This window comes from Apodemus sylvaticus, chromosome 10 (genome assembly GCF_947179515.1).
Source record: "Apodemus sylvaticus chromosome 10, mApoSyl1.1, whole genome shotgun sequence".
NCBI classification, from domain to species: Eukaryota; Metazoa; Chordata; class Mammalia; order Rodentia; family Muridae; genus Apodemus; species Apodemus sylvaticus.
The window spans coordinates 61,501,740-61,573,828 of NC_067481.1; the positions used below are offsets into that span (position 1 = coordinate 61,501,740).

A 72,089-nucleotide genomic window follows, 5' to 3' on the forward strand; every position below is an offset into this window, starting at 1 on the left:
CGTGAGGAGGCAGAGGCTGGCCACACAACAGACCCATGATCAGGGTGTTAGGAAGGTTGATCTGCAGTGCCTGAGCCTCACTGTGACAATGGCGGATACTCCAATGGCTCTTTCTCGTTTGCAGTTCAAAGAAGGCATAGTATGCCTTCTATCAGAGTTAGTGTTCATCAAAAATATTAGTAAATTTAAGAGTCGGGAAGCCCAAAGTCTGCGTGAAAGTGCCTAAGCCTAGTGGGGTTGGGGCAGGCGAATCAGCCATACTATATAGCACAGAGAGAAATGAGAGCCACTGGACATGATTCTCAATACCATTGTAAAATGAATGGACTTTACTTACGCACAGGTGAGCTCTCCAAATCACCACTGAAGTAGCCGGAAATTTTCTAATTGATAGAAATGTTTAAAAAAAAAAAAAAAAAACCAAGTAGGATGCAGGAGCTGTGTGCACCTCCAGGAGGTTGACTGCCCAAGGAAGGTGATTTTAGCATGCTTTACTGAGAGACTCTGAGAGCAAGGGGACAAGCAAGCAGGGCAAGATAAGAGTCCATTTGGGTAATGAGGCCATTCCCAGAGAAAACTGTCCCTTTACAGTTACGTATCCTGTCCAGAAGTGTGTTTAAAACACCAGCCATGTCAGCCATCATCTCCAGCCACAGGAACATTTATGTGGACAGGTAGTGGCTCTCCATCCTCCATTCAACCCTGCAGCCGTCACCAGTCATCAGCCTGACGCTGCCCCTCTGATACTGACAAAGAGCTCTGCAGGATTCTGCTCACTGGGTGATGTCCCCACCAGCACTGCCCAGAGCCAAGAGTCAACTGTTCATGAAAAACACCACTGTTTTCCTCTTGGCCATATAACGCCATGAAAAATTTTTGTGTGATGATGCATAAATCCCAGAAAGTTTGATTTTATAATTTGAGTTCCCTAAATTGTGGGTGGTTCCTCGGCTTTGTTAGTATTTGCTAAATAGCCCTTGTCCATAAAAATAAAACTGCTAAGTTCCCACACTGAAGCATTCTGCCCCAAAGATATTCTAGGGCATACATGGACATTTCTGTCCTACTCAGTTGAGGTGGCTGACTCTTCAGTGAAAGACTTTAGGATTAAACTTTTAGTTAGTTAGATAGATAGATAGATAGATAGATAGATAGATAGATAGATAGATAAGTAGATAGATAGATAGATAGATAGATAGATAGATAGATAGATACATAGATAGATACATAGATACATAGATAGATACATAGATACATAGATAGATAGGTAGGTAGATAGATAGATAGATAGATAGATAGATAGATAGATAGATAGATAGATAGATAGATAGAAGATAGACAGACAGACAGACAGAATGCCTGAACTGGCAGAGACAATGAAACAATGCTCTGCTGGGCTACAAGCCCTCCAAGAAAACCATTGTAAATAGTTCCAAGTCATTCATTAATTCCTGAGAAAACTTTCTCCCCAGTGTTTTACTCTATCCAAGAATTACGTCATGGCCACCTGCCCTTAGGGATCTGGTGACATACTAACTTTAATTCCATTCTTGAATATATATATATATATGCATATACATATATATATATATATATATATAATGAAAAAGTGTTAACAATGATTTCTAAGAAATACAATCAGTGTTCTTTTCTTTCAGCTTCTCTATGCATATTTTGTGGAGTAAATATGTATTGGATCTGAAACTGAAAACAGAGCCCCTGGAAGAGGTTCATGTGCATCTGTAGTTTGGAGAACTCAGAGTTCTGGTTCAAATGATTGGCTTCTCTGCATGAACGTCTCAGGCCTATGCCAAAGGGAGATTTCCACAGAATAGGCTTTATATTGTCCTGTGTGACTGAGGTAAAATACATGCATGTGTACAAGTCTCTACTTGTATCAATTTCAATCTATACATCTTTTTAATTTTAATTTTTTTATGTGTTGGTGTATTTTAACTATGTACCGCATGGGTGCCCAGTGCCTGCAGAGGTGAGAGGAGGATGTTGTAGCCTCTAGGGCAGGAGTTAAAGATGTTTCCAAGCCACTGTGTGAACACTGGGAACCTACCACAGTAACTCTGCAAAGGCAACATGTGCTCTTAACTGCCAAGCCACCTATAGCCCCTTAATTATAAAGTTTAGATCTGATTTTTCTTTTTAACTAATATGTAATAGTTGCGTGTTTTTGTGGAAGAAATTGTGCTATTCCGATACATGCATGCAATGTGTAGTGATGAAATCAGGGTGATTAGAATGTCCATCATCCATTACTTTGTTTGGAGCTGTAAAGGTCCTCTCTGCTCACTCTTCAGAAAACATGTAATGGGTTATTATGGCCTGGAGACATCCCACCATACTGTAGTGTAGAACACTAGAAATTTTAAAGAACTAGGCAATAAATAGATGGATGTCATATGATAAAATAGTCAGGTGAGTGAGTAGATGGATGGATGGATGGATGGATGATAGATGATAGATAGATAAATAGATAGATAGATAGATAGATAGATAGATAGATAGATAGGTGATAGATTGGTAGGTAGATAGATCATAGTTTGCTGGACAGATAGATGATAGATTAGTTGGTAGATAGATAGATGATAGATTAGTAGATAGGTAGATAGATTGATAGATTAGTAGATAGGTAGATAGATAGATGATAGATTAGTAGATAGATGGATAGATGATAGATCATTAGGTAGGTAGATAGATAGATAGATAGATAGGTAGGTAGGTAGGTAGATAACCAGATTCCATTGCCAGCTCATTAAAAGTGAGCAAGCAAAACTTCTAGCTGGCCACTGACTTCTGGCTCTTCATTTGTTGGTTTTACCAGGATAAATAGCCCAGAGAAAAGGCAATGCTAAGAGAAGCTAAATTCACGGCCATATGAAAGAACGTGATGTTACCGAGAAGTGGAAATAGACGAGGGGAAGGAAGTGGTAGAGAGGAGAAAGCCAGTTCAGCTGGATCATTGGGTTTTGTTTTTTTTTTTTTTTTTCAGGAGGGAAGGCACAGCATAAAGCTACTTGAGCGGTTGCTGTGTCCTTGAGCAGGCAGACATGGAGAAGCAGAGAGAAGAGGGGGCGTGTTAGTCAGGAACTTCAACATCCCACAGGCTTGGCTTCTGGAAAATGTTCAGTAAAAAGTTATATTCCTCTCCAAGGTTTAGGACTTGGTGCTATATACCTCATTGGTATTGTTTAGCTGAGATAGGAGACCTACCTCTAAAGTTAGAATACCCAAATTTAGCCAGTCCAGGAATTCTCCTCCTCTGCTAGATTGGAAATCCAGTTGGCTTAGAAGATAAGGTGACCCCCCTGGGCAGTACCAGGCAGCATGGGCAGCAATCTCTTCTTTGCTGAGCACTGTGGAGCAGCCAAAATCATTTTTTTTCCTAGAGGCCCCAAGGGCTGCACAGCCTTCCTTGAGAGACTCTGGATAAGTGCTTCAAATAAGCTGCTGCCCTGATTGCAGGTTTCCTTAAGGCTGCTGAACAAAGATCCACAAAGGAAGAAACACTCTATAGCAGGAGTTTGTGTGTCCATAGTTCCAGGAGCTGGAAGTCTAGATCAAGACAGCTAGCAGGGATTGGCTCTAGGGCAGTGGTTCTCAACCTTCCTGATGCTGAGACCCTTCAATACAGTTCCTCATGTTGTGACCCCAGCCATAAAATTATTTTCATTGCGACTTCATAACTGTAATTTTACAACTGTTATGAACAATATAAAATCTGTGTGTTTTCTAATGGTCTTATATGACCCCTATGAAAGGCTGAGAACTGCTGCTCTAAGGACTGTGAGGAGTCTTCTCCTTGGTTCTCTCCTTGACACATGCACAACTTTCTCCAGTTTCTCATGCTTCTTTCCCTGGATCTCTAACTCAGCATCCAAGCTCTGCCTAACTGTTAGTCATATTGGCTTAGGGCCCACCCTGATGATCACATCTGACATGATTATCACTATGAAGACCCTATCTCCAAATCAGGTCACATTCTGACATACAAGGGGTTAGGACATGGGCTTATACATTTGGGGAAGCAATGGACTCTCATGGAGCCTGGGTTCAACTTCATTTCCACAGCTGCCACCTTGGGGTCACTCCTGGGGAATCTGTCCCCTTTCTCTTCGCACATGCCCAGCCTCTTGTAGTGGCTTGTAGCTGTCTCCAAGGAAAGGGGAGAGGGAAATGGGGCAAAGGCAAGTGGCCCTTTGGCACATACCAGCACCCACCCCACCTTCAGTCCCAAACACAGGTACCCATCTTTCACCCATTCAGTATGACCAGTCCACATTTTGCTTTGTTTGGCAGAAAGTTCCATAATTGCAAAAAGTAAATACTCATATTCTATACATACATACATACATACATACATACACACACACATACACAAACACATATACATACACATATACATATACAATTTGCTTTAGTTAATGAGCTCTCTGTGTATATAAAATCATTCAACATACAGTCTCTTCTTGCTATCTACTGAGAATTAGTTTGCAGACATCCTAAGGACACTGAAGTCTTCTATAAGACATGGTATTTTCCTGTAATTCACACACATCCTCTGTGCACATTTACCATTTCTAGATATTGCCCTTTGCTGTTTTGTTGCTGTGATAAAGAACACAACCAAAAAGCAACTTGGGGAGGAAATTATTTTATTTTACAGCTTGTAATCCATTATGGAAGGCAGCTAAAGAGGGAACTCAAGGACCTGGCGGCAGAAACCGAAGCAGAGACCATGAAGAAATGCTGCTTGTTCCACATAGCTTGCTTGGCCTACTTTCTTATAGAACCCAGGAAAACCTGCCCAGGGGTGGCACCACCCCCAACTTTCTGGGCACCGGCCTGTTAAAGCCCCTCTGAGACTTGCCCACTGAATGGCTCCTTTGATTGCCACCAAGACAGGACATTACTATCCCATGAAAGAACCTCTGGGTTCCCCCAAGAGGTGTCTATACTTCTGAGCCGCCGCCAGCTCTGACTAAGACTAAAGGGTGATATTCTGTGTGTCCAGCTTGTTCAGCATGCCTAAGGCCACAAGCCTGGACATTCCAAGGCTTCAGGTTGCATGTCAGTGATGTACCCAAGCAGACAACTGCTGGCAGTCACTCTGAGTACCCTCTTGAGGGACAGCATGTACCTTCTGAGGTAGAGAGCTGATAGGTCAAAGTATATGGTCTCCTCAACACTCAGCCTCTTCTTCCAGTGGGGAGCCCGTGGTTATCTAGCCTTAGCAAGGGCTCTGGGCTTCCCTGCCTCTGTCAGCTCCGTAGGGAGAGGCTGTCATAAGTATACTGGCACCCTCGAAGGATTTTAAGCTCAGTTGCATTGCCTTTCATTTCTCTCCCAGTGAAGTGGAAGCTTCTAGTTCTTTGGAAAGTTAGTTATGGAAAGAAATGATAGTTTGCTGGGGCACACAGGTGACAGGACGTCTTGCTAAAGCAAACACGTGAAAGACTGTTTTCCTGAAGCAGACACAGGTGAAAGGATGTTTGGATATAACAAACACGTGAAAGGACACTTGAAGGAGTATAAATATGACCCCACAGACAGTGGGAGATGGAGCACTGAGCATCGGTCTGGTTTGCCCCATGTCACTATTCTTTGCTAATGATGCGCAGGTATTGATTTACCTTACATAGCATCGTTGAGCTCAACATTGAGCAAAACTCACTGAAGTACTGTTCTCGAGGTTCCTGCAGCAGCTTGCCACTTCAGAGGCCTCACCTCAGGTTGGTGAGCCTGGCAGTTTCTTCAAGATTAAACTGCTTGCTGAAAGGCCTGGACTGTAGCTGCTGGTTCATGCCTGGGTTATACCTGCCTAGAGGCCCGGTCTGCAGCTGCTCAGTCATACTTGGTGTTTGCTACAGGCCTGAGCTGCTACCCAAGATGATCAAGCTCGCCCCCAAAGAACTATTGCTGAACAGGTCCACTTCCCCCATATTCTAATAACCTTTCTCTTCCACTACCTCTGCTGGGTGGTGGGCTAGAGGAGAGGTTGAACCTTCTTTAAAGTAGGTTGCAAAAGCCGGGCGGTGGTGGCGCACGCCTGTAATCCCAACACTCTGGGAGGCAGAGGCAGGCAGATTTCTGAGTTTGAGGCCAGCCTGGTCTACAGAGTGAGTTCTATGACAGCCAGGGCTATACAGAGAAACCCTGTCTTAAAAAAAAACCAAATCCAAAAAAAAAAATAGGTTAAAAAAATGTATGCTTTCATCCCAGTCCTGGAGTGTCCCGAGTGTCCCCTTCCCTAAAAATGCATTGAAAGTTGGTTCATGAAAATATGGGAGCTCTGTCTCTACTGATCTCTCTGTAAAGTCACTGTAAAACCCTGTCCCCTACAGACCACTCTTATCAACTTCTTTGGCATTCAGTTCTTTCCTTACCAGTGAGTATTTCTAAGTACACCACCCTAACCTGCCTTGGTCTCCTCTTTGATGTCTTCTTCTGGTGGAAAGGCCCCCAGCAGCGAAAGGCCCCCAGCAGTGAGGCTTCCTTTGAAGTACTTTGTAGTTCTTAGTGTGTGCTTGTTGGGAAATGAATGCAGTCTGAGCTGTGTCCTAAACTGTCTCATCCACTGCACAAGACTGCAAAGTTATCACCAGTGAGGGTGAGCAATGCTGCCAGTTACATGGGGAGTCAGAAATGCTTCCAATTTTAGATCTCCTGTGAGTTTGGAACAGCTGCAGGGATGGGCCCCTGGTGGCTCAAATGAGAAGGGCCACCATAGCGGTTTGAATGCTTGGGACCCAGTTGGCAGGACTTCTTGGGAAGGATTAGGAGGTACGGCTTTGTTGGCAGAGATGTGTCACTGGGAGAGGGACTTCAAAAGTCTATGCCATTTCCAGTTAGCTCTCTCTGCCTCATGCTTGTGGATCAAAATGTAAGCTTAGCTAGTGCCCCAGTGTCGTGCCTGCTGCCATGCCTTCATCCATGATGGTCATGGAGGCTCACCCTTTGAAACTGTAAGCACACAATAAACTCTTCCATAAGTTGCCTTGTTCGAGGTATGCTCATAACAGCAATAGAAAAGTAACTAAGACAGACCCAAATTTAAACACAAAATTCATCTTTATTTTTCCTTTCTTTTCTTTCTTCTTTCTTTCCCCCTTCCTTCCTCTTTTTTTCCACACAACCTAATATTTTTAATGTACTTGTATTTTGATGGTAGTCTATCATATGAAGCCAGGGAGTTTCTACCTGTGGAGTCATGTTAACATGCAAAACATTTCTAACGTAGGTATGTTATGGATTTGGGACTTTTAGATTAAATACCCAACTTGTAAATGTAACCAAGCCCAAGGACTATGGAGAAGATCCAACAATGACACCAAAGTGGGAATTGATTAATATTGGTCCAGGATAGATAGATAGATAGATAGATAGATGATAAACAGATATATGATTGATGGATGGATAATATATAAGCAGATAGATGATAAAAAGATATGGATTGTAGTTGACAGAGATGATAGGTTATATAGGCAGATGATAGATATGATAGATTAGATAAATAGATAGATAGATACCTTCCATAAACATTCAATTGCTTGACAAACATACACAAAGTACTTCCTTTTTCTCTGTTTTTGATCTATTCTACTCAAACACCAAGTCAACTTTCATTCCATACAACACAGACTTTGATGAGAAAACATTGTTGTGAAAGTCATGGCAATGGCCTGGCGCAGCATTCTGTGCACAACACACTTGCTGAGGTGGCCCTGGGCTGAAGGCAGGTGACTTTCCTCTCACCTGAGCAGGGCTCACAGTTCAGTCACTCAGATGGAAAAGCTCCCAGTCTCACAGCCACCCTTCCTTGCGTGTCAGCGTGGTCTCTGAAAATAGGAGGCAAGGGTCCAGGATCTGTGCACTGCCACTGATGGTGTGAGGCTGGCCGGGCACGTCCTAGACAAGAAACAAGATGTAAGCACCTGTAATGCTTGTGGTATAAGAATTCAAACACATAAGTGTTTGCAGGAAGGGAACAGGCATCCAACTCGTGACCCAAATGGTTCCCAGGTAAGGGTCAGGCTCTCTTGTAGCTGCTTCTTCAAGGAGGCAGGTTTTACTTCCCAGACCTCTCAAAGCAGCTCAGAAGGCTCTGGTCAGAGGCACACAATGGGAGCCTGTTTCCGTGGACGCTTCAAGATTCTATAAGAAAGAAGCAGAGAAGGAAAAATGTGTAAAGATCTGCCTTTGTTTCCTACGCTCACCCACTACAAATATTAACCTCATACCAACCTCCCACTGCACATGAGGGCCACAAGGAGCCTGGACAATGCAGAAGAGCTGAAGGAACTGGATAGGCTCTAGCTTGGGCCACAGGGTGGCCCCACAGCCTATCCAGTGCACCCTGAGCAGCCAATCACCAAGGAAACGAAGGTGAGAGTTCTGTCTTCTGATTTGCATTTTCTTCCTTCCTTCCTTCCTTCCTTCCTTCCTTCCTTCCTTCCTTTCTTCTTCCTTCCTATTTTAAAAATAATATTTCAAGACTACTGTCAGTTGGAAAGCTCAAATTCTGGCCCTTCCTATCATACCAACTGGAGGCAACCACATGACCATGTCAACAGCTCAGTGCAAGCAAAGCTGTGTGGCCTGGGAGAACTGAGGGCAGGCAAGAGGACTGTTGCTTTCCGCATTTCTTTTCTCCTCAGTGACAAATCGCCTGACAGAAGCAATTAGAGAGCAAAGCTTTATTCAGGCAGAGTTCCAGAAGGTACGATCCATGATGACAAGGAAAGCCTAGTGGCTAGGGTGACATGGGCCACTGTGGTAGGGGGCTTGCAGTCATGATCCTTCCCCATATTTTTAGGCAGATCAGGGGTCAGAACCAGAAGTAGATATCATGTTCAAGCCAAGGCCAAAATGACAATTATGTTGGTGAGCAAAACAATAAGGGGAGGGATAAAAATGAAAAACAAAAGGACCAGGCAAAAGCATTTGCTTAGTACACACAGGGACCTTCTGCTGCACAGGAGGAAGGAAGGAGTCCAGGCAGACTCTACAGCACTGTTCACGATGGCTAGGGAACTGAAATCCAAATATCAAGAGGACTGTATCATAGAATGTGTTAGTATGTGGATGATGGGGTAATGGTCGTGTGTATGTTCACGGGTCTATGCTTTGCTAAGCAACCACTGTGTTGTCAGGCACTGTTCCAGGAATTACAGATACAGCAGTGAAGAAAATAGGCAAGCGCTCTGCTCTGGTAAAGCTTCGTTCAACGAAGGAGAATGACAGTAAACAGTAGGTGGAATCTATGCTGTGCCATATGGTGCAGAGGTTGGGGGAGGGGGGATTGTAGAATAACAGAGGTAGGCACCTTAGAGGAGGCACTAAGGAAATAGCAGCACACATGGAAGGAGATGTGGAGAGGATGAGGAGGGAGGTTCCAGTAAGGAGGAGGGCAGGTAGGGAAGCATGGGGAGGGAGCTTGTGGGTGTGGGTGAGGCTCAGCAAGGTCACAGGAGCTGGGGCAGAGCTCCTGAACAGGAGTTGAGAAATGTACGAGAGAGGTGGAGAGGCCCGGCAGGTTGTTTGTTGGACTTTCACCTCAAAGGACATGTGAAGTGATCTTAAAAGTTCTGAAAATAGACTAAGAGCACATCCCAAATTATGTACACCAAGCCATTAATGGCGGTTGCCTTTAGGAAGCTGAATACGGCTCAGGGGAGGCAGGTTGGGGATTCTGTTGTATTCTATTTATTGGACGTGTGTGTGTGTGTGTGTGTGTGTGTGTGTGTGTGTGTGTGTGTGTGCGTGCGCATTTGGGTGCATGTACACACGTGTCAGTGTCTATAGAGGCCAAAGGAAGGCATCTCTTAGTCATCCTCCCCCTTATCTTCCAATATTTTTACTTATTCTTTGAATTTTTCGTACATTTATGGTGTATTTTGATCATGTACATCTAGCATTACCTCTCCCTCCAACGCTTGCTAGTATCCCTGACCCCATCAACTTGCCAACTACATCCCTTCTTTTTTGTTATTAATAATCAGAGTGCTGACCATATTCACAACGATGTGGAGCCATCCAGTGGGGAAAGGGCTATCTAAAGCTCTACCTTGGTTTTTCTGACCTGTCTCATTGGACCTGGAGCCCATCCTTGGGCTAGGCTGGCTAGCCAGTGAGTGCCAAGGTCCCACCTATCCTCATATCCACACCCTAACCAGCATCAGGGTTTCAGACGCATGTCCCTGGAGATCCATGCTTGCATCCCAGGCATTTTGCTGACTAAGCCACCGCCCAGCCTGTTTCTTTGTTTCACCAAGCATATTCACTTGTTGCTCAAGTCTGTGCCTCAAAAGAGCTGACCTTACCTCCTACCGACATTCCCTCCCCCCTGCGGCAAAACTAGTTATTGGAAATTGAGGTACCTTGAGACATACTGTTTCTTTTCCTTCTTTGTTTTGTGTTGGTTTGGTTTGGCAAGTTTCTCTGTGTAGCCCTGGCTGTCCTGGGACTCACTCTGTAGACCAGGCTGGGTTTGACAGAGATCTGCCTGACTCTGCCTCCCAAGCGCTATGTTTGCAGTAAGCATACACCACCATGGACCAGCTAAACACTGTTTCCAATGGTAGTAGTTTCACTGAGTGGTTCTGTAATGGACTGAAGCTGGAATGTGCCCAAAGGCTGCCATGTTGAAGGCTTTGTCTCCCTGTCCCGTGCTGCAGAGGTCACGAGGGCACGCAGCTCATCAACGGATGAAGCTATTGATGAGTTCACAGTTGACTGGCCTGGTTGAAAGAAGTAGGTCATCGCTCTGTGCCTGTGAAGAATGTCTCTGTCTCCTCTTCCTTTCCCTCTTTCTGACTCTTGGCCACCACAAAGTAACTAATGAGATTCCTCAGACTCAGAGAAGCAAGGAAACCAGCTCCTCCCCCCCATGTACTGAGACCTCTGAAACCATGGGCGGAAATAAACTCATTCTCCTCTAAGCTTGTAAAGCTATTTTGTCACAGCTACAGAATGGTGGCTAGCACACTGAGCTGAGATAACCTCATAGTTACAGAGTTGTTAGCCAGGGTTGCTGTCGTGAGCCACCATGTGGCAGCTGGATACCTAACCTACATCCTCAGAGAGCATCTGATGCTATTCACACTCAGCCATCTCTCCAGTCCCGCAATGCTGGTTTTCTAAGTGTAATGTCTCCATTGGGCACACACCAGACAGAATCGGACTTACCCTTCCACACCAGGGGAAAGCGTCTCCTTCCATACCAAGGGAACGTGTCTCCTTCCAGAGGTCCCGGCATAGATGCAGATGTATAATTATACAACTCTAGAGGCTGTCACATACTTCATGTCACTGTAAATTTGTGTTTATTGAAACAATCTTCAGCTTGTGACCAAAAGGCTTTAATTAAGTACAGCTCAATTCAGAACTCTAATATTCAATGGTGATGTATGAAATAGATACGACTCAACTAGAGCCCTGGCTCAGGAGCCCCGAGATTCACCTTACCCAATCCACTTGTCAGTCCTAAGCCTCAAGCAGGGAGACTCCCACGGCCACGGCCATACCATGCCCATGTGGGCCTGCAGCCCAAGTCACTACACTTCACGTTGCGTGGAGCTCCCAGTGACTGCCGACACTGATCTGTGCTAATCAGGTGAGAATCCCATGGCTGCTTGCTGGGCACATGTCCTGGGTGGCGACCGGTCATGCCCTCTTCAGAGGGGTTGTCATCTACCAACTTGAGAAAGATCCAGAGTAAGGATTTTGGAGCTGGGAGGGTGATGGTGCCCATGTGGTAAGGCCATGTATCTAACTGAGAAAGGCTGAGGTCCGGGAGGATGGTGTCTTTCTTTCCTTGGAGTTGTAGTGTGTTTATGTAGAACTCTGAATCTCAGGGCAGGTTTCCCTCAGTAGCTGTCGCTCAGTCCTGGCATCAAGTGAAAACATTAAACACACTGTGTGTTGTGTCCTTCCTTGTAAACAGAGTCCTCCATATCCACAGGTACTGTGTCCAGAGTCAGCAAACTCGATAGCCAAAATTTTAAAGAATGTTTTAAAAAGTATCGAACACACAGAGCTTTTTATTGTCATTCCTAAACCACACAGAAGAGTAACATTTACAGAATCTTCACATTGTTATATTTATAATCTAGAGGTTATGTAATGTAGATAGAGAACTGGGTAGAGCCATTTGCTCTGCTAAACTGTTAGGAAGCCTCGGCAGTTCTGTTATGCCAGATGGGGCAAGGCAGACAATAGGAAGTACCCCGCTGAATGCTGTCATTGTCTTTTCTGGGCCACAGAACTAGACACAATTTAGGAACAAAGCATCACTGTTACCAGTGCCATTGTGTCTGTGATGGAGGGAATCAGGAAGCTATTGTTAGGAGAAAGTGAGGTTCAGGAGGCTACAACATCTCTAAGAATAACAGAGGCATTGCAGGGTTTAGAATTCACATGGATGTACTGAGATCCTTGTTCAAGGTGGAGCTGGTCTTCAGCACAGAACAGAAATCAAGCTTAGGCTGTGGCCCCTGGAAGCAACCCTGCCTAGCAGCAACTAGCCTTCTGCTGCCCTTCTCCCCAAGCTTTCAAGGTTTGGCCTTTATGCCCCATGCAATGCTATGCCTTGGGAATCTGCAAGAGCCCCAATAGCTATGTCAAAGTAAAGGAAGATAATTTTTTTTCTGGGATGGTACTGTTGGCCAGAGGGACAAGTGGCCATCGAGACAATTTTGTGGAATATGCAAGCATCCCCCAGAGCTTCACAGGAAGTGCTTGGGGACTTCCTGTTGTCCTCAGGATGAAGGCTCCTGATCCTGATAACTGCATATGAAAAGAACATGTGTTGGGCAGTGGTGGTGCACGCCTTTAATCCCAGCATTGGGAGGCAGAGGCAGGTGAATTTCTGAGTTTGAGGCCAGCCTGGTCTACAAAGTGAGTTCCAGGACAGCCAGGGCTATACAGAGAAACCCTGTCTCAAGAAAGAAAGAAAGAAAGAAAGAAAGAAAGAAAGAAAGAAAGAAAGAAAGAAAGAAAGAAAGAAAGAAAGAAAGAAAGAAAGAAAGAAAGAAAGAAAGAAAGAAAGAGAGAGAGAGAAAGAAGAAAGAAAGAAAGAAAGAAAGAAAAGAAGAAAAGAAAAGAAGAAAAGAAAAGAAGAAAAGAAAAGAAAAGAACACACCCTCCTCAAGTTTGTAGTCGTCAGAACCCTCTTTGTAGTGGTCAGATTGTAAGAAAACCAGCTACCTACAAGCAGCATCATTTTATTTTGCAATCAGTCACACACACACACACACACACACACACACACACACACACACGCCCCAATGGAGATCGAAAGTTAATGAAGGAAGAGGAAGGAGGGAAGGAAGCAGGCAAAGAGGAAGTAGATAAGGAGGAAGGGAAAGAAGAAAGGCAAGGGAGGAAGGGACGGAGGAAATGGAGAGAACCACGGCAATAAAGAGCAATGTCAAGATTAAAGTGCACCCCATGCCCTCGCTCCCGAGGTCTGGAAGAGCAGGTGGGCTTCGGAGAGAAGATGTGAAGACCAGAACTGGCACTTCCGCACCAGAGAACTAGGGAAATGGAGGTCGGACTCTGAAGGCTGCTGGAGGCCTGGCACTTGCCCAGCTCTGGAGTGAACACTCAGGAGCCCACGAGGTCTCCTTTGTCAATGCCCAGCCCAGCCGTCCAGGACAGAACACCAGGCCGAGAGTAAGCTCTGGGACAAACCGTGCAAACACTTGGCACTTCCTCTGTGCTGTCGCTAGGATCAGAAAGGGAGATGCTCTCACCGAAAGCCAGCCTGAACTAGGGATCAGCTCCATGGTGCTGCAAAAACAAACATGGAAACCGGGCTGAATATAAACTGAAGACAGCTCTGCAAAGTTTTAAAAACTCACCCAGCCACGAAAATTCAATTTGGCCGCAGCTTCGACATGACCTCATTCTCTTTTATGAGCAGCTGTCCTGACACTAATCCTGCCTCCTCCCATAATCCCCTCTGCATGAGGAAGAGAGGTCATGAGCCCTCCGCAAATACACTCTCACAGTACCCCCTGCTTCTGCAAAGCACTCCTTACGCTGCCCGGACGGTATGCTTGTCCAGTGTCTCTACCACAAAAATAGAATCCCATGTCTGCCATGTCCACCCAAGGCCCTGGCACACTGCCCTGGCACAAGCGAGCACTTGGTGCACATTTGCAGGAGACCTGTCAGCATGCTGCATTAGGGCTGTGAAATTATGTCCCTTCTGATAAAGGACAGAGAAAAAAATAAGCTTGGAATGTCATCATAAAGGCTTGAAAGGCTTTTTAAGGGAATGGACTAACTATATGTTTTATGGCTTTGTGTCCCATGTTCCCTCTGTTTTCCCAGTACCCTAAAAGAAAAAGTACATAAAAGGTGTCCGTTATTATTATTTAAATAATAGTAATAAGACTTGGAGTAGAGGTCACAGCAAGGCAGCCTATTCCCGCTTACAAAAAATGTGTTTACCAACCTCTTGTCAATGAAGAAATCTCTTCTCAGTGCCTTTTGTTTTGAGTCTTAGAGGTGGCCCTTAAAAACTCCTTACTCAATATTTGAGCACCAATTCTGGCTCAGAACACATACCACGCTCCAGGGGATACAGGAGAATGTGGCCAGACTTGTCTAATACCCATGGGGCCACAGGCACAGAGCAAGCTGACCACATGAAGAAGGGTCTCAAGTAATGCCGTTTTACAGTATACCCTGGCTCAGCAATTACAGACCAAACCCAGCAGGATAGTCACTGATACAAATTTGAGGTGATCTGAGTGCAGGCAAAGTACTGAATTCGAAAGTGACCCCACACTCCGTGCTGAACTACTTGGGCTCCAGCCAGGGCTCCCTCACTGCTGTTATCACCTACTTACCAAAGTAAGTGTGTCCCAGGATTCTGAACAGTAAAGTGGATACACACAGGTTCCAGTGTGCAAAAGTATGAACAAAGACTCAGCCACACTCAGGCCATCTTCCCTGCAGCTGCAGCTGGCTCTCGAACCGACTGTTCTCTACAAAAATATCTGCCCACTTGGCCCATGTGCAGAAACAGTGCCAGGAGTCAAGTTCCCAACTTGTCTGAATCTTGTGACATCTCAGGTCCCTCTCTCTACTGAAAAGAATGGGTTGTTCGGGTCACTGAAAGGTTGAATGGAGACAGGAAGTGAATAAGTCAGTAAAAGAACCACCTAGAACTGACAGAGGCAAGGTAGAAGTTTTTATTGCCTCTGGAATATAAAGTTAAGGTCACTCAGCTTGGGTATCCACAGGAAGCAGCTCCACATGGAGAAATCAGCCATACTTAGAGTGAGGTACAAAACATGGGGCAGCATAGAATATGGGGTGATGAAATTCCAAGTGTATTCTGTTATCTTTACGGGAAGCAACATAATTTCATAGTTAATTTGTCTGTCTCTTAGTCCACATTTGCAGTGTGCTGCCAAGCATCTGCAATGTGTGACAAGGGTCAGAGCCCTGTGCAGACACAATACAGGTATTCTATATTGCCTCCTGGCTCTTCCCAAGAACCCAGCCATGCTCCTTAGAGATCTAGTAATGTCACCCTGTGATTTCCAAGAAGTAGGCTGAGGCCCTGGGTCTCAGATAAGAGAGATATGAGCCAGAGCGGGGTAAGAATTACGAAGAGGTTTTTCAACAAACAGAAACCTCAGCTTTGAGCTTCAGTCAGGTCTCTTGTCTCCTTCCCCTCCCCCACAGCCCTTCCGTGGCTTTCTCAGTCTATGTTCTAGGTGTCACAGGTAACTGGAGAGCTCTAAAAAATGTGCCCTTTGCTCTGTACCTACAGATGGAGGAGATTCCTTAAAAGATTCTGGGGGGTTGGGGGGGATGGAGTGTGGGGACTGACTTAAAGCTAGAACCACGTGGTACAGGTGGCCCTACTGGCTTGGGCACAGGTTGAGAATACTTTGTAATCTTTTTACTACAGCTGCTGACACACAGAGAGAGTGGCTGGAGGGCTAGGGTGTTTAAGCCTTGTTCTTTATCTCCACAGATGCATGCTTAGTAACTGATTGGGATTCCAGTGCAGGGAGCTGGTCTCTGTCCTGTGCTGGTCTCTGTCCTATGCTGGCTCCCCTACCATATTTGCTTAGCTACCTTGAAGGAGCCCTGGCAAGACTCAGAAATCCCCTGGCTCGGGAGCTTGTTATGTTCTCTGTATCCTAAAGAAGGAAGGAAGCTATATAACTGTGTGACAGTTAGCCCTCCTGCGTGAGGACACACGGACCACAAAAACAAAGAGGCACACTGAGCATGCTTTGCCCACCTCACTTCACACTTCAGCACGGCTCACAAAGTATCTACACTATCTGCTTAGGCCGGACCTCTATCTCTTGTTCCAGTCAGAGAGCTCGGGCAACACCCAAATGCCTATACCAGAACCTCTTCTCACTGGGGCAGGCCTACTCTCCATTAAGATGTCCCCCCAGGCCACAGCTAAGGAAACTCCAGAATGTAGAACTGCTTGATGTCCAAGGCAAAACCAGACAGCAGCTTGGATATGCTGTGGATTAAACGTCAATTGTCTGGCACCACTCTGGAATTTGCAAATGGTAGATATTATATTGTACACAGGAAGCCAAGGAATCTGTGTAAAATGGCTGAATGAAATGTGTCAGAATGTGGCCTTGGTTACCAGCAACACAGATAGGCTAAGAAAGCATGTGTTCCGATTCCGCACAGACTACAAAAGCAAGATGACCCATTGCAGCAACTCCGCTAAGCAAAACACACCACACAGAGAGGAGATAAATAAGAGGTGGCCATAGACTGGGAGACATCAGAGAAAGCCAGTTCCTTCTTCAGGCTTGCCATTAACTATGCTTACAGTAAAATGAGATACTCCAGGCCTCCCTCGTTTGATTGAACAAGCAGATGAGGTTACGTAGAAATAATCCACATTCCACTTCATGCATGCCCTGACTGCTCCAGATGGATGTCAGGGTCCTGGAAAAGCTCCATGCTTATTTCTGGAAACACTAGAGGTGAACAAAGTTAGTCCCAACAAGTATGCTCTGGGCTTTCCTAGACCTCGAGATTCCAAGGCTACACCTAGGGTAATGGGACCTGTGTGCTGGTAGGCTGTAAAGTCAAAGACATCTCCTCCTCTTTGTCTTGGTACTCCAGGACCTCCAGGGCTTCTAGGACTTTAGTCACAGTATCTTTTGGAGAGATGGACTTATTGGTCCATGTCCCCATAGTCCTTTGGAAAGTCTGAACCAGTTGACATATCAAAGCATTGCACAGTGTAAGTCACAAGGCTAAGGATCATCTTGCAACCAATAACCAACAATTTCTTACATATCCAGCTAGTCCTGTCAAGCAGTCTCTTCCCTGGGACAATTCTTCTTGGAAATATAGCAAGAAATGTTTGAGTCCCTAAATGGCCAGAACCCAAGTTCTCCATTTCAAAAGGATTTGTTTTGTGTTTTGTTTTGTTGTTTTGTTTTGTTTTGTTTTCCTTTCTTTCTTTCTTTTCTTTTTTCTTTCTTTCTTTTTTTTTTTTTTTTTTTTTTTTTTTGGTTTTTTTCAAGACAGGGTTTCTCTGTATAGCCCTGGCTGTCCTGGAACTCACTCTGTAGACCAGGCTGGCCTCAAATTCAGAAATCCACCTGCCTCTGCCTCCCAGAGTGCTTTTTTTCCCTTTCTTAAAGACATTGCATAGGTTCAGGTCCTTTCCATGCAGGTAGAAGGTATGAATGGCATCCCTGGCTCATGCCTATATCATTATACTAGGCTGAGAACTAAATTATTCTAAATCATGCTAGCTGGGATTGATTACTATAGAGTTGATTTTGGTTTTTTGGTTGGTTGGGTTTTTTTCTTCTTTTTCAATTTATCAAATACAAAGAAAACAATACCTGTATATCCCTATCCAAATTGCCACATCACTCTGCCCTTAAAGGCATTGGTAGACATGACTACAGTAACCCAGGATCCCCAGTAACATTAAAGAAGGAGCTTCAATTCACGTATTCCCAGATATACCCTAGCTAGAAATGCCCATAAAGGGGTAAAAGAGGTGGTTGGGTTTTTTGTTGTTGTTTTGTTTTGAACTTGTTCTGTTCATTTTGAGCCAGGACTAAGTAAGTAGCCCATAATTCTTCTGCCTCAGTCTCCAGTCCTGAGTGCTTGAACTACAGGTGTATACCATAGCATCACAGTCTTGAGATAAATACTCTACTTAGAATGTATTGTGTGTCTCTAGGACAGAAACTATGCTTATTGAGATCCACCCAGGAATACCTACGGCTTTGCTGAACTCATTCTGGCCAAGGGCTAAAAGCACAAGAGTGGATTGGGAGCTTCTAATTGACAGAGGTGTTTGGACAGAACTGCATAGGAGGAGCCAGAGAGGGGAAAAAACTACCTCCATGAGTCGATGGAGAGAATGCACTGCAGGGAGAACTTTGGGGAAAAAGTTCTTTCAAATGCCATTTGTAATTATTGGTACATCACACTCTGGTGTACTGGAGGAGGGTACCAACTGCCTTGCAGACACACAGAAAAATGGGTAGGGCCATCATCCATGCTAACAGACAAACAGAAGAATGTGCCTGAAGACAAAGACTGTTGGCTTGGTGACTGAGGAGAATCCATTTGCTTTGGAGCCAATGAAGAACATGGACAGAGCCATTTCTAGCTTGCCATCTAATTGACAGCTAATGTCCAGCCAGGAACTCACCCCTGAATCCTAATCCTTCCCCGCTACTCAAATCAAATCTGTTCCTCCAAAGTACAAGAGAGGGTCAGCAAGATGGTTCCATGGGTGAAGGTGCTTACTGATCCGTTTGACAACCTGAGGTCACTCCCCCAGGACCCACATGAGGGGAAGAGAGGACTGACTTCCCCAAAGTTGTCCTCAAACCTACACATGTATGACATGCATAAGCACTATGGCACACTTATACATGTACACATACAGTAAATAAATATAGTAAAAAATACTTTTTTTAAAAAAGCAGAAAAAAGGAACTCTCCATTGCTTTGCACTGACACCCATTCACCACCACTACCACCACCACTGCCTCTGCCACCATGCACATGCACCATGCACCACTTTGTAAGCCCTTTGCCTTAGTTAGGATTTTGCTGTTGTGAACAGACACCATGACCAAGGCAGCTCTTATAAGGACAACATTTAATTGGGAGTAGCTTACAGGTTCAGAGGTTCAGTCCATCATCATCAAGGCAGGAACAGGGCATCATCCAGGCAGGTATGGCACTGGAGGAGTTGAGAGTTCTATCTCTTGTATTGAAGACAGCTATAGAAGACTGACCTCCAAGAAGCCAGGAGGAAGGTCTCAAAGCCCACCCCCACAATGGCATACTTCCTCCAACAAGGCCACATCTACTACAACAGGTCACCTCCAGATAATGCCACTTCCTGGGCAAGGAATATTCAAACCACCACATTCCACTTCCTGGCCCCCATAGGCATATTTAAACACATGAGTCTCTGGGGGTCATACCTAGCCATAGCATAATAAAAAGTACGTTTAGCCCAACTTCCTGAGTCCCCGTACTCTATAGCAGTCTCTACAATGTTCAAAGTTCAAAGTCTCTTCTGAAATTCATCCAATCACTTAACTGTAATCCCCAAAGCAAGTCAGGAAACCAAACTCTGCATCTCCATGTCTGATGTCAAAGCAGTCTTCAGATCTCCTGTTTCATTTTTGCTAACTGCAACAAACCTCTTTCTCCTGAGCCAGTTCCACTCTCTGATAGCAGCTTTCTTTGGCAGTAATTCCACAGATCTGATGTCTTTAACATCTTAGGGATCTCCAAGTCAACTTCAACTTCACAGCTTCTTATCCCAATGTCTGAGATCCAAAGGGCTGGTGTCACTCCTCCAGCTCTGTCCTCTGTAGAACTCTAGGCTCTGGTTGATTCTGCTCCACTGTTCCTGCTGCTCTTGGTGATCATCCCACGGTACTGGCATTTCCAATACACTGTGGTCTTCTGCTGCAGCTAGGTAATAGCCTCTCATAAGCTCTCTTTGTGGTACCAAACCTCAGCCTCTTTGCATGACCCTTTCAGTCCTGGGCCATCAAACTGCAGCTGAAGCTACACCTTCACCAATGGCCTTCCCTGGCCTCTCACAGTGCCAAGCCTCAGTTACCCTCCATGACCCCTTCATACCTTCAGAACCAGTACCACCTGGGTAATTCTTACACATTACCAAGTCCAACTGCAGCACAAGGCACAACCTTGGTTATCTCTGGAATACAGATTCTTTGTGTACAGTGTACAGTGTTCTCAGAAAACACTTTCCAGATAATTGTACCTCTGTGATACTGTTCTCTTCTTAATCACCACTAATTTCTTAGTTCCATCTAACCAGCATCAATTTTGCCAGTAGTCCCTTCTATTCTTGACTCTAAAGCCAGAACCACAAGTCAAAGCTGTGGGTTTTGCTGCTTGCTGGGGCTGGAACATTCCCCCCAACCCCCTTGTTCTATTGCCAGCTTTCTGTTTTCCAAGTCCTCCACTGCCTAAGCTTGGCTGTCCTGGAACGTGTTCTGTAGGTTGAGCTTGAACTTAAGAGATCTGCATGGCTATCTCTTGAACGCTGAGATCACAGGCATGCACCACCATGCCTGGACTTAAGCTTTTCTCTACTTGGAACTTGCTCTATACCAGGCTGGCCTGGAACTCTGAGATCTGCTTGCCTCTGTCTCCCCGGATTGAAGGTTTTGCGCCACCATGCTTGGACCTTAACTTAGTTGGGTGGGATCTTGCCACAAAGTCACCATTCCCTTATTCTGTTCATCTCCTTGAACACAGGATTCAGCTCCATTTTACTTCTTGGTGCCCTTTTATTACTCAAACCATACATTTTATGTTTTTCCTTTCTTAGTTTGCTCCTATTCATTAAAACGCTCATCATAAGAGTGAACTTTAGTAACCACACAACAGAATTTATACCAGGCTGTTTTAAGACTTCCTTTGCCAAAATGTTAATCTAAATCTCTTCACTTCAGGCAGACTCTTCAGACAATGGCAAAACTCAGCCATAATCATCAAAATCACCATTTTGGTGATTTTCTTCACCAAAAAATCACAAAAACAGTCTCTAGGCCGCATACTAACATTCTTCTCCATTGAAACCTCTTGGGCCAGCAGGCCTACACAGTTCATGTCACCCTCAGCACCAGTGTCTTCTGTAATGTCCCATTAAGCCTCACTGAAAGCATTCCATGGCTTTCCAAATCCAAAGTCCTCAAATCCACATTCTTCCAAAGAAAAACATGGTGAGGCCTATCACAGCAATACCCCACTCCAGGGACCAAACTCTTAGGGTTTTACTGCTGTGAACAGACACCATGACCAAGGCAACTCTTATAAGAACAACATTTAATTGGGGTTGCCTTACAGGTTCAGAGGTTCAGTTTATTATCATTATGGCAGGAGCATGGCAGTGTCCAGGTAGGCATGGTGCTGGAGGAGCTGAGAGTTCTATCTCTCTAGGAAAAGACCAACTTCTGGGAAGTTAGAAGGAAGGTCTCAAAGCCCATCTTAACAGTGACACACCTACTCAAACAAGGCCTCACTTCCTAATAGTGCCACTCCCTGGGCCAAGCATATTCAAATCACCACAACCTCCAAGGGGAAAAAGCCCTCCAATGCCAGATTCAGGTGCCACAGAGAGCATCATACTGGTGGTTACTAAGCTAATGTTCCGTTGGCTTCAAAAATCATCCTCTCCTCTGTGCTACATATGCCTGGGAGATGCTAGGGTTAGGAATTAGCCAACCACATTTCTTCTCATGCCCCCCCAACCCTGTCCATAGAGGGCACTAGTAAGAGTCTGCATGGTTTGAGAGAATGAAGAAACTCACTAGCTGCATCCTGCTGGTTTCTGCTGACTCCATTCTTCCCTCACATCCCTTTCTGTCAGCCAGGGGCAATACCTTCCAGGACCATTTGAATCCAGTTTTTGAGTTTCTAACACTCAACTGAACCAGCCTCATGCATGTGTCTTGGTGGTGCCAGGTGAACAGAGACCCCCTTCTCAGAGTTGAGGATGTGTTCCCTGCAGGGGCTCTTCTTAGAACTGAGTCAATACAAGCTGAGCACACCCAGTCCCCACCTCAGGAAGTCTGAGCTTCATCCCATATCTCCCTTCTGCAAACATCTAACATTCAATACATCCAGGAACAGGACTGGTTTCACAGAGGCTACCCTCTTTAGTTGCCTGGTTAAAGCACCTATTGTGGCTGGTAAAGTCACTGCTGTGGTTTCTGTCTGCTATCTGGATGTGGACAAACATGCCTACAGTTAGGTCTTTACAGCTGTACCACTCCAAACGACTCCAGTGTTGGGGTTGTCTATCCATATACCCCCAGCCCACTTTCAGATAAGGTCTTTGACTGACAACCTCTGTATAAACAAGAACAACTTCAAGTTTCAAGGACATGATGTAATTTGTAGCAAATGGAGAGTAACTGTTGTACATTCTCAGGTGATGGCTACAGGGCTCTTTGCTAAACGCTGGTATGTGTCTCCTTGTTGGCCTGTAGTACGCCAAATGGGAGTTTCTTCATTGCAGGCCTCCTGGAGAAAATGATCTTGTTGTAGTTTGATGTGGGCCCCTCTCTGGCTTCCATTTGGAGTTGTGAAGGTTCTGGGACAAATATGGGGCTGATGTTTATGGTGGAGCCTTCCCACATGGTCTCTGACAGGGCATCTTTCAGCATGAGTTCTGAGGGCTTGGATGACTTCCTCCTCTTCAGTTGCACAGTACTGGGTTTGCTAGGTCTTATTGGTTTGCGGTTCTTCTCAGCAGCATAAATGCACTCCAGATCCCGGGCCCAGCTTCTCTCAGTGAGTCGGGCTACTGCAGGGGAGACGTAGGTGACATAGGCTGGCCAGGGGCTGTGTTTTTCAAGCAGTGTCAGAGGGAGTCCGATGTTTTCCGTGAGTCTTGCTGGAAGAGAAACGCAGTGGTTTAGAAGTGTTTGCATGCTCCGTAATCCACGTCATCAAAGAATGCCAGGGGGCTGGGACTACAGATTGAAGTCTTCCCCCAGTATCCAGTGGGAGTAAAGTCCAAGGATAATAAACAGAATGATATACAGACTATATCAATTAAAGAGCAGCAGAATACAGAGAGAGAGAGAGAGAGAGAGAGAGAGAGAGATTTGGAATTGAGCAGGCTCACTTTCAAATGCTTTTATCCAATTGTTGGCTTAAGGCCCAAATTCTTATCATCCTCAACAAACTGCTTAGAAAGCTGTTGAAGAACTGTAACACAGTGATCCTTGAGTATTCCCAGGAGGTTCATTCCAGGGGCTTCTACAGTCACCAAACTCTATGCATGCTTAAACTCTTTATTGAAAGGTATACTGGACATGGAGGCTCATAGCTGTAATATATAATAACTCAGGAGACTGAGGCAGGTGGATTACAAGTTTGAGGACAACCTGAGCTACATGGACTGTTTTTAATTGTTTTTTTAAGTAGCAAAAACAAGATGCAGTATTTCTATAGAAACTAAGTACATCCTCCTTTGTGCTTCAAAATCACCTCTACATAACAAAAATCTAACGCAACCAACACTGTATGTTTGGTTATTATACTGTGCTGTGTAAAAGGCAGTGGCAACTATTTAAGTGTTTTAGATGTACCATTGATTGTGTTCAAGAATTTGTAAGTACCTGCATTCATACTGTTAAGGATATGTTACGGCTTGGAGAAATATAGCTTAGAGGACTAGAGCTCACCCGGGATGCATGAGGCCCATGTTTGAGACCCAGCACTGCTAAAAGGAGAAATGTTAGCTGCGTATGGCGGCTTAAACATATAACTTAGTCAAGGCGGGAAAATCAGAAGTTGGAGGCTGCCCTGAGCTATATGAGACATTGCCAAAACAAAACAAACAAGATAAACAAAAACAAAAAACAAACCAGAAACATTAGCAAAGTAGGTTTAGGATTTGGAGCATGGCCCGACTATACCCAAAAGAGGATGAATCTTGAACAAGTGTCTCACCCTTTCTGAATTCCAGTTGCCTCAGTTAGAGGCATTGCCTTATCAGAATGAGCCAATTTTCCAAAAGCTTCCTTGAAGATTAGCAATATATTTGTTCCAAAACCTTAGCGATTTGTGACAGGCAGTAATTGTTACCTTCCAGCTATGTCTCTAGATGTATACCATGTCTCAAGTCTTTATTTCATCTTATGATGTAGGCATTCTCTATTCAACAGACAGAATTGCAGCTGGTAAACTTGTACAGCATACTAACGGTGGGTCTGAACTCAACACATTCCTTCCTGTGGCTGTTTCTCAGTTCTGACATCTGAGGCCACAGTGGATGCTTGGTGAGAATTCTACCTGCCTGTTTGCTTGGCCCTTTGCAGGTATCAAGTTAGGGGCGTGGCAGACCCTTCTCTCATCTTGCTGGTAGTCTGTGTACCAGAAATGCCAAGCACCTCCTCTGTATCTAGCACTGCCCATTTTCCCTGGTAGTGAAGCCTTTCCCTGGTTTTATAGTCTTAGGTCATTTCAGTGGGAGTTTATGAGGCAGAAGAATTAAACAAATTCGTCTTGCCATCTCTAACCTGAGTTCAAACAAACATGGTAACTGGTGGTCAGGAGAGGTAGCTCCTAAGCCCTTGAGTTACTTTCCATGATTCCAGTCACCTGAAAAGATACAGGAAAACAGCCCAGAAATAAATAATTCATTAGTTTTTATCATATCATGCTATATTATTAGTTATTGTTGCTAATTTCAGTGAGCTTAACGTTAAACCAAACTTCGTCATGGAGACTCACGCACAGGAGAAAGCATAGGCAATATGGCGTTTAGTGCTAGCTGCTGTTGCAAGCATTCATGGGTGTCTTTGGACACATGCCCTGGGGAACGGGAACTATTGTAGACAGCTGTGTTGCCTTGGGGGCACTGAGAAGCTGGAGCTTGTCTGGGGATGGATCTGTCAATAAAGAATGTGCTGAAGAAGAGTTCCAAATCCCTGCAAGGGTCATGTATTCCACTGCCTGAAGAAGACACGTGACATCACCACTCATTAAGAAAGGTTTGTGGAATTACAAAGTTTCTGTAAGGCAAAGGACACCATCAAGAGGACAAATCGGCAACCAACAAATTGGGAAAAGATCTTCACCAATCCTACATCAGATAGAGGGCTAATAACCAATATATATAAAGAACTCAAGAAGTTAGACTCCAGAAAACCAAACAACCCTATTTAAAAAATGGGGTACAGAGTTAAACAAAGAATTCTCACCTGAAGAACTTCGGATGGCAGAGAAACACCTTAAAAAATGCTCAACTTCATTAGTCATTAGGGAAATGCAAATCAAAACAACCCTGAGATTTCACCTTACACCAGTCAGAATGGCTAAGATTAAAAATTCAGGAAACAGCAGGTGTTGGAGAGGGTGCGGAGAAAGAGGAACACTCCTCCACTGCTGGTGGGGTTGCAAATTGGTACAACCACTCTAGAAAGCAGTCTGGCAGTTCCTCCAAAAACTGGGCACCTCACTTCCAGAAGATCCTGCTATACCACTCCTGGGCATATACCCAGAGGATTCCCCACCATGTAATAAGGATACATGCTCTACTCTGTTCATAGCAGCTGTATTTATAATTGCCAGATGCTGGAAAGAACCCAGGTATCCCTCAACAGAAGAGTGGATGCAAAAAATGTGGTATAGCTACACAATGGAGTACTATTCAGCCATTAGAAACAATGAATTCATGAAATTCTTAGGCAAATGGATGGAGCTAGAGAACATCATACTAAGTGAGGTAACCCAGACTCAAAAGGTGAATCATGGTATGCACTCACTAATAAGTGGATATTAACCTAGAAAACTGGAATACCCAAAACATAATCCACACATCAAATGAGGTACAAGAAGAAAGGAAGAATGGCCCCTTCCTTTCTGGAAAGTTCAGTGAAGCAGTATTCGGCAAAACCAGAACAGGGAAGTGGGAAGGGGTAGGTGGGAGGACAGGGGGAGAGAAGGGGGCTTACCGGACTTTCGGGGAGTGGGGGGCTAGAAAAGGGGAAATCATTTGAAATGTAAATAAAAAATATATCGAATAAAAAAAAGAAAAGAAAAAAAGCAGGATTTAGGAATAACCTTTTTTTTTTTTTTTTTTTTTTTTTTTTTTTTTGCTTCCAGGGTACTTGTCAGGGACCTAAAAAAAAAAAAAGAAAGAAAAGGAAAGAAAGAAAGAAAGAAAGAAAGAAAGAAAGAAAGAAAGAAAGAAAGAAAGAAAGAAAGAAAGAAAGACTTGTGGATGCTCCAAGTACAGACTTGGATGTTAGCTCTCCCTGACTTCCCCCCCCTTGTATCCTCAAGGGAAATGCCATGATCTTGCAGGGTAGACATTCACGTGCCCATGGCCCGAAGCACAGCGAGCAGTATCCATGGAGTCTGCTAAACATGTGTTTTCCATCAGCTCAAGAACAGGCCCACTACATGCTGGCTCACAATCATCTGTAATGGGATCTGATGCCCTTTTCTGGTGTGTCTGAAGACAGCTAGTTACAGTATACTCATATACATATAAAATAAATAAATCTGAAAGAAAGAAGAAAGAAAGAAAGAAAGAAAGAAAAAGAAAGAAAGAAAGAAAGAAAGAAAGAAAGGAAGGAAGGAAGGAAGGAAGGAAGGAAGGAAGGAAGGAAGGAAGGAAGGAAGGAAGGAAGGAAGGAAGGAAGGAAGGAAGAAACAAAGAAACAAAGAAAGAAACAAAGAAACAAAGAAACAAAGAAAGAGAAAGAAAATGGGAACTCCAGGGCCTTCTCCAGCTGATCTGACCAGTGATCAGTAGCCACCCTGGGGATCCTAAGTCCTGTGGTTTGTCCCTCACAAGAGAACTGGGTGAGTCCTAATGCCTTGCTAGTGTGGCCTTGCTCCAGCTCCTTAGGGTACCATGGGTGGTTTTTCAGAGTCCTGCTTTCAAATCCCCTGGCTTTACAGTCTGAGTCCTGGGCAGACGCTGGAGGATCCAGGCATAGTCTGGTTCCTTTAAGTATGGCAAGGTCCCACTCTCTGACTTGTGCTTCTCAGCCTGCATCTGGGGACAGAAGTGGCAGAGATGGCCAGACCACTACCAGATTTATCTAGAGGGGCCCCAAGGACAGGCTGAAATCAGAAAACCGTAATGCTCCATGCACTCATGAACATGGAATATCTGGTGGGAACCCCGGCCAATGGTTTGCAGCCTCATAGACCTATCTAACTGGAGAATAGCAAGAACTTTACAAGGCTAAGCCATCACTTCTCCACCCCACAAATGTATTAATTATTACTGTTTTTCCATCTCTATGGCCTTTAAGTATTTAAAAGAGTTATGGAACATTTCAGCCCTCACCTGCCAAAGCCCATGAAAGCATGTTGCAGATGATTTCAGTAAGTTCTTAGGAGATGTTAGTGGGAACCACACTCAAAACTCTTGGCCTAGGATCAGCACTGACCAACTTTAATAAGCCCTAGAATCACCTGCAGAGACTGGCTGTGCCTGGCTCCCAGATGCTCCAACTCAGTAGGCCTGTTTGGAGAATCTGAGAATTTGTTTCCACAAATAACTCTAAAGGATGATGATGCTCTTGATGCATGGACCACACTGAGTACCACCACATCCTCAGCGTAAGAAGTGGTCCCAAGTCTGTCAGCTGCAACAGAAGTGAGCTGTGGTTTGCTAACTTATGTGAACCATCCACCTCTAATGTAGGTACCACCACAGGTGCATACCTTCTGTTCTCCCAATCAAGGAACTGTCATGGAATTTGAATATATCATTAACAGAAACTTTAAAATATGATGGCTTTATTCTAAGTGTAACACTTTGGTCAAAATTCCTACAAATGATAGCACCCTGGAGATTTGCTCATATTAGAAAGAAAAAGACTATGGTAGTTTGAATGAAGATGGACCCATAGACTCATACAGACTGACACTAATATATAGATGCAGCCTTGTTGGAGGAATTGCATCACAGGGGAGAGCATGTCTTTGAGGTCTCAGAAACTCAAGCAAGGCCTAGTGTCTCATTGTCTTTCTGCTGCCTGCAGATTCAGATTGTAGGCCTCTTGGCTACCTCCAGCACCATGTCTGCCTGCATGCCACCAAGATTTCCTGCTCTAATGATAATGCACTAAACCTCTGAACTATAAACCAGCCATGATCAAATGGTTCCTTCTATAAGAGTTTCCATGGTCACGATGTCTCTCCACAGCAATAGAAACCCTGAGACAAAATCAAAATCCAATTTTTGTCAAACCTTTGTGATTCAGGTCTTACAGGATTCTCCACTGAGTCTCAATGGCAATACTCTACAACAAGGCATTTTAAACATAACAGAGTTTTTCGAGGCTACAAAACAAATCATTCTCAAATTGTCTTCTAACCTAGAAAGAGATACTTAGGCTTATTTTAAAGTAAAATTTACAGCTTCTTATTTCTTTCTTCTAAGACTAGCCATAGGTTCTCAAATTTTAAGGCCATCCATTCTAAGTGCCCTCAAACAGAGGGCATCCAAGTGGCCAACCAGATCTTGCCTGTCTACCTTCAGTGAAACTTACCATGCATGTCTGTAGAACTGTTAGAATTTGTACCCCCTCCCATATAGTACCAGACAGTGGAAACACACACACACACTTGGAGTTGATATTTAGGGGATTGAGAACCCTCTTTCATCCTTGCTTCTAAATTCCTGGTTAACAAATCTGAAGCCTCTAGGGAACCTGGTTCATAGGGTACCCTGTTCAAATGATTAAGAGAGTCTCAAAATGCACGGGAAGGACTCGTCTGTTGAAAACAACAAGAGATAAATAGTTGACATAAGTTGGAAGACAAGCTGTGACCTTCCATAATTTCCCTCAAGTCCAGAACAAAGATTCTTTTTTTTTTTTGTCTTCCCATAAATAAAATGCAAAACTGTCTGCAGTCTCCAGATAGAAACAGCATTAGGGGAGGGGCAGGAGGCCACGATGAAGTAGCTTTCTTGCTTCTCCCACAGACACCAAGATCCATGTGCAGTTCTCCTCAGTCCCCATTCAGCTTTCCATTTTTAGAATGTAGTCTGAGATGCTGAGCTCAGATTCAAAGGAGTGACACTGACCTGGATTGTGGCATGTCCATGGTGGTGGGGATTGTGATCCTTAAATTAAAGCCTCAGTTGTTATTTAGGAAATGAAAACAGCAGAGAAGTGTGAAAAGTGTCTTAGGATTTCTATTGCCTGGAAGGAGAGGCAGAGCAGGCTTTGGAATTAAAGCTTCCCTGAAGGGCAAAGTCCTTGAGGAAGGTGGGTAAAGGGAGGCTGGATTTGATTAGTGCTCTGTTGTGTCTTTATATTGACGTGTCCCATTGAGTCCCATTATTATACACAAATAACATAGTGCATGGATTACATATTATCAGAAACATCTTGAGAGTGTTAGCTTTAATTGTAAACATGGAACAGCCTAGACTCATCTGAGAGGAAAACTCAACTGAGGAATTACCTAGATCCAACTGGCCTGGGAAAAGTGTGGGGTGGGTGTTGTCTTAACTGGTATAGGGGGTCCCAGCCTGCTGAGAGCAGTGTCATCACTGGGAAGGTGGTCCTGGGCTGTGTAAGAAAGTTAGGTGAGCATGAGCGTATGGATGAGCCAGCAGCATCTTTCATGGTTCCTGCTTCCCCCCCACACCCCCACCCCCTACCCCCCCCACCCCCCCCACACACCCCCACCCCCGTGTAAACAGTGACCTGGACATGTGAGCTAAATACATACTTTTGCTTTTGGTCAGAGTATTTTCATCACAGCAACAGTGAGGAGGTGAACACTGGGTGATTCTAATATGCAGTGCAGGTTCAGTCTGTGTGCCTATGAATCTACGCCCCCAAATGCTGAGGATTTGTAAGGCGATACTAACTACTCAGAGACAAGAAACAGGACCAGGAGATTGAAACACCAGCTTTCTTTTGGTATTTGCTTGTTATATGCTGTTTCTTGGCGTTCTTTCAAACACTAATAGGGCCATGGGGCCCTTCCAGAACCATGTGACAATAGTGGGTGGACTTAGATCAAAGGCAGAAGCCAGCCAGTGGCTTATAGTGCTGCAATGAGGGACAGGCAGTGCAGATGGGATTCTCCTAAACTGATTACCTCACTCTCTGTCTGCCACAAGCTGTGCCCTTATCTCAGGAAGCCATCTTACAAAAGGATTTTGTGGTTCCAGGCAGGATTAATGGATTAGTACATTGTACAAGTCAACTCCACTCAGGCTTTTTGCCTGACACTGTAAGATAGTGCATACTCACCAGTGAAGTCCTAGCTCCATTTGAAGTTACCTAAATTGTCTCCCATAGGATACAAGCATCTCTCAAGATGCTAATAGGCACTGTTTAAGAAGAAATGGGGCAGGGAACCCAGAGCAAGGGCCACATGTACAGCTATGGTTGTATTTGATCTGTGCACTGATCAAATAAGTTACTTAGCCTGAAAGTCACCATTTATAGGATCTATTTTAGACATGATCACGGGTATATTAATATTGCCCACCCAGTTTGTTTAAATACCTCAGTAAACACTTTCCCAGCAGTATTCCTCAGGGCTGAGTATAGGTTGACTTGCTTTGTAGCCTTTCAAGAAATAGAATGAACACATAGAATAATCTCTTTTAGCATGTGGATCGATCATTCATTCATTCGTTAGGCTGGGAATCTCAGGCAACTAGGAATCAATGAAACATTTATGCATAATTTTAAAGAAGGTCCTTCCCCAGCCTTTGGGACTACAGGCCTCAGAGAAAAGCACAGAAGGGTAGAGATGCTCAAAGCAAAGCCAGCTCTGTCATTACTGGCCCTTTCTGAAATCAGAAGCCCACAGAGCTATGCAAATGAGCATAGCCAACATGAAGGCCACCTCTCTCTCTCTCTCTCTCTCTCCTCTCTCTCTCTCTCCCTCCCTCCCTCCCTCCCTCCCTCCCTTTTCCTCCCCCCCACCGCCCCACCCCCGTTGTCTGCACACTTGTCTGGTTGGGCTCACTTTCACCCTCTGCGTTTTATCTTCCTATCCATCTCCTCCCCTGCCCTGGATCCTTTTCCACTGTCTGGCCACTCCCCAATTTACTTTTGGCAGAGAGTGAATCTGCCATTAAGAGCAGAAGTGTCTTGGAAAAGCTGATCTCTGAAGTACCAGAGTGGGAATCAACTCTGTGTAATGCATGCATTCCGGAGCTGATCTTCAGGTAAAGTGACCTTCCAGGAGCCCGACATTCTCCCTTGAACAAAGCAAGGGTCTTCAGAGTCCCTGCAGTTCACACCTGGCACTAAGTGCACACCACACCAGCCTCTGCCACATCGCCACTCCCTCTGCTTTCCCACCTGCCCCTTTCACGAGCACCTCTTATGAACCCCAGTGGGTTCTGGAGACAGGGTATACCGGAGAGTTACTAGATATGCTGAGGCGCACTGGCTACTCTAAAACTGTGAAGACAGAATGGGAAGGGGCAAGTTGATCTTTCAGGAAAGAAGAACACTATCTGTTCCTCTCCCTGTATGACAGTGCATGAGCCACCTTCGCTCCCTCACCACTGCCTCTCAAGAAGAGATGTAAGTCCTTTACTGCGCTCTCTTATGAATCAACTTCCAAATGGTGGGCCACTTTAACAGTGATAAGTTCTGACACAGAACAGGCCTCTTTGAGGGACGCCAACAATCACTACTTCGAGTGGGGTGTTACCTTCAGAGTCTAATCAGAGCTGCCATTTTCTAACACCAGCCTGCCGTAACTGGATTCCACCTATTGGGCGTGGGAGGAGCCATGTGGCTTTGTGGTACACATGTTCTCTAACTATTCATGCCGTAATTTTAAGGTGCTTTGTTCTCCAAGAATGAAAACAGTCTGTATTTGTAAACATACAGCATGATTTCCTCCCTGAGTTTACAAAGCACTTCAAAAACCACACTTCTGAACAGCGTCCTACGTTGGCTCAAAGCCCAGTGCATTTGCCGCATTTACCTCTTGCTCTGATGTCCGCCCTTCTCGGTGTACAGGATCTGCAAAGCAGGTTTCCCATACTTGAAAGAGACCAAATAAGGCTAATATACGCCATCCAAAGCAGAAAGGAAAGCCAAGAAAGCCGTCTGCATAGGTCTAAACAAAGTCCATCAGCCAGCCTGCACCAGATAAGAGCATATGAAGACCACCTTGGTGCAAGCTGCCCAGAGCCCTGTGAGAAGCAAACCACCTTGGATGGGGAAGGGTGAAACGGAATCAAGAATCAGGAAGGAAAGCTGACTCTGCTGAGTCCTAAAGGACCGGGACAGATGGACGGCTCTTGGTCTAAATGACAGCCCTGGTGGTCCCCTGCTTCTCGGCTCAGGACACATTCCTCCCTTAGGCAGACCATTGCTGCCTCCAAATGGCCTGCTTTCTACACACAAATTATTACACTGAACTGGTCGAAGCAACACTTCATAAAATCCCTACTGGAAGAAGTTCTGAGCATTGTGCAGCTGCCGGGAGCGATCGTGAACACAAACATTGTATTTATTCAAGAAAAACTCCATCTAACATAATGTTTCCTTTGATGATGTAATATGAAGGCCTATTAGATATAAAGCACGTGTGAGCTGTAGCACCTATAAATCAAGTTCCAACTTAAAAATTAAATTTCCAGAACAAATCAAACAGGCACAAAGGAGCCTTTCTACCTTTTTCTGCATGGGCATTTTGGGTACATTAATCAGCTAGTCAAATAGGAATGATATAGAAGAACAATCCTAACAGCCCATACCCAGGAAACAAACATGAAAAGATTTAGGCAATCTGTGCCCAGAGACCCTCTTACTGCCTGACAGCTGGCTCCTGAGCTGTGAAAACGCATGGCCACACAATGACTAATCAATCAGAAAGAGGAAGTCCTGTTCCCACTGGAACAATGCGGGTATTGTGAACCCAGAGAACACATAGGGGAAATAGCCAGCATTTCCCAGGACTGATCTCAATCAGAGGTGGTCCAGGCAATCTCGTCTCAAATGCTCAGAGCTTCGGAATAGAAGCTAGGAACCCAGACTTTGGAGAGAGTGAGTGCCTGACACTTGAGACCTTTCTAGAAGCAAAGAATTAAGGTAATTACTCACTCCGATTAGGATTAGATTTTGCTATTCTGTCGTTATTGACAGCTGGGTGCCAGTTGATGCAGGAATGTGACAAAGGACTGTATCAGTAAACACACTCAACTCTCAGATCACAGGTGACTCCAAATTATGATTGAACCAAGTTCCCAGTTGTCTGGGTCGAATGGCCTACAGATGAGCCAATCCAAACTGTCATTTTAAACATTGAAGGGTTTGCACATTGTCACAAAGGCCCTTCACTCCCAGCAATAACTGTCACTCTACCACAACTCGCAGGACAGAAATTAAACCAAAAAACGCAGCGTCACTTGGCAGGGAAGGCAGGCGCCAGGCAAGACCTGAGCACAGTGGAGACCGGAGGATGGAGGGAAGTGCGAGGGGTTCAAAACTCTGCATAAACTCGAGCTTGTAAGTGCAGGTCCTTACTGCTCTCCATCTATGGCCTGCCACGGTGATCACTAGAAAGCTGGGAACAAGAAGTAAATTGCCAACCCCTTAGAAAAACAATTAGAGACACCATGGGGGAGGATTGGCCATCTCCTTGTTTATGTTTCCCAAATTTATGATAGATGTTATAAATCAACATTAAGTTTGGGTGATATATTTTTAAATATCAACAATCCCAGCGCCATATCGCCTTACGCTTACCCCTCGGGGCCTATCACTTTTGCTCCACCATTATTTGTATCTGTTCATACCGTTAAGGAATCCTCATAAGTATTTCAGAGGCAACTCAGCAATCCATCCAAGGAATGAATTATTATTAATGGTGTCTCTGTTTGAGGATTTCTAAGGTGTTTCCAGTTTTAGCCACTATAAGTGAGGAGCTGAGCAGCATCTTTTAAATTGTGGGTCCCAAACAGTTTTCTGATATTTATGAGGCTCTGCCCAGCTCACACTACCTGCCCATGCTTTCTCCTATGCAAAGATTTCTACATGCCCAAAGCCGTTTCCCCTCTGCTGTGAGGTGAGTGAGCACTGCCATCTGTTCTCCCTTATATTCATGGACAAAAGCCCAGTGAGATGCTTGCCTGGTAGACTCTGAATTACCAGCTCCAGGTCTCCCTCTCACTGTAGTACAGGCCCCAAGAATAAGAAAGGAGACACAATGGATTCTGTGACCTTCATCAAAGCAAGGCAGAGGCCTCCAAGAAGGATCTTCAGGCTGATGGACTGTATGGCAAAAGCCCCCCTAGTCAACATTCCTGTCACAGAGGGCTAAAGAAGGATCAGTGTGCCTGGTGGCCCAGCTACTCAGGGAGCTCAAGCAGGAGGGTTACAATGTCAAGACCAGCCTAATAACTGAGTAAGACATTGATTCTAAATAAAAAGATATTTAAAAAGTAAAACTTCATGGAGATTATATGCTCTGCCAAGCATGCTCAAGGACCTACATTCAATCCCTAATACCAAGAAATAAAAGTACCCCAAGAGTCAGCTTTTGTAGGGAGATGTCAGAGCGAAGCGATGCTCTCATGAGGTAGACAGAAGCTGGATGCTTTGTGGTATGACAGGAACAGAGCAACAGGACTCATCAGCTCAAGCCTCCAGAACACCACGGAGCCCAAGAGCCTTCTCTGAGCCTCTCCGCGCAAAGTACACCATCCTATGGAAGTCTCATTAGGCCAGGATGCCAAAAAGTCATGGAAAACAAGCCAAAACCATAGTGGGCATAAGCTGCTTAGTGAAGAAAGCACCAGCACCACACATTTCCAGAGCAGCAGGGGCCATCCCAGCACTGTCACCCAAAGTACACTTCATGGAGGCCCTTCCTGAGACTTCTGAGTCTCTGAGAAATTATTACTCAAGTTACAGTTAGAAAAGTAAGCCAGTGTCAAGTGACACCACAGGATTCCAACTATCTGTGGTATTTGAAAGCCTGACTCATGGAGACAGTTGCCACAGGAGAGGAAAGGGGAGGGGTTCATTAGTGGCCTTGTCACTTCACCTCTTTAGGACCCCTGACACTTGAAAATTAGCAAAGAACATTCCTCCAGCCATCTCTTTTCTGAGAGTAGATTCCAATCTCCCAAACCTGTCTGGAACCCAGGCTCAGGTCTGTTGTCACTCTGTACGTCTGAAAACATGTCCTGTCCCCAGGCCAGGCTCGGTTAAGTCCATGTCCGTGCTTCCTGCTCACCCAAGGGGAAACTAACTCCTTCTCCCCTACTGTACCCCAGTTTCAGGGTCTGTTCCCAAACACGCTTTCCTACTTTATTCTCTTTCTGCTTTCATTCTCCATTTGAAAGCTACCACTAGAAACACTTACAAATCCATTCATGTATACAAATGCTTAGCGATGCTCCCCGAGTGCCAAGCATGAGCAGGCAAAGAAAACGAGCAAGATCTGATCACATCACACTCCTATTTAATATTCATTATAGACTGCCTAAAATAGAAAAGGCAAGACTCCCACCTTTGCCCCCAGAAAGGTATCTCCAAATTGATAATTTTTATGTCAACCTGACGCAAACTAATCATTTGGAAAGAGGAAATTTCAACTGAAACAATGTTGTCATAAGACTGGCCTATAGACAAATTTGCTTGGGGGGGGGTACTTTCTTGATTAATGATTGGTGTGGAAGGGCCCAGTCCACCGTGGGTGGTGTCACCCCTGTGCAGGTGACCCTGGGCTGAAAGCAGCCACAAGGAGCAAGCCAGGAAGCAGCATTCCTCTGTGGCCTCTGCTTCAGTTTCTGCCTGCAGATTCCTGCCTTGGATTTCTGATCTGACTCCCCTGAATGATAGACTACACTCTGTAAGATGAAATAAACTCTTTCCTCCCCCACATTGCTTTGGTCATGGTGCTTTAGCTCAAAAATAGAATCCCTAAGACAATATGCACCTTGACTTCTATAGCTAAGTCTTCCCTGCACACATACAATACATACATAGATAAACATATACATATACTACATGCACATCTGCATAAGGGTGAATATATGTGAACATATGCATGTGCACAAATAGGTACAGACTTGTGTCCATGTATATACACTAGTGCTTATACACAAGTGCCCACTTACACACAAATGTAGATATTGTGATGCTAACTAATTCTGACAACAGTCAACTTTATCCCCGTCTCATAGGCAAAGAGACTAGAGCAGACTGTCTGGCTGCCAAGGGCTTTCCTTTATCACTGCCCCTGCCTCAGATGCATGCCCCACTGCTAGCCTACCCCACGGGCTCCCCTTTACTCATTCACTTGCTTATTTTCCAAGAAATGGTTTTAAATTCCTGTCACCTGCTTCCCCTTCTCACCCTCAGTGACTGTCCTTTTTGAAATGAGAAAGATAGAAGAATCCATAATCCAAGAATGCCTCACTTCCCTCTGTAGTTTGTACCAATTCACCACCATATGCTCCCAGTCACTCTGCCCTCAGCCCTATTGCTATCAAAGAATGGCCTTCCACTTATCCTCCAGGCCTCTGCACTCTGAACTCTCAAAATGGAATGGTCTTTGGTAGATCTGAGCATTCTTATATTCTAGAAATATGTTCCTCCTTAGCTTTCATGACAGCACGCAGGCTGAATTTCTTGCCGCATGGTTCAGTCCCCACTGATTATTTCTGCAGACCCATTGCAGTCTCCATTGATTATTTCTGCAGACCTTCTCTGTTTCATCCCCACACGTCCCCAATGTTGCATCAATAGCTGTTTGGCTCTACATCCCACCAAACTTCAAATAAAAACACAAATCCAAGTGTATATCTTTATTTCTAATAAAATCCTATCCACCCCTTTCGTGGCCCTGACTTCTCCCAAATCTTGCAAATCCCTGGAAGTACAGAATGAGGAACAGGAAGTAGAAAAGATATAATGTAACTGACTGAGGTGGATAGTCCTGGGAGAACAGAAAACCATGACCTTTAATTCAAAGCTAAAAGAGCATTTCCGAAAGTCCAGGGATGAAGTTGTTTCCAACTGGGGAGTGATGTGTAATCAGTAGTTTTACAGGAATCTCTCTAGGCATGAATTTACACAATTAGTACATAGCAGATCTGAAATGTTAGCCACACAGAAAATATGTGTGGGGTACCATGCCAGGAAATCTGGGAGTTCTAACAAAAGAATTTTTTGTTGGGTCAGAAATCCAACTAAACAACAAAGATTTTAATGTGTCTCCTTGGCATGGTGGAAGGATGCATCAAATACTTCTAGGATCCAGGAACAAGCCCTTTGCAGTGTCATGTGGGTGTCCTCTCCCGGGCATAAGCCTGACCTTTGAGAGCCCAGCCTTCTCCCTGATTGTCCAGAGGGTGACTGACAGAATTCACCAATGTCTCTATTGTGATGATATCGCACATTGAGCAATTCATTTTGAATAAAGTGTAGCACAAAATCAACAGTGTGAGTTCAAGAAAGGCCAGGAACAGGGCTTGAAACAGAAACAAGATACTTGAAATTCATCAGCCGTGGGGTTCTCACTTTTAACATGGGGCAGAGAGAGGACTTGTGGATTTTCAGGAAGATTTAATAGCTAAATCACAATAAGTAGTGAACACAGATTTAACTACATGCTATGGACCTTTTGGTTTGACTGTTGTCGTCACAGGTAATGTTCAGGAAGGGGTGTCTCCCACTGTGCCAACACAATATGACCCAATGTACATGCCTGAGAAGTTAACAAAATTCATCTTGCCAAAAAATGAGTCGCTGCATATGAAAAAAATGGAAGTAAGTCTTAAAGTAGCATATAAAAAGATAGGGTTAGGGAACCCTTCAATACACTGGTCCTCCCCATCACCAATCTTGGCCCACACATTTTACTTTTCAAGTGCCAAAAGCACTGTTTACGCCATCTGCCTACCAAAATAACACTCTCTGGAACTGATCCCTGAGCCCAGGCAAGATGGAGATGAGATATCTGTGCAGCCACACACACAGTTCTGAGCAGAATGTCCACATAGTCCTTGACATTAGAGTGTATGAGCCATGTGTATATGTGTTCATGAATGTGTACACACACCTGCATATGCATGAATACATACATCTATGTAAGACACAAGTCAAGTCTGTAACACTCCACATACACACACACACACACACACACCACTCACACCTTTGACATACTTCATTCTAGTCATAGACCTTATTAGTGTTCTCTTCTTGGGTCTAGAGCCATAGTCTAGAACAATTTTATAAGTAAAATTGGGCCAAGAAGCATCATATTCCTACTGGAAAAAACCTGGGACTTAGGTATAAGAACAATGATAATGGAGTTGTAAGGTGAAGCAGAAGCATTGATGTTGGAAAAGCATCCAGCTTTACCTCTTGTTCTGGTTCAGTTCCAGATGTTGACTTGACCCAGCCTAGGGTCATCTGTGGGAGTCTCAACTGAGGAATTACCCAAGTGAGATTGGCCTGTAGCCAAGTGTACTGGCTGGTTTTGTGTATCAACTTGAACAGGCTGGAGTTATCACAGAGAAAGGAGCTTCAGTTGGGGAAGTGCCTCCATGAGATCCAACTGTAGGGCATTTTCTCAATTAGTGATCAAGTGGGGAGGGCCCCTTGTCGGTGGGACCATCTCTGGGCTGGTAGTCTTAGGTTCTATAAGAGAGCAAGTGAGCAAGAAAGGGGAAGCAAGCCAGTAAGAAACATCCCTCCGTGGCCTCTGCATCAGCTCCTGTATCCTAATCTGCTTGGGTTCCAGTCCTGACTTCCTCTAGTGATGATGAACAGCAATTTGGAAGTGTAAGCTGAATAAACCCTTTTCTCCCCAACTTGTGTCTTGGTCGTGATGTTTGTACAGGAATAGAAACCCTGACTAAAACACCAGATCTATGGGGGGTACAGTCTCAATTGTTGACTGGCATAGGAAGGCCCAGACCACTGTGGGTGGTTCCATCCCTGGGCAGGTGTTTCTCCTAGACTGTATAAGAAAGCTATCTGAATATGAGCCTGTTAGCAAGCCAGACAGCAAGCCAGCAAGCCACATCCCTCCACCGTTCCTTCCTGACTTATCTCAATAATGCGTTATAACCTAAAAATACAGGCACTTTCCTCCCCAAGTTGCTTTGATCAGAGTATTTTATAACAGCAACAAAAATGCAAATGAATAGAATACTCTTTATAAACACGCCTTGAACAACTTCCTGAATATTTTGACCCTCAGGTTCATCACACTCAAGACGGGCATCATCCTACTTGTTGGGAGAACACGATGCTGACCTACAAAGAGTTGGGTTCCTGACTTTCTTGAAAAACAAAGCCTTGAGCTACTGGTACAAACTATAGCCTCTAATTTATAACTGTACTTTGGTTTCATAATAAACAAGAAAGCTACTAATAGTGATGTCCAAGGTGAGGACAAGATTGAACTCCAGAGCACACAGGGTATTATGTTTTTCAGAGAGGACAAAGACTAAAGGCTGGCATAGGTGGAGTCTTGGGCTCATCTCATTTCCCTGGAATGGGAAGCTAAGTGTAACTAGATTGGAAATTCTAGTGCTTTAACCAACAAGCTCTCTCCCTGGCTTCTGGTTTCATCAATTTCCTGCACATGATATCTGTGCAGAATAAGAGACAGAAGCTGCCACGTTGAGTTGCCCCATGTGCTTAAGTTGTCCTGGGAAATTTCAGCCCACACCCAGCAAGGAGGACTGAGGCCCCTGGTCTGATAGCCTGTAAGGAACTTAAGCTTCCCAATGAGAAGAACTAGCTGAATCACTTGGAGGTGGATTCCCATGCTACTGCCCTCAGCCAAGTCCTTGACTCCCGTTTCCTGGAGAGATCTGGAGATGGAGACAAGACAGTAAAGATACCTTCAAATTTCCCACCCATGGACAACGAGATCACAGTACTAAGTAACTAAATTTAGAGTGACTTCAAGAAATAACCAATAAAGGCCCTTTACCCAATGGTTTAAGAAAAAAATGCCCTACATGCCAGACAGAGAGGGGATTCCTACAGCTTCCTACTCTGCAGAACCCAGGAAAGCACTGATTGGATAGTTCCTCCTTCATTCACCCCTATCTTTAAGATGATGGAATTTCCTGCCAAAAGAAGTGAACTTATGGAAGTGTGATAGCCTGTTGACTGGGTTTTAATCACCTAGGAATCACGCCCCTGTGCACATTTGTAAGAGATCCCTCACATTTACAGAGAGATTTAACTGGGGGGACAAAGACTCACCCTGAATGTTAGTGACACCATCTGGGTCACCACTGGACAAAAAGGAGAAAGGGGAAATTAGTCAGCTGGACATCAACAGACATTTTTGAACAGGGACACAGTGGAACCAGCCACCTTGCTCTCTTGCAAGTCCTCCCTAAAAGAACCCCCTTTCTTAAGCTGCTTTATGGGGAGGGGAGGGGATTTGTGGCAGCAAGGAGGAGACCTAATACAGTATGTAAGGAATTGAAGCCTATCGAATGATCCAGAAATGAAGGTGCTATTCTAGCAAGGTTGGTTTTAACAAGGCCATGTGGACATGACAGAAGCACAGATGCTCCCAGAGGGCCAGGGTTGGAGTAGGGGTGGAGCCCAGTGTAAGAGGGGGAGCTCTGAGTAGTCAGGGCCTTTGCCTCACACATTACTAGACGTATATTTTTTTTAAAAAGTAAGTATTTTGTCATTTTTTTTCCTTTTGAAGATCAAACAAAAACTGCATGCATAGGGTTTTGACAACCCAAAGGGGGGTTGTCAAAGTCTCAGGATCAAAACAACAGACTATTTTCTCCATACAGCTCCATAGACACTCTCTGGGCTCTCCCTCTGTCTTCAAGGCTAGAGCCCATCTGCCTTTGCTGCCTGTATGTGAACACACATATTCACATAGACACCCACCCATGATTATGAAGGGGTGTCAGGGGTAGGTTTCCATCATCTGAGAGCATGGGTTCTAGGACAGAGGGTTTAAAAGATCCGCCTGCCACATTGATCCTGTGGAGCCCAAATCCTCACGGGCCCCACGAGAAGTTTCCCTGAATTGCCCATCTGCTCAGACCTCAGAAGGAAGAAGCTTTTACTGCACAGAGGACTTTGTTTCATCCCACCCTGACCCCAACGTTCTTAATATGCTGTGTTGGAAGCCCACCCTTAAACCAGCTTTCAACACCAGGTCACTTTGCCTCTCTGTGTTTCCTGGATACCAGCAGGAAGAGCTGGGCTCCCCTGCACCTGTCTCTCTTCCATCTCTGTCCGAGTCTCTCCCTTCTCACACAGCTGCAGACCCAAGAACTGGAAAGTATTGTAGGTCTTTAACATCCCACCAAACCACCTTCTGGTTTTACCCTACCCGAGAAAACACTGCCAGCCCTTCAAAACTCTCTTGTTCTCGTTCCCGGATGTTGCTCCGAGGAGACAAGCTGACTTTTGCTCTCTAGGGTGGGAAATGCAAAAGGCACTAGCAGAGCGAGCTGCTGCTGCCTAGACCACACGCCCCTCCCAGGCGTTGCTCCTACAGGGACACTGATCCGCTTTTCTGTCTACCGAGTGGAAATTCTAAATGCAGGAGGTGTCCAGACCGACCCTGCGTTCGCGCCTCTGCCAACGACCATAAACCTGTTTCTGTCCTGCTGGAACTGCAGTGTGGAGCCAGAAATCTGGAAGAATTTAACACGTAGTGGATTCAGACACAGGAAAACATTGTTCAAAGTAAACACTGGAATCCCTCCCTCATCATGCAGGAATGTGGAGCCAGCGGGGTCTGAGCTCAGCAGCTTCTCAGAAAAGCCCCTGCTAAACCTAATCAGGGCCCTGCACTCGACTCTCCACACACAAGCAGTGAGGTGCGCAGCTCTAACTAGGGAACCCTCTGCATAGCCTGCAAGCAAAGGCAAAATCTGCCTCTGACCTTGAGCAGCAAAGAGCCACCATGAGGGGAGAGGGGCTCAGGATGCTGTGGGACTTTCCATTTCCTTCGCTTCCAAGGGCTGTGAAAGAGTCGCTTTTCCTGGAGAAGAAAGGAGACTCTGTGGCAGCAGCGAAGAAGAAGCCAGTCTCCTGCGTGTGTGTGTGTGTGTGTGTGTGTGTGTGTGTGTGTGTGTGTGTGTGTGTGTGTGTGTGTGTGCGCTCCCTGGACAGGACAGGGCCACCACATGTGCTTCCCTTTCCCTGTGCCTTAACTAATTCCATCTCTCCGAAACCCCAGTGCCAAGGTCCCCGCCCCACTTCCGCTCACTCTGGAAAGTGGAAAGAAAGAATTGCTTTATCCAAAGGCTGTAAAATGGATTCCAGAAAGTGGGTTCATGTTTAATCATCTGTGTCACTGTGTCCTTCGGCCTAAAGCGCTGCCTTCAGTTCCCCCTCACGCAGATGCACGCGGCTGAAACAAATGGCTGTAAGATTCTACAGAGTGAGGAACCGTTTGTGAGGGAAGCAAGTCCCCACGTGGACGATTCTGGGTTTTGAAAGTCCTGGAAAAAGCTCAGGTTGAAATCCAAGCCTTTTAGGGGACTGAGGGCACACTCGGGGGATTAAGACAAGAGGGACGGTCGGTTCAGGAACAGTCTGAACTGCATATGGAGTTCTGGAAGTGGGGGAGGAGGCAGGATGAGGAGAGAAAAGACAGGAGGAGAGAAGGGAGGGAGGGAGGAAGCAAAGGAAGGAAGGAAGGGAGGGAAGGAGAGAGGAGGAGGGAGGGAGGGAGGAAGGGATTTACTCAGAGCATGCCTGCAAAGGATGCTCTTGGTTAGATTAATGGGGGGGGGACCGTGAGCAGCACAGGAATGAACACAAGATAAACACAAGCATTCACCTGCCTCTGCTTGACCGTGGATCCTGCTGCCCCAAGCTCCTGCTGCCACTCCTACATGCAGCAGTGTGATAATATATGCATAAAAGGTTCCAAAAATTCCAACAGAAAACTTCTAGAAACGATTACTGGTTTCAGCAGGATGGCAGAATAAAAATCAACTTATAAAACTCTAACCAGGCAAAGTAGTGCACACCTTTAAACCCAGCACTTAGAAGGCAGAGGAAGGTGGTCCTTTTTTGAGGTTGACTCCAGCCTGATCTACAGAGCCAGCTCCAGGATAGCCTGGGCTACACAGTAACCCTCAGAAAAACAACTGCAGAAAAATCAGTAGCCTTTCTATAAACTAGCAGCATAAAAACTAAGAGAGAAGATCATAGACACCATTCATTTACAGACTCAAGGGTAATTTGTCAAAAGACAAATACACTGGATAAACCTAACCAAGGAGATAGAAAACCCTACAATGAAAACTTAAAATTCCTGAAAGAGATTGAAGAATGCTTAGAACATAGAAGAACCATCATGCTCTTGGATTGGTAGACTTAGTACTGTAAAAACGGCTATTCTTCCAAAAGCAATTACAGATTCGATGCAATCTCAGTCAAAATCCTCATGACACTCTTCGCAAAAATAGAAAAGAAAATCCTTAAATATATGTGAAACTAGAAAACACCCCAGATGGTCAAAACAATCCTGAGCAAACAGAGTAATATCAACAGAACTGATGTTGTAGGTTTTTAAGGTATATAATAGATCTACAGTAATAAACAGTGTGGTACTCTCACAAAAACAGGAATGCACACCAATGGAACAAAACGGAGCATCGAAATTCACACGCTACTGCAGCCATCTGATAGCTGGCAAAGATTCCAGAACCACACACTGTAGAAAAGGGAGCATCTTCAACAAATGTTGCAGGGAAAACAGTGTCCACTTGCAGAAAAATAAAATCGGACCTATATCTATCACGGGGCACAAAAATTAACTCTAAGAAGACCAAAGACTTTTGAGCCCAAGATTCTAAAACTGCCAGAAGAAAATATGGACAGTAGCCTATATGGTTTAAGTGTTAAGAAAGGACTTCCTGAATAGGGCACCATTTGCCCAAGATTTCAGGCCAACAATTGAAACATAGACCTTCACAAAACTAAAAACCCTGATTTTCCAACATCAAGTGGTCAGCCCTGGAATCGTGTACACACAAACCACACTAAGGGACTCAGCACACTGTAGTGTATATATAGATGTCTATAGTGTGTGTGTGTGTGTGTGTGTGTGTGTGTGTGTGTGTGTGTGTGTGTGTAAAACAATAAAGTAAAAGAGGTCAACAGTTTGAGAGAGAGAGAGTCGGGGAGACTTGGGAGGGGCTGAAGAGATAGGACATAAGAGGGGCTAGTCTGAGGGAGAGAACATGGGAGGGGTTGAAGAGAGGAAGGGGGAGGAGAGAAGTGATGCAGTTATGTTTTAATTAAAACTTTTAATGTCATAATGAAACCCCTCACTTTGTATGCCATCTTAAGTGCTTACTAAATTGTATAATGGCCTGTGTGGGGCAGTCAGAGGAGTGAGTGTCTAAATGCTCCAGGGCCCAAAACAGCTGTACCAAACTATGATGTCACTGGAAATTCTCTGCACAGTTGGAGGCACTCTCCACCTCAGTTTGGTCAGCCTTTGGTGGTGATTTCTTGAATTTTATTTTGACAGGCAGCCAGGAAGCTTCTCCTCAGCCTAAACAGTAAAGCAGGTGGGATTTCAGCTTGCAGCAAGTTCCCCCCTAGGTCAGTGGTCCTTAACCTTCCTAATGCTTCAACCCTTTAATACCATCCCTTATGTCGTGGTGACTCCCGACTGTAAAATCACTTTCATTGCTACTTCATAGCTGTAATTTTGCTACTGTTATGAATCATAATGCAAATATACGTGTTTTCCAATGGTCTCAGGCAAGCCCTGTGAAAGGGTCATTTGACATCCCTCCCAGGGGTGTGGCCCTACAGGTTAAGATCTCCTGTTCTAGATGCTTTGATATCCTGTTGCAAGGCAGCTTTGAGAAGGCTGCTTGTACTACTGTCCTCACAGATCAGGAGTGATCCCTCCTCTCATTAATTCTTGGCATCAAGAAGTGTATAGAAGAGTATTATTCTAACTGAGTGGTTAAGCACCAACCAATAATGTAAGATCCAATCACTCTCTAGAAATGTTTTCCGTGTTGTGGAGGCTCAACTATCTGCTTCACATTCAGTGATGTACATCATGGAGCACATGCTGAGCCCCTTCTGGGTTTCACCTCCAACGAAGGTCAACTTGAGATCCAAACTGGCTTCTTCTCCCAGTCCACCTTTAGAGGAAAGGACCCAACACTCTATCCTGGGCTTCCTCCCCATCTGCACAAGCATCCAGAGGTGTCTCTCACCTTCCCTGCTTAGCTGAACTCTTGACAAACCTCATCCCGTCACACCACAAAACCTGCCCCTTCAATGTCTGGCGCTCTGTCTGTCTATCTCTCTGTTTTGGGTTTTTGAGACAGAGTTTCTCTGTATAGCTCTGGCTATCCTGTAGGCCAAGTTAGCCTCAGACTCAGGGATCCACCTGCCTCTGCCTCTGTCTCTCAAGAACTGGCATTGCTTGCTTTTATTAAAACACCACTAATTAGTCAGTTGCTAAAAACCCAGAAATCTTTCCTATCTCCCTCAAGACTCGATTTATCAGTAGATCATGCCAATTCAGTTTGCAAACACACCCTAAATACATTTCATTTTGACAGATGTTCTAGAGCAGACCTGACCAAAAGATAAATGTGTCAGGTGGTTTGGTTCCTAGAACACCTATGAGGATACAGACCACTGGGTCCCTTCGCCCAAATCTCTGATTCAATAGATCTGGGGTAAAGGTTAAGAATTTGCATCTCAGGATGGAGAGATGACTCAGAGGTTAAGTGCACTGGCGCTCTTCCAGAGATCCTAAGTTCAATTCCTAGCAACTACATGGTGGCTCATAACCATCTATAATAAGATCTGATGCCCTCTTCTGGCCTGCATGCATACATGCAGGCAGAACACTGTACACATAATAAAGAAGTAAGAGGAGGAGGAGGAGGGGAGGGAGGAGGAGGAGGAGGAGGAGGAGAAGGAGAATAAGAATTTGCATTTCTAACAACTTCCCAGGTGAAAACCAGTATCATTGGTCTAAGTCCTTGAGAACTCCTCAAACACGCTATTTCCTCCTTTGGGAACATCATAAGACCCCTAAGTGTAGCTCCCAATGTCAGGATGCCATTTGTTCCAATGATGTGAGGGGACATCACCAGGAAGAGACACAAGGGGCAAGTCCTTGAAGGAACAGACACCTGTTTACTTTTGAATGATTAGCAGAGGCATGGTTGAGATAAAGGAAGAAGAAACCAATGAGGAAAAAAATCTAAAGAAAAGAACAAAACAATAACTTCAAAAGGGATGCCAACACACAGGATGTACCTTAGCTGAGGGAGAGAGTTGCACGAAGTGGATTGTAAAAAAGTAAAGCCAACCATGAAGGGTCTTACATCGTTAGGTTTTTGTGTTGTTTTTTTTTTTTTCTGCCTAGAACCGTGGTTCTCAACCTTCCTAATGCTACAACCCGTTAATCCAGTTCCCCACGTTTTGGTAACTCCCCAACCATAAAACAAAATTATTTTTGTAGCTATTTCATAATTGTAATGAATCATAATGTCAATATTTTATTTTTAAAACCAGTGAACCACATGGGTTCCATTTTATTTAGCTTATTGAAAGAGAATATTGCCTTATAATGTGATTGTCTACGTTAAAATTTCAATTGCTGTGATTAAACACCATGGCCAAAAACAGCTTGGGGAAGAAAGGATTTATGTCACTTCCAAGTCACATGCCATCCCTGAGAGAAGTTCATGGCAGGAACCTGGAAGCAGAAACTGAAGCAGAAGCCATGGAGAAGTTCTGCTCACCTCTGTGCTCCCCGTGGCTTGTTCCCCTGCTTTCTTATGCCCTTCAGGACCACCTGCGTGGGGGTAGCAATGGCCCTGGTGGGCTGGATAAAGCCCTGGAGACTTACCTACAGGCCAGTCTTAAAGGGCAGTTAATCCCAGTCAAGATTTCTTCTTTCCAGATATATCTAGGTTTATATCAAGAAGACAAAAACCAACCAGGCTGGTGACATTTCAGACACAAGTTCTTCATTTTAGAAGAACAAGCACTCAGGAGTATTTCTGAGGTTAATGCAAGTAGATTCTAGGCACATTGACTCATGAGTGCTTTTGGGGTTATTTTTCTTCTGGTTTGAAGTGCTAGGGGTTGAACCCAGGACCTCATGCGTGATGGCAAGCAAACACTCTACCTTTAAGCTATTTTACCAGCCTATGACATGGAATCTTAATCCATAGTCTTCATAAAGCTTTAGATACATTTCCTACCCCCTCTGAAACATCAGTTTCTGGTGTTTCTAGATTTTTATATTGTATTAAAAAAAGATTTGGGGAATTAGTTCTACTTTAAATAAAAAATTGTTTTTAAAATTGCATTATGTTATATTATTTATTATATATCACATGGATTTCTGAAATTTTCCGAAAGACATTTTTTCCCTGCAAGATGGACTTTCTGGTCACAGTTGATCAATGGCCATATAATGTAAGTATCTGATATGCAGGATATCTGATATGCAATTTCTGTAAAAGAGTCATTTGACCACCCAAAGGGTCATGACCCACAGGTTGAAAGCCACTAGCCTAAAACATTCACACTCAAGAATTCTGTCTGTGTCTTGTAGACACTGTGGAGACTATTGAATGACTTTAAATAGGGACTGCATTGTCAGCTCTCTTTAGAAAAACTTTGTAGCAGAGACCGAGAGCTGTCTATTGACTAAAGAGTAGTAGCATCTACCTCCCGAATTCCACCCAGTATCCCACAAGGAAACTAAGAGCTGGTTCCCAGCACATCCCCACCCCACCCCCTCTTTTCATTTTGACTAGATACAACTTTTGTGTCTGAGTCCTCCCTATCTGCAAACCAATCTCATTAAAATCTTTAACCATCACTATGTTTCTTTCTCCATTCATAGGTTAGAAGCGAATCCAAGGTCCCTAAGAGATCACAGAGCCACAAAACGGAAGGTAACCTCATGGCAGTCCATCTCAAAGCCAGTTGAATTTGAGAATGAGAAGTAAATTGAGTCCCGGAGATGTGGGAAGTAGTTTTCACAGTGTGTATGGAAGATTTCTGGGGTCTAATTACAAATCAATGCAATCTTAAGTTCAGCATAACAGAGACCTTGGCAAGGCTAGAAGGGCCTGAAAGCTACTTCCCAACAAGGGAATCTAAGTAAGAAGAATGGGGACAAAGTGTGGTCACCATTAACTAGGAAAGGGAGGAAGTGTCAGAAGTCTCAGGTCTCTGACTTAGATGCTGGAATAAGTATTGGAAAGGAAAAAAAAGCAGGTTCAAAGACAGAATGTTAAGTTACACACTGAGCGTTGTAGAATATCCAGGTAGCAACCTCTGGTGAGGTTCTCCATGAACCTGGGGTCTTGGGATAGTTGTCATAGTTTCAGACATATAAACTTGGTAGATATCAAAGATTGTCTTATCTCTTATTTCTGTAGGATGCGTGTTGTAGAAGGGTCATAAAAGGATGTTTTTTAGGCATGAGAGGTAAGGAGAATCATGAGGAAGGACTGAATGGTTCCCATCAGGGAGGCAAGGGTAGTGTCAGGAATGTCATCTCAAAAAGTCAAGCAAAAATGGTGCAAAAAGGGACAGGTGTAAAGGTCACAGATCTATCAAATAATCCAAGGACAAGGTGTCCACAGAAGCTGCTGATGGGCCATCTGTGCAGAATGCAGCTAGAATACAAGAGGGCATAAGCCAGGGCTGAAGGCAGCTGATGGCACAAAGACAATGAATGGGAAAATCCAAACACGGATGAGGCCCTATGCTCTCATCTCATTAGACTTCACTACAAATCACATTTTGTGGAAAGAGAAATGGGCTTAGAAGAAAGCAAGTCACTCCCCACAAGTGGTCCATTTAGTAAATGGTAAGATTAAAATTCAGATCTGGGTCAGTCTGATTCTAACGTGGGGCTTTGAATGTACACACTGTGACTGTGTAGGTAGAAACAAAAAAATCTACCAACAGACACAAGGCCAACATACCTAAAACGCTTGCTTTTTCCAACAACAACCACCAAAAAAGAATTCTAGAAAGACATTCGGTAGTAGTATGGAATTCAAAAACTAGGGTAAAATTGACTGAAAGACAAGATGAAAACCTAATATCTCAATAGAGAGATTATGTCATGATCATTGTATAAAACATAACTGCAACAACAAAACAGTATCAGTTCATCTGCAGGTGGCCCATAGATTCTGTGCAACACCTACCAAAATCATACTTGGATTGTTTTTCTTTATGAAGAAATTGGCAAACTGTCTTAGACTTTTTATAGTCATGGCAAAGGCTGAGAGTTGAAAAAGTGAGAGGTGGGGCGTGAGGCGAGTGAAGGTGTGCCTGGCTTTCAAAGTCTGCTATGAGACTGTCATAATAAGACAGTGACATAACAGAACAGCAAAACAGACAAAGAACACTGAATAGAGAGCCCTGAAGACAGCAGCTCTAAAGGCACTACAAAGATGTGGGCACAGGCTGGTATTGCGCTGTTGCGTCACTGGAATATCAATATGAAAGCAATATGTTAAATGCCTGTCTTAGTTTATATTTCTGTTTCATTTTTCTAGACTTTAAGAGATAGATTAACCCCAACTCAGGAACAGAGCATACACCATGAGGAGACCATTGAACTTTGGGAGCTGTCAGGAGCTATCATGGGACAAACTAATAACTAACAGGTGATCTTCCTGAGATGGTCTCCTTCAGATTAATTCGTGACAGATTTGCTCTTATTGGCAAGGCCCTAAGAGAATTCATTTTAGAAAATATTCCTGCTATTAATATGCTTTTCCTGTTATTATTAAGCACGTATAACAATCACTAGGTATTAGCCCACCCTTTTGAGCAGATCTCTGCAGATCTATGAAGATATACTGTCTTGTAGTGATGCTATATAGACAAATAGATGACTTCTTAAGTCTTAATGATGATCCTATAAGAATTCCTAAAATTATATCAGTGACTTTTTTAAGCTCTTTTATAGTAGGTTTGCTACTAGATCCTTGTGTGACATGCAAAAATACAATGAGAACACTGTCAGTCTCTGATGTGTCACCAGTTAATAGCACTTAAATAGTAACCAGACTTTCTCCTACTCAGCACACATTTCAAGAGGTTGTAAAACAATTAACCAAAGATCATAAAAAGGGAACTAAAGATTTAGTATAGGTGCTAGAACAGAAGATAAAATATTGACTGGGTTTATCTATATAAAACTTCACTTAGTTAATAACTTAGTTTTGGTTTTCAACTTTTAACGAACCTGTGAAGCTGTGGCAGATGATGGCTATTTAGCCAGGTAATTACTCCTAGTAGATTTTCATGTAAACATTTTCTGTTGTAAACTTCTATTTCAGTTTATAATTTGATTTTTTTGTGTAAACTTGTGAACTTTTTAACATGGGATCATGTATTCTGAAAGATATGTTTAAGTACTGAGGACAAAGAAATAGGAGAAGAATTTTTTTCCCTTTTCCCACTTAGAAACATGTTTTCTCTCCCCACCCCCAGAAGAGAATTTTTCCCTTGCTCCACTTAGGATCGTTCTGTGTTTCCCTTTTTTCTTAGATAGCTTTAATAGGAAACTTTTTATAACTTAGTAATAAACACTATAATCACTTTTCAAAGTGTCCTTTTCTTCAGCTTCGACTTCTAACAGGCTGAAAGCTAGAGTCATGCAGTTCTTGCTCAGCTAAAACAAAGGCCACATTAGCCTTTTACCCTCAGAAAGAGCAAGAAAGTTTTTAGGACATTTTAGAAGTTATCATTAGCATTTCGGTATAGTTAGAGAGCTAGAACATCTGGAGTCCCTCAGACTTTAAAGCCACACCAGAGTCCTACTCTGTGCCCCCCCCCCATTACCCTCCCCAGGCTAGGAGGCTCCCAACAGGGAGCGAATTCTCCCCTTCTGCCTCCTGGGTCCCAGAGATCAAACTCAAATCATCATGCTTAGCAACGAGTGCTTTGGCCTACTGAGCCATCTTGCTGGGCCATGGATTTAATTTAAAATGTTTTCCTTTTAAACATACAAGGGTGGAAGAGAAGGTAAAAAGTCTGGGAGTGGAACAGAACAGAACAAAAATTGCTAACAGGAAACAAATGGACGACTGTATAGAATAGCCACTGTTAAGTAGGATGGAGAGCTTCAGGGCAGGGTTACAGGGTTGGGGGTGGGAGTTAGTGTTGTTGGCTAGCCTCATTAGCATCAGGCGGAGGTCCTGGAACTAGAGTAGGGAGAAGATCAGACATGGCCACTGACAAAGAAGAGTCAGGTTGAGGGACGGTCCTTGGCAGGTGTGCCTACAAAGATTTCAAATGGACCACAGGCACCTGCACCCACCCAAAGGTACATGAGCCACTGTCATGGAAGTGTCCCCAGGCCCAAAGTACATTTCTAAACCTCAAAGTCATTCTTTTCCATGTCCCCCCAAATTTTACAATTTCAAAGGTAAAGCAAACATTTATTTTAGAAATCAAAACTGAAAACTAAATCTAAGTAGGCAAATATTTTGCAAGCATGGGCCTGGCTGGCCCTGCATTCCTGTCCTCTGGCTTTACACAGGCACTGGCTGGAATTCAGCCCTGCTTTTCTCCCTGCTCAGTGACTTCCCAGTACATTCCACAATGGCCCTGTCCTCTCAGTTCTCAAGGTAGAACAGGCCACAGGGTTTCATTGGTGGCAGGGGAGGTCACTGTGGAGGAAGCAACTGGAGAACATCAGAGACCATGTGGTCCATTCCACCTTGAAGTGCCTCCTCCTCACCATTCGCACGTCTTGCCTCCCTTCCTAAACTGTTCTGCCATGGAGGATATACAAGTGGCCTGAGGACAGCTACGACTGGGAATCAGCAGAAAGACTCCTGTGTCTGTCTAGCTGGGGGTGGTAGCCAGAAAGTCAAAGCTGAGCTGCAAAGCTGGCTGGCTTGATCAGCTAATATACAAGTGAAACCGTCGGAAGAGGAACAGACCAAGCCATATTCAAAGCTTAAACATTCCAGAGTTGGAGGTCAAGCAAATCATAGGATGTCTGGGCATAGTATAGAAGCTCCCTGTTGGAACGCTGGTGTCAGATGGTCCTGGGTTCAAGACCTGAGTTTAGCATTTACTAGCTGCGTGACCTTAAACCAAGGCACTGTCCTCACTGTCCTCATTATTTTTCTAGTGGCATGCCCAGGGAGTGCGGGGATAAAGTGGAGGTGGAATTTGGGGGGTTGGGGACTGAAAGTCTCAGGCTAAGCAAGCCTACAGGTTTAAGAGGGTCATTCCTCTGCGTCCCAAGTAGACCTTAAACCTTTCAAAAGCAGAGGCTGCCTCCTGGCCTAAGCTTGGCCCTTGCTACCCAGAAGGAATGAACATTCATACATGTGTGTTCTGGGCTATCAGCCTCCTAAAGTACTGGCTGCTTTTCTAAGTAGTTTCTGCCCCTTCTTGCGCTATTGGGATTATGGGAGTTATCCAGAGCGGCAGACCTATAGCTTACAGTATTATCCCATTACGGCTGAGGAACGGGTCCTAGGCAGAGGAGGAGCTCCCAGCATTCATTTCTGCATCCTTTCCCTACTCTCTTGGCCTGGGATCCTCATCTTCCCCCAGTCCCCTCCCCTCTGACTTTCTGAATAACATTTCCATGCCTCTCCATTTAACCCTCCTTTCCACTCAAACTTCTCCTCTAAAACATCCTCTTGACTCCAAGCTTTCTTTCCATTTTTTCCCCTGTTTTCTGTCCAAAATCCATAGTGGATGGCTATACCACCTGCTAGCTTTACCAAAGTCATCAAGCAAGGGTCCATGCCAGCTGTCCATCCTCAGGGCCCGGGTGATAGCACACTACTACTTAAACAGAGAGCATAGGCATGGAGAGTCTTGGAAAATACAGAAGGGAGACAACCTATCATCCCAGGCACAGGTCTAGATGCTGAGGCAGGAGGATTGCAAATTCAAGGCTAAGGGGACTACAGTATGAGTTTAAGGATTCCTGCCCAACTTAGTGAGACTGAGGCAAACAGAGGTAAGAGAGAGCCAAGGTTTCCGCTCAGTGGGCGAGCACTTGCCTAGCATGTGGTCTCCAAAACTATTTTAAAAGCGCAGACAGACACACATAGGCAAACCATCATACATACTAACAGTCTGATACACACAAACATGAACACACACCTAGAAACATGCAACATACACACAGATACAGAAACAGAAATACATGCGGACAGACCCCAACACACACCAAACGCATACATACATAAACAGGCAGAGAACTCCCATATTCAGACACACACACACACACACATATACTAATCCATTTGCGAGGGCAAGATGAGGCAGGAATTTCAGGGCTATCCACTAAGTCCACAAACCCAGATGCTCACAGCATAGAAAGAAATGAAGATCTCAGATCCGCATTGGGGAGGGGAAGGTCTCACAGCACCTGCAGATTATTCTGTATTTCAGAAGAAAGGCCTCTCCCTGCCCGGCACAGGTCCTAGAACAGGAAGGAGGCTTAGCACTCGCCAAAGGTGTATGCACTTGGATGATATCCCAGCTTTACAGCTCCAAGCAGGAAGTAAGAGACACTGTGGGGCCTGTCTACCCCAAGCCAATGGAAGGCATCTCCCAGACAAGCTGCAGTGTCTGAATCTGAACCCAGAACTCTGACTACCTGGACTCTTGGCCAGCAATGCTGCCCAGTCTTCTCACACTAACTCTTAGCTCAAGTGCACACAAACAGAAACTGTCGACCTGGAGATGTGCCTTTGGGGGTCCCTGAGGACCACTGTCCTGAAAACCCTGTTTTAATCTAATCCAAGTGTGGGTCTCCCTCATCTTTCCCTATCGTGGTCTACAAATTAAGGTGCCTTGTCAATCATAAAGTCAGTCACTACTAAACAACAATATTTGGTGTTGTTTTTTAATCCTTTATCTAAATAATTCCTAAATAATCAGCCTGAGTATTAATTATTCCTTTGAAGAAACTCTCTTGGATGTGTAGCTGGCTCTTGTTTTGTTTTGTTTTGTTTTGTTTTGTTTTGTTTTGTTTTGTTTTGTATATATTCTTCATTTGGGGGGATGGGGATAGAGGATTAGAAAGTGTTCCCTTCTATGTAGCTCAGACTAGCCTCAAACTCTCAATATGTAGCTCTGGCTGGCCTTGAACCCACTGTATTACCAAGACAGGCCTCTAACTCATTGCAATCCTCCTGTCTCTGCCTCCAGAGTATCAGGCACACAGTTGTTTAGCACCATGTCTAACCTTATAGATACTTAGTAATAAAGACATGAACCAGGCCTGGTTGGACATTTTGGAGGTTCTCCATTTTGTCACGACTTAGTCATATATCTGTGGGGCATCATAGTATATGCCCTTCCAAAGAACAATTAAGTATAATGAGATATAAATGTACAGATGTAAATAGATATGTTTGGTATATGTTTGGTAAATATATAGATATAAATAGTATATGAAAGTACTATTATAAACCCATTTCTTTGTATATTAACAAAAACTTTAAAATGAATAGAAAATATTTTTAAATGATAAAAGCCCTCACCTCCAACCCTCCACAGGATACATACATACATACATATATGTTTTTGTGCGTTTGGTTTGTACTTATGTTTACATGCTGTTGTTAACCCTGACTGTACAGGACAGTCACTTGGACATTTTGTTTTTGAGACAAGGTCTGTTGTATAGCACTGACTGGCCTAGAATTCCCTATACAGATCAAACTGACTTCAAACTAAGAGATGGACTGTGTCTGACTCCAAGTGCCAGGATCAAAGGCGTGCACCAACACACCTAGTTCTCATTAGGCCATTGATATAAACTGTAAACCTCGGGCTGGAAAGATGAATCAGTGATTAAGGGCACTGACTTCCTTCTTCCAGAGGACCTGGGTTCAATTCTCAGCATCCCTGAGGCAGGTCACAACTGTCTATAACTCCAGTTCCAAAGGATCTGACATCCTCATACATGCAGGCAAGGCACAAATGCCCAGGGGCAGACCTTAAACAGTAAGTGTGTGTTGGATAGTCTCGGGTGTCAGGAGATGTGGACTGTGAACTGGAAACAGTAAGAAATGCTGAGATATTGAGCTCCTTTAACCAAGCGGAAGAACTGTCCTGCAAAGGGCATGACCCCTAGAGTTTGGGTGTATGCCTTTGACTTCCTGCCTAGCCTTCCCTCTTGTCAACACAAGTGTCTGGCTTGGGAGGAGGGGTCCCATCAATGGTACCTGAGTAATTCCTGGGGTTCCATGTCCTTCTCTGGACATCTTGACTGCTTCCTAGACCAGAGTGGCTGCTTCCTGGCCCAGATATCATTCCTGGTATCCTGTAGCCCCCTGACATCTGGGTCCCAGATCCCCTGTTGTCCTCTGTCTATTACAGTCAGCCATGGTCTTGCCGCTTCCCTGAGGTGGTCCAGTAGCCAGGCATCTGTGGTGAGGAGAGGCATTGTGACATCAGCAGTTGTCAGGTTTCCCTGCCCTGAATCTTCTACCCTGAGTCTTCTCAAGAATCCCACTGGCTGCAGATATAGTCATTAAAGGTGAATGTTAGGACAACCCATCCCTGACCTAGACAGAGAGCCCAAAGCCAGGCACTCTGTATAAATGACCTCATTCAGGGTGTTCACACTCAGAGAATGAAGAAGATACCAGCTTGCATCTCACTTCCAACAAGCAGTTACTCTGAACCAGACCTGACCAGTTCTGGACTAGTAAATCCAGGAGTTCCTTTGTGCCAAGATCAACTAGAAAGCCAATAAAGGTGCATATGGCTAGGTCCTCTCCCCAACCACACCCTACACCATAGTCTGACTCACAGACCTGGAGCGAAAACAAAGAGTTGGTTGCATTCACAAGGGACTTTGGGAGAAACTGGAGAGAGAATTTCTATCTTCAAAGACGTTGGACGGCACTTAGGAGACAGACTGGACAGCTCTGCATGAACTCCTCTAACCCTAATCATAATTATGCCAGATGTTTCTCAATGGGACCATTTTTCATCCTCCTCTGCTCTCAGGCTTACCCTCGTCCTGTCCAGAAGGTATCTGAAGCTGCCCTTCTGAGACTCAAGCACTTGATCTGTCATCAAAGCAGAACCATCAGCATTTTCTATTTCTGGTTTCTCCAGCTCAAAGCCTGTGCAGAGGTCTCCTTGTCATTTGGTTTACCTGCCTGGATTCTTGCCTCCCTCTAGATTCCAGTCCCTCCTCGGTGGTTGGTGTCTTCTCCTTCAGCAGTTCCTGCCTGAATCAGCTCCACCTCAGATTCACTGAGCTCCTTCTTTTCAGCCTCACGTGTCTTCACTCAGTGTTTCTAATAAGCTCCTTCCTTTTCGCATTGGGGAAGGATGTTCCTGTGAAACGGTGGGTGTGAAGAGGTGCAGGGAGGCTCAGATGTTGAGCAGGGTGGGATTTGTGTTGAGCCAGCCAGGCTGGGGAAGTTAGTTGGCATCCCTGTGTCTAGCACAGATCAGGTTGGAAGTACAACAGATGGGAGGTAATTGTCACAGGATTCCCCAAAACTTCCAAACTCCCTATCCATAAGCCTCCTGTAAAGTAAAGAACACTCAGTTGCTCATATCTGGTCTAGATCTATATAGATACCAACGTGTGAGATGGAACAGGGCCTAGGACAGACCACTGGATAGGCTAGAGAGGCACCTGACCATGCACAAAGTACTTAAGGAGGCCATGACATCCATCTGGTCCATGTCTATGTCACTCCTGGCAAGACTCCAAACCTAGAAAAGAAAATCTATAGCATGAGTTGTTTGCCTCCCACAGGGCTTGCCTGGCCTTTGACTGCTGGCTCCAGGGAGATGCATTTTTCCTTCCTCTGTGGGCAGCAAATTCCTCACAAGTCAGATGCTGTGTATGTGGCCTCACTACATGCTTCTATTGACTCTGAGGTAGGGTCGAGCAGAGTAGGTATGCACAGTGAACTGGCCTCTCCTGACCTCCAAAGGCAGTGAGGAGACCAGTTCACCATGCACATCTACTTGATGGCCCTTTAATTCATTAATCCACATGGGCACTAATCCACCCACAAAAGCAGATCCTCATACCCCAATCACCCCACAAAGATTCCACCTCCAAATGCCACGAACACATGGCTTTGGGTTTCCAGTGTGTGAATCCTAGAGGACATGGTCTGTTAGTCAAAGAATCAAAGTGCAAACTCTAGAACGCAAACCGTGACAAGGGGACACCTTCTGGAAAAAGATGTTCCAAATAAGGACGGGATGTTGTACAAAGCTCCAAAGGGTGAAAAGGCCTAGGGGTGATATGGGGGATGGGGGATGGATAGGTCAGGAAAAGTTGTACACACGTTGCCCCAGACATCTCTAAGTAACAGCTGAGTGTAACAATCCCAAGATACACAAGAATATGCTGACTCTCGCTACCTACCACCTCTACACAGATAGTTCTTCCACCTGCATTTTTGCCTCACAAATCATTGGCCAAATGACATCAGATAGATCTCTTTTGCCTCCACACTCAAGTTATACATGAAAGCAGAAAAATATCACAGGAAAAATGATTAGGTCAGAAGTTTAACTCATAGTATATGCTCCCTTCTAGAATGTGATGCATCAACTTACATCATTCAATCTTGGTGTGGTTCCCTCCAAGGCCCTATGCCTCTGGCTAAGTATATCAAAGGTAGACTCACAATCAAATCAAGTTGTACAGGTGTCCCTCCCTCCTTTGCTTCCTCGTTTCTATGGAAGAAACTTGTTGCTAACATGCTGATACGCCCTCACGGATCTTTTCACAAGTCCCTCTGTCCCTGTAAGCTGGCATCTAGAGGCTTGGATGGGTTTACATTCATTTGTGGTGGTTAAAATGAAAATGTCCTCCATAGACTGATAGCAAGTGGCAGTTAGGAGGCATGGCCTTGTTGGGTGGGTTTGACTTTGTTGGAGAAAGTATGTCACCAAGTCTAGTCTGTCTGTCTCTGTGTCTCTGTGTCTCTCTTTTTCTCTGTCTCTCTCTGTCTCTCTCTCTCTCTCTCTCTCTCTCTCTCTCTCTCTCCTCTAGTGCATTCCTTCAAGCTCCCTGTCATGATGATAATGAACTAAACCTTTAAAACTATTACCAAGCTCCCAATTGATAGTGGTGTCTCTTCACAGAAATAGAACAGTGACTAAGACAGGTGGACCATCCCTATCCTAAAGTTTGAAATGCTCCCAAACCTGAAACTTTTTGAGAGAAAACATGTTACAAGTAGAGAATTTGACACATGACTTAATGTGAAGAGTGAAAATGCAGTCAAAATGCAAATATACAAAATTATTTTTAGGCTGTCCTTATACAATGTGCATGGACATTCACAGACTTTGTGCTTAGACTTATTCCCAAGATCTCATTATACATGCAAATACTCCCAAGTCAGAAATCCCAAATCCAAAACTCTTCTTGTTCCCAGACACTGAAGATCTGCAGTGTTCAGCCAGCCTGACACTGCTTTTTCCTACACAGTGATAGTTAAATTTTCAAGTTGGGCACCATAACCACTCTCACACTCTCAGGACATCTTCATAAAGCACTGTTACTTGTGAATATTTGTCCCTGGGTCACATATTCATTATCTACTCAACAAACAATTCTTACTTAAGTAGGAATTGAGTGTACTCATTATCTACTCAAAAAACACTTCAAAATTTTTCATAAAAGGCTTTATTTAGCATCTTTAAACTAAATACAATCAAACCCTCATATGATGTAAACCATAGAATGAACCTAGACATATTTCCAAAGCTTTACATGAGGGCTGGAGAGGTGGCTAAGTGGTTAGGGGTGATTGCTGTTCTTGCAGAAGAGCAGGGTTCAATTCCCAGCACCCTCATGAAGGTCCACAGCTGTCCCAAGACTATACACAAATTTTGGAAGATGTGAAAAAAATACATCTTTTTCTATAGATTTTCCCCATTGTTGCTTGGTTATTTTACATAAATCCCACAGCTGTTTCACAGCCTTTTCTTGGGAATGCTGTGAAGACTTGAGCATCTAATACTCAGGAGAGGGAGGCTGGTTATAACTGAGTTCAAGAGCTACATGGAATAAAGACAATACCCAGATGGACCTCACCAGCTATATATATATATATATATATATATTTGTATCATACATCAAGGGCCAATCTCATGTTGGACCAATGGCAGATGGCTATTTGCATGAGATCCAGATTTTCTGCCATTCACAAGTGAGCCTAATATCCCCTGAAGCAGCACAGTGCTTTCCTCCTCATATCCAGAGCCTTCCAGTGTACAGTCAGTGCAGACATTCTCCTAACAAAAGACAGGAACAGATTCACTTAACTATCAAGATACAGAAACCAATTATTGGAACCTATGCTGGAGTTGGGCATCAGTAAGAGATACTGATTCTACCAAACTAACATCAAGAGAATGGATACCTCAAACTAAGGTGACCACATAGACTGACGAGATGTTGTAGATGGCAAGATAATGTCAGGATTCTGGAAATATCCATGCTGATCAAGGGGGAGGTGGTTAAAATATAATATGCATGCATAATGGAGATTCTATGACTCTTTAATAGGGCAAAGCTGTCTTTGAGAGAGAAAAATGCCCCGGGCTTTAACATGCTATAGCCCCCAAAGACTACATAAAAATAAAACAGATTACAAAGGAAGGAAGTTGACAGATAACTCTGGAGGGTAAGCTGTCTACAGATCCATTGTATTGACCTCTCCATATTTGTATTTATTTGAGAAAACTCTGGAATTAAAATAAGAATACAAATAAAATCACATGAATTTGAGTTTTGTTTTTAGTAAGAACATTTTTCAGAACAGAATATGTTTCCATGGTAAAAGCCTTGCCTAGCCCAAGAGGTTCAGTGTCCCATTCTTGTCACTGGGGGAAAAAAAGAGTCCAAAATATTTGCCATGAGAACAGAAGTATAACATGTATACATTTAAGTGTTGAAATATGCTTTAAAACGTGCATTTAAAATGTGCTAGAGGGCTCTTAGAATGCAAACAGATCCCAACTGTAAATAACAGGAAATGGGGGAGCACCAGAGGGAGAAGCAGGCTTTGCACATCACAGGAACAGTTCTGTAAGTCAGTACAGCATGCCCATTATGAAAAATCTAACCTCAAGAAGGAAGTCCCCAAAAAGTGACACCAAACAGCTGGTAACTGTGCACACTCTGAGGTAAGTTCAGCAAATATGACACCCTCTCCTGCCCCTTTTCTTCCCTGAGTGATACATTCTGCATCAACCTATATGTTCTAGGTCAAAAGTCATTTCCCACATGGGGCACAGAGCCAAAGGCAATGGTATAAATACCCCCAAGAAAACTAGGCTTGCTAGGAAATGGTAGAGGTTTCAATCTGCCTAACGTGAAATTCAGAAAGTCTTGGAAAGAGGACAGTGGTATCGCAAAAAATCAATAGTGGACCTAGGCTCTAGTTGCAATCAAAATAAATAAATAAATAAAACCCTCCCTGTCATGCAGAAATGAGGTTCCTGCTGGTCTCCATGGCCTCTCACCACAGTCCTCCAATGAGCTTACAATGTTACTACAGTCACTCACATGCCTTTGGGAATCACAGCTCTTCAATATTTAAGTCAGTCATTGCTGGCCTTATCGATGCTCTGTCAGAGGTTGGGCAGCAGGCCAAGAGTTTTACAGCCATGCTTTTATTTGCCTCTCCTGGGCACCCTGGAAATAAGCTATAGATTTCATATCTCTATTTTCTAGTGAGAAGACTGAATCCAAGATGGCAAAGGGAGTTTGCTCCAGCTCAGACAATGGGGGCATGTACACAGAGCTGGATTTGAATGCAGGCAGTCTGGCACCAGAATCTACCCACTTCGACAGCACATTATTTTGGGAAGGCAGGACTGGTGTCCTACCCTCTATCGTGTGGATAAATCTTAGATCACCTAGCCTTGAAAATTAGTCTAAGTGAAAGCCAGTGCCCCCAAAAGCTTAGGATCCTGTTTATGTGAAATGTTCAGTGGAGATGTGTCTAGAGCTTAGGAGAGGCAGTAAGGCTTAAAAATGATAGCTAAAGGATATGGGGTTCATGTTGGGGTGACCCAAATATCCTAAAATTGTTTGTGATGATGGTTGTGAAACGTAAGTGTTCAACTGGAAAGTTATATGGGATGAAGATTTTATCTCAATGAGGCTTTTCAAGAAACCTACTGAACCATGTTCTAATACATGCCAAAGTTAAGACGAAAGAGAATAAATGAAAGACATCACTGATAAGAAAGGCTTGCTGAAAGGAGCCTGATATAGCTGTCTCCTCAGAGGTCCTGCCAGAGCCTTACAAATACAGAGTCAGATGCTCACAGCCAACCATTGCACTGAGTGCAGGGGGTCCTCCAATGGAGGAGTTAGAGAAAGTTCTGAAGGAGCTGAAGGGGTTTGCAACCCCATAGGAAGAACAACAATATCAACAACCAGATCCCCAGAGCTCCCAGGCACTAATCCATCAACCAAGGAGTCCACATGGCTCCAGCTGCATACATAGCAGAGGACAGCCTTGTCAGGCATCAATGGGAGGAGAGGTCCTTGGTCCTGTGAAGGCTCCATGGATCCCCAGTGTGAGGGAATGGAGGGCGGGGAGGCGGGAGTGGGTGGGTGGTGGGAGGAACATCTTCATAGAAGCAGGGAAGATGAGAAAGGGAATTTCCAGGAGCAGGGAAACCAGGTAAGGGGAAACACTTGAAATGTAAGTAAATTTTAAAAATTTAAAAATTTAAAAAATAAATAAGAAGAAAAGTAAAAAGGAAGAAAGAAAGAAGAAAGAAAGAAAGAAAGAAAGAAAGAAAGAAAGAAAGAAAGAAAGAAAGAAAGAAAGAAAGAAAGAAAGAAAGAAAGAAAGAAGGAAGGAAGGAAGGAAGGAAGGAAGGAAGGAAGGAAGGAAGGAAGGAAGGAAGGAAGGAAGGAAGGAAGAAGGAAGGAAGGAGGAAGGAAGGAAGGAAGGAAGGAAGGAAGGAAGGAAGGAAGGAAGGAAGGAAGGAAGGAAGGAAGGAAAAAGAAACCTACTGGACCATGTTCTAATACATGCCAAAGTTAAGATGGAAGAGAATAAATGAAAGACATCACTGATAACTAGTTAATAATAGCTACCTGGGCCATCAGCAGATGACTGTGCAAGTTATGTCACCTGTAGGAAAATGCATGATCAGAAGCTCACTGTTAAGCCACACTCTCTCTCTCTCCCTCATATCTCAGGTGTGTGAGAGAGATGAAGGTAGAAGGAGACCAGGTGGGAGAAAGAAGACTCTTAGAGAGAAGGGAGCAGAAATGAAGATAATGAGAGAAGCCAAATATTGCATTTTTCTCTCACATGTGATATATATGTGAAATATATAATGTATGTACATATTCATGTGTGTGACATGAAAGCAGTTCCAGGATAGCCAGGGCTACATAGAGCCTGTCTCAGAAAAAAAACAAAAACAAAAACAAAAACATTATATTTCATACTAAGTTAAAAAATGTAGCTAGCAGCTGGGCGGTGGTGGTGCACGCCTGTAATCCCAGCACTCTGGGAGGCAGAGGCAGGCGGATTTCTGAGTTGGAGGCTAGCCTGGTCTACAGAGTGAGTTCCAGGATAGCCAGCCAGGGCTATACAGAGAAATCCAGTCTCAAAAAAAAAAAAAAACCCAAGAAGTAAAAAAAAAAAAAAAAAAATGTAGCTAGCTATTGGGACTGGAGAGATGGCTCAGCAGTTAACACTTGCTGCTCTTCCAGAGGACCCACGTTTAGTTCCTAGCCCACCCTGGGCAGCTTACAATTGCCTGTCACTCCAAATCCAAGGGATCCAATGTCTTCTTTTGGCCTCTTCAGATACTTGCACGCATGCACGCGCGCGTGCACACACACATACACACACACACACACACGTATACATATACATAACCCTTTTTTGTTAACTAGTTAGGTATACATTTCTGGATAGATAGTTGATAGATTTACAGACTGATGTTTGCTTATTTCTCTTCTCATGTCCTCCCTTGTATAACTAGCAGCCTGGGAACACAGAAGACTATTGACAAGTCATAAAGGTGACTATGTTATAAGACAACAGCAGAGCACCCCCAGACATGCTGCTACACCCTTTCTCATTGGCTCTGTTACTTCTCCTGGGTATGCACCAAACACCCCAGCTTCAAGTTGTACTGATAGAGCTAATCTCTAGTCAACCCTCAGTTCTCAGCTCCAGAAAGAACACTGTGGTGTCGTTACCCAGAATCACAGACAATCTCATAGGCAGTTCTTTTATCTTTGGAACACATTACATCATTTATTTTGCAAGACAGTCTCTTCACTAATTAATTCCATTTTCCATTGGCAAGTTACTATAAGCTTCCACTCCCAGGATAGCTCTAAAGAAAGACACAGGGCAAGGAGGCTGAAGGAGTCCAGGAAGTGAGAGAATGTTTTCCCTGGTGTGTCTGCAGACAGTTGGGGAATGCACAGGAAAACACCCGGACAGACTTAGAGTCATTTGCACACAGATTTCAAGAAAGACCAAGAAAATTTTCTCCTCCCCAAACCCAGAAAGTAGCTATGCAACCACATGTCATCCAGTCTAAAAAAGTGTACAAACAGCCCCGAGGTCCTTATATCTTAGACTTTTGTCTGGTGTCTCTCAGTCCTTCCTTTTGTTGTTACAATCTCATGTTCCCAGTTCCACGACATGCTCGTCCAAATAACTTGGGGTGAGTTACAAACACAGATTTCCTCAGTTTATAGCAGGAATGGCTCCTTAGCTCTAGAACACAGTCTGGGAAGCTTTGTGCTTTTGTTCATTTTTGTTTAATTACTTTTTTTGTTTTTGTTGATAATTGTGTTGCTTGTACAAAATTCCAAAGGACTGAACCATCCACCAACTCACCTATTTATTGCCTTTGCAATGAGAATACCTTTTAATGGACCAAGGTATCCGAATGGGGTCCGAAGAGGAAAAGAAAAAAAAAAAAAAGAATAGAAATGGTCAGCAGAGACATGAAAGGCACTTAACATCTCCAGTCATGAAAGAAGTAAAATTAAAATCCCAGAGAGAGAACACGTCCCACTGCTGGAATGGCCGGTATCAAACAGACAGATGAGAGCTGACAGAAGATGGCAAAAGGAGCCTTGTAAGCCACCGATGAAAATGTGCATTAGAATAGCCATTTGGGGAGACGATGAGGATCCTCAAAAAACTCAAAACCTAACCACCATATGACCCAGAAATCTCACTCCCGGATATAAAGCCAATCAAAGGAATTGGAATTGTCAGGTTGAAGAGGTAGCTGCACTTTCATGTTCACTAAAGCGCTATGCACACAAGAGTTACTATATGGAATCAACCTTGGGATTCCATCAATTGAAAAAATATAGTCTCACACACACACACACACACAGTTTTCTTTCTACACACACCATACATGCATACATATATATACACTTTACTATATAACCCTTAAAAAGAAAGAAATGTCAAAATGATGAATTTGAAAGGCATTGTGTTAAGTCAAGTACAGAACAACATATTCTGTATGATCTTATATTGAAAAATAAATATCAATTTCATAGGAACAGCAGAAAGGTGATTTACCAATGGCTGGGGTGGGGCCAGAAGGAGATCAAAAGGTACAAGATTTCAGTTAGATGGAGAACAAGTTTTACTGACATTACATTGCAAGGTGATCATATTAATGTATGCAGCCATGATCTACATGACTTTTAATCGACAACAGCACACAGAGCAGTGGTTCTATAGAATATCACCTGATTACATCATAACTAATCTTAGTTTTATTAAGTACACTCTGTTATATTCATACAATGTCAAAATCACCTAATGATTCATTTCTTGAACTATATCCCATAGTCAGGGGCACATGACTTGACTAAAACTGCTGGAAAAATGACATGTATTTTGGGTTGGTTGGTTGGCTGGTTAGTTGGCTGGCTGGTTAGTTGGCTGGCTGGTTGGTCAGTTGACTGATTGGTTGATCTATTAAACCAGACCTTCCTATGCATCCAAGGTCATCTCCAGTTTACTGTGTAGATGGGCTGGCCTTGAATTTCCCACCCTCCTGCCTCTGTGCAACAAGGTGATTAAAAGCCTAGATGCTCTCTCTTTTGGGCCCCACACAAGTCCCTACCCTAGACCTGAAAGTATTCTGTAACCACCATGAAAAACTTCAGCCTGTCCTCACTCTGTCTTCCAAACCGTTTTGAACCATCTCCCCAAGTCTGCATTCCTCTTGCCCTAAAACCTCACATTTCCTTTTCGTCCCTCTTGGCATGGGTGATGCCGGCAGCTGTGACACGAAAACTAAATCTGGGATGACCGCAGCCTCTGACCTCTCAGTACTAGGGAAGACTGCCCACGGGGCTGCTGGGCCGCTTTCAAACCCACGGTTTTGCTCTGAGCCCCGCTTCACTTCACAAAGCTCCTCACCACCTACTCCCCCAGGAAGAGCACCCACACCCCACCTGAAGGCAGACCCCCCACCCCATCAGCTGCACCAGATGCCCTCAAGGCTCCTCTCACATGCTCCACACAGCAACCCGGCCGCAGGAGTGGTGTTGGATTTTTAAAGTGGTGATTAGTTTATTTCCTCCATATTCCCACAGGATGCTTTTCATGTAAAGTGGCTCAAAGGAAACCACAAAGAAACCAAATCACTTCCATAGTGTAAAATGAAATCTGGAAGCAAGTCAACAAAGAACATTTTTTTTCTGTCCTCCAAGACTAGACTGCAGCCTAGGACGTAGGAAGGACCCAGTGGGATGAAGGTGAGCAGAGGCAGGTAGTGGGAAGAGAGCTGATTCTCAGAATTGAGGGTCTGAACCCTCACAGGCTCTGTGCAGCCTGCTGTGGTCCTCCTCTTCAGGAGCGGGCCTCCCCAACACTCTCTTCTTCTTACCCTGTAATCTGGAAGTGGGTCACATGTGTGTGTGCCAGTGGCTCACTGTCCTCTCAATTACTGCTTTGTCTAAGGCTGGTGCTGTGCCTGGTCTCCATCCTGCCATGTGTCATTAAATGGTAACATCTTCTGATATCCTACAGTTCATGTAAAACAATGCCATTATATATAGCAAAGCATTGTGTATATCTTTGTAGGCTTACTTTTTCAATGAGCATCAAGAATATCACAAGGACTGGAGAGGGCTCAGTAGTTAAGAGTTAAATCTCCTGGGGAACCCACGTTTGGTTTCCAGTATCCACATGGGCAGCTCACAACTTCTTGTAATTCCAGCTCCAGGAGATCCACCATTCTTCTCTACAGGCACACACATACACACACACACACACACACACACACACACATCTACACATACATACACACACACACACACTCAGAGAGCACACATGCACATTTTACACTCAGACACATGCAAATAAAATTTAAAATAAATTTCTAAAGGAACATCTCAAAGTGTTTAGAATTCACTCATTTCTGTTTTCTGTAATTCCAGGAACCTGACATGACCTGCTATTCTCTTGCTTTTGTGAACATCAAAGTCTTACACAGAAAATACTCGACAGATAACTAGTAATCAACCACTTCCGGATGGCACCATGGCAAAAGCTAGCGGGCTTTTCATAGAAGATAGATTTGGTGGTTTTCTTTGCTGGCTCCATTAGAGGATATGAGATGTCTATACTTACCCCATAGAACAATTCTCTGACTATTGACCCTCCACATAGCGGTGATTTCAACTGGAATATCTCTCTCTGGTATCTCCCAGGCTTGAGCACTCCGTTTGCTTGTTCTACACACTTAACAGCAGGCTTCAAGGTTCCCCTTCCCCTCTTAAAACCTCTGTGACTTTGAAAAATCTCTTTCCTCTTGGGGTGTTTGATTTCTTCCTTCCTAAAGGGAGCAGTGATAACATCTGAACTATTCTCATGAGTCCCGACTAAAAGATGGTTTGAGGGATGCCTATCTGGCCATGCAGATTGATAGGTTCTGGCTTTAGCTTCTACTGTGTATGTAGAGCCTTGGTGCATAGAACATTGCCATTTATGTTCCAGAAAGAGTCAACCCAGAGCACAGCCACTGCTATAGAAGGCAGGAGTTGATGGGGCAAAGAGGAATAGGCAGGCTGATTTTATTGTGTAATGGGCTGGGTGCCTGTGACCTTTTTTTTAAAAAAAAAAATATTTTTTATTGCAAATATAACATTTTTTCATGCTATTTTGAGATTTCTAATTATTTAAAATATTAAATATCGTTATTCCAATATGTCTCTTGGGTCATAAGCTATTTTATTTCCAGATAAAATTATAATAAAAGCTAATGTTTATTTTAAGACGTGGTGTGTGCCCTGTGCTAAATGCCTTACAACGACTATCTTGATAGTCGGGGACTCTGTAAGAGGGCTGCAGAACCGAGAACTAGAATCCCACTGGGTTCTAAGTCACCCTTCACCTTCCCACAACCCAGACAAAGCTCTGCAAGCCCAAGAGCCTCCACTCCCCCGGGGTGACCTTGCTCCACCCTGGGTGGGAAGCAGCTGAGGGCCCTCATCTCTGGGACAGGAGCAGAGGTCACTGCTATTCTCTTGAAAGCCCAACTCCCTTCTGAGGAATCAGCCTCCACCCAGCCTGACGCCTAAAACACTTTCTAGAAAGCCTCAGAACCGCCCGAGATTAAAACATGCAGTACATTTCTCTGTGTGTGCTTTAACGAGTGAAGCTGCTGCAGCTGAAGGAACTGGGGGCTCTCTTGGTCCATGATGGTTCGGGTACTGAAACACTGGAAATAGCCGGAACTGTCTGGAGCATGGGAACCATGGCAACCAAACCCGGAACCTGAAAACCACAGTTCCTGGGCCTTTCAAACAGTGTCTGTTGAAATGAAATCCAGAGGAGAGCACGTTGGGGGCAGGTACAGCAGAGTGGACACTGCCCTGCTCACAAGCGCTTGACTCTGACAAAACACCTGAGCGGAGCTACTTAGCAGAGGAAAAGGTTACCTTGGCTCACATTTCAGGGGAGTTTCAATCTATTATGTCAGTGAAAATCTGGCAATGGGCAACTCAGGCAAGGGCAGCAGGAGTATGGGGTGGTATCAGCTTGTTCCCATGGTAACAGACATGAACCAGAGAAATAAAACCAAAATGGAGAATAAGTAAAATCTTCAAAGACCCATACCATGTGAGTACCTTCCACCATCCAGACCTCACCTGCTAAAGCCTTCCCAACTGTGAAATGAATACTATATTCAAGGAACCAGTGATTCAAACCATGAACCCTCAGAGGATATGGCAGATTAAAACCATACGTACTCTAGCAAATACTCACTCCTCCTCACAGGTTCAGATAAGGCCTTAGTGTGGCAAGAATGTCACCCATAACCTCGCCAGGTACAGAGCTGAGTCTGGGATGTGTCTCAACGTGCAGGTGCACACGCTGAAGCTTTCTTGATGGAGAATTTTCTGAGGCCAGGCTGGGAGCTGGGACCTAGAGCTCAGAGGGCAACGGGGTCATCAAGGCTTTCTCCAAACCGCTTTCTTCCTTAAACCACACAGGACTGGAGCTCTGCAAAATAGGACTGGCTTCTCCCTACCTAACTAGAGAGAAAACAAGTCCCTTAATATACAAGCCTGTGCTGTCCCCTGATCCCCTAGAATAGTGGTTCTTAACCCTCCTAACACTGCGACCCTTTCTTTAGTACAGTTCCTCTGGTTGCTACTTCATAACTGTAATTTTGCTGTTATGAGTCACAAGGTTAGTATCTGATATTCAGGATATCTAATATGAGACACACAAAGGGATTGCAACCAATGGGTTGAGAATCACTGCCCTAGAATAACTGGTCTTTGATTGCCTCACAAAGAAAGCAACTGAACAAAGCACAGGCACTGGACCTCCACGCAGGGGCAGCTGTAGCTGTATGGTGACATGGTGACAAATGCCATGCTATACCCACTCTGTTCTGTTTCTGATCTCCAGCTTCCTGACTTATGGAAAGATCATGTACAACATAGTGGAACTTCCCACCCTTTCTTTGGCTTTCTTCAAAACACAGGCTTTGCTTTAGAGAACTGAATCAGTTAAGAGCAGAAGGCTCTCGGCCACAGAGAAGGTCACGGGCTGGAGTGCCTGTGTGTGTGGCCTTATTTGCAAACCGTCCTTAATAGAAAATGGACCTAAATGAGACCCTAAGGACAGACCCCATAGAGGGCAGGGGGAACTTGAAAAGAGACATATCCGGCACAAAGGGAGAACACAGAGTGATACATCTACAGAAACCTGAAGCAAGAGGAGGGCAGGGAATGGAGCCTCCCGTGGAGCCCTCAGAAGCCACCAAACCTGCAGATTTCAAGAGTAAACTGCTTGCAGTGGGAACAAGGCATTCTTGTTATTTAAGATGCCCTGATTGACAGGAAGTAGTGTCTCATGCCTTTAGTCCTGGAACTCCGGGAACAAAGGCAAGAGGATTCTGAGTTTAAGGCTACCCTGCTCTACATAGCAACTTACAGGACAGCCAGGTCTACATAACGAGACTCTGTCGCAGATATTCAGCTTGTAGCACATGATACCATAGCCCCAGGAAACTGAGATCTTACCCAGGAAAGGCAACGTCCTCAGAGTCCAGTCCATCTTTATCTTCCTAACTTCTGCTTTTCTTACTCTGTGCTCCACTGGCAGGCAAGCAGTCATGTTGTGGTGTCCCACAGCAGTGACAGCCTTACAATCTTCTGGTTTCAAGGCCTCTCCGAGAGAGGTGTTGGTGGTTTCTGAGGGCCATGAGGAGGGGCTCTCTTCCCTGCCCCTCACTTTGCTTCTGGTGGTTTTCTGGGGAACCTCTGGTGTCTCTCAGCTTGTGGATGTATCACCCTACCCTCAGCCTTTAACCTCACTGTATTCTTTGATCCAAGTTTGCTCTATCCTAGACTGGAGATCAAGTCAACTGATTTGAAGTAGAGTTAGCACTGTCATGCCACAGATTGAAATCAATAGAAAGATTTTCCTATATGGCTAGAGCACTCACTGAATATAACTGAAGTCCTGGGATGCATGTTCAACACATCATAACACACACACACACACACACACATCCATTCTATCAGTCATCTTTTTCTGGGAAAACAGGAGAGTCTAGAGAAACTTTAATACACATACATACCTAAATATATGTACCCAGGAAATATATATGTGTATACATATATACATGTGTTTGTGTGTGTGTGTATGTGTATAGGGAGAGAGAGCAAGGGAGAGAGAAAGAGTTTCACCCCATAGAGAACCAAGGTTCCTAGCCAGGCAGTGATGGCGCACGCTTTTAATCCCATTACTTGGGAGGCAGAGGCAGGAGTTCAAGACCAGCCTGGTCTATAGAGTGAGTTCCAAAATATCCAAGGCTTTAGAGAAAAACCCTGTCTCGAAAAACCAGAGAGAGAGAGAGAGAGAGAGAGAGAGAGAGAGAGAGAGAGAGAGAGAGAGAGAGAACCAGGTTTCCATTACCAAGCAGGGGAAAGTGGATGCCAAGTACTAGACAGGCCACCAGGGAGACACCCAAACACACTCACCAAAGCATCCATGGGTCACTAACTTCTTAGATGCAAATCAATGTTCTAGATGCATCAGTGGAAAAATGCATCCCTGGGATTTCTACTCTAGAGGAAGAAAAATAAGCCAGGAAGTCACTCTGGCCAGTTAAGGGCTTGCCTGCCATCTTATGTGTTCTGAAGGTTTATGAAATTAATAAATAAACAGAAATGAGAAAAGTACAGATGGTGGGGTGGATTATAAATCCCCAGTACTCCATAGATTCAGTGAACAGGGAAGTAGCTGGATTCTGAGCCTCAGAGAGGTGACTGTGTCTTCACTCTCGGTGGAGAACCTGCTACCTTCAAATGTGTCATCATTCCTCAACAAACGCACAGAAAACTGACCGTCAAAACAGATATGTAAAACCTTATAGCAGCGATCCTCTTATGGACTCAAAGCTGGACGTCTCGTCAGTGGTTTATCCATTCTCATAGTGAGCTTCTTACCCAGCTTTCCCAGTGCAATGAGAACTGTGTCCACTCTGAGGAGGGAAGAAAGGAACATGAAGTCACCCGATTTTGCAATCTGGATCGTGCAACAGCCAAATGTGTTCAGGTCCAAAATGCTCCCTCCCTGGATGAGATCACAGATGCAGTGAGTGCTTACAGCTGAGCTGGTAAGCTCTGAGGGGAGAATTCTGGAACATGAGCTCCCCGTGAGGCCTTAAGCCACGAAGAGAGAGTCCCATGCCAATGTGAGGTGAGGGACACCAGCTTTAAGGCACATTCCCACCTTCAGAGTCCGCGGTATTAATTGCTATCTTCACTAATCCCCATATCCTTTTCTGAGCTATAATTTCTAGCCAAGACCATGAGGCCAAGAGAGTACAGCCTGAACCCTCTGACACCATGAGCCAAAATAAATATTTCCTGAAGTTGTTTCTGTTGGTATTCAGTCACCACTATGCAAAAGTAACTAAACTACCCAGTTACTGTTTCTACAACCTGGAAACTGGCCTCAATCCACCTCACACAATTACAGATTACATGAAGCCTGAAGGTGGAGACTTGACCTTGTCAGGAAAATCCAAGAAGACTTCTCTGATGAAATGACCACTCCTTCAGAGTCTAGGGGGGCTGAGTAGAAGATCAGTTGGAAAGAAAATGAGAACCTTCCCAGAAGGAATGGAGAGCAGTAGTAAAGACAGCAAGACCCCAACAGGCGTGAGGCACAGCGGATGGTGTGGTGGGAATGAACCTGAAGAGGATGGTGAGACAGATGGTAAAGGAGAGACACGTGAATGGCAACAGGAAAGGTACTGGAGGTTTTAAGCAATGAGCAATGCACTTGTGTTCAGAGACATAGTAGATACAACATGGAGGATAAGCAAGGGTGAAGGAAGGTTGAAGAGGCCATTGTAGTGGTCCACGACAATGGACGATCACCTGGATGGTTGGAGGACATGGAGACAGGAACAGATTAGTGTTGCTTAAGAGAGCAAAGCAGTCAGACGGTGGTGGCACACGCCTTTAATCCCAGCACTTGGGAGGCAGAGACAGGCAGATTTCTGAGTTCAGGGCTAGCCTGGTCT

The 72,089-nt window shown here is 44.4% G+C and overlaps 1 protein-coding gene across 1 annotated transcript; it reads right to left on the bottom strand.

Moving 5' to 3' along the window:
• Positions 1 to 22,502: 22,502 nt before the first annotated feature.
• Positions 22,503 to 55,319, bottom strand: Cdrt4 (CMT1A duplicated region transcript 4). Its single transcript, XM_052194517.1, has 2 exons — positions 55,232 to 55,319; positions 22,503 to 22,945 (listed from the first exon to the last, which is right to left on the bottom strand). The coding sequence occupies exons 1-2, from the start codon at positions 55,317 to 55,319 to the stop codon at positions 22,503 to 22,505; spliced, it is 531 nt and encodes a 176-aa protein (XP_052050477.1).
• Positions 55,320 to 72,089: the final 16,770 nt, after the last annotated feature.

Coding starts and splice junctions, on each gene's coding strand:
- Cdrt4 (XM_052194517.1), bottom strand. CDS start 55,319: ATGATATCTGGGCCAGGAAGCAGCCACTCTGGTCTAGGAAGCAGTCAA. Junction 22,946..55,231: donor GAACCCCAGGAATTACTCAG/GTACCATTGATG, acceptor TTTCTCTTCCAG/CAAGACTCACGGAAAACATC.